Source organism: Chiloscyllium plagiosum, chromosome 15 (assembly GCF_004010195.1).
Source record: "Chiloscyllium plagiosum isolate BGI_BamShark_2017 chromosome 15, ASM401019v2, whole genome shotgun sequence".
NCBI lineage: Eukaryota > Metazoa > Chordata > Chondrichthyes > Orectolobiformes > Hemiscylliidae > Chiloscyllium > Chiloscyllium plagiosum.
In genome coordinates, this window is record NC_057724.1 from 46,130,659 (window position 1) to 46,186,982 (window position 56,324).

The 56,324-nt window shown below is 41.3% G+C and overlaps 1 protein-coding gene across 1 annotated transcript; it reads right to left on the reverse strand.

Moving 5' to 3' along the window:
- Window positions 1-2,424: 2,424 nt before the first annotated feature.
- On the reverse strand, window positions 2,425-34,886 carry fdx1b (ferredoxin 1b). Its single transcript, XM_043704836.1, has 4 exons — window positions 33,733-34,886; window positions 25,952-26,076; window positions 24,552-24,681; window positions 2,425-2,733 (listed from the first exon to the last, which is right to left on the reverse strand). The coding sequence occupies exons 1-4, from the start codon at window positions 33,897-33,899 to the stop codon at window positions 2,631-2,633; spliced, it is 525 nt and encodes a 174-aa protein (XP_043560771.1). The 5' UTR covers window positions 33,900-34,886; the 3' UTR covers window positions 2,425-2,630.
- Window positions 34,887-56,324: the final 21,438 nt, after the last annotated feature.

A 56,324-nucleotide genomic window follows, 5' to 3' on the forward strand; every position in this document is an offset into this window, starting at 1 on the left:
ACTCTCTCCCCACCCCCCCCCTCCTCTAGCTTATCTCTCCACGCTTCAGGCTCTCTGCCTTTATTCCTGATGAAGGGCTTTTGCCCGAAACGTCGATTTTGCCTGTCCTCGGATGCTGCCTGAATTGCTGTGCTCTTCCAGCACCACTGATCCAGAACACCAGGTTATAGTCCAACAGGTTTAATTGGAAGCACACTAGCTTTCGGAGCGTCGCTCCTTCATCTGGTAGCAGTCAAAATCCAAGTCAGTGTATTTTACTGCTGTTATTTTTGGGATAGGGTTTAGTCATGCCACCAGGAGAACGCCCCTCATCTTCTAATAGCATCAGAATTTTTTTTTTATGTTCAGTTGAGCAGGCAGACAAAGCCAGAGGTTAACATCTACATTTTCCAGTGCCAGATTATGTGGTAAATCTCTGGAGTGGCAGTGCACATGACTAGAAGTTGGCATGTTTATACAACTGAGCTAAAATAGGGACAATTTAAGTAACTGACTTTAACATATGTTCCAGGAGAATTCCTACATTAAACTTACATCTAAATGCAGACACATTTCAAAAGAAGGTTTTGCATTCCCATGCCCTTGCTAATAAAGGTAATAACATACAACCCAGAAGGTCTAGGGACAATTTCCAATCAATGTTAAGTATTAGAGTCAAAGAATCATACAGCACCGAAACAGACCCTTCCGTACAACTCATTTTCACCGATCAGACAACCCAATGTGACCTACTCCTATTTGCAAGCATTTGGCCCAAAACACTCTCAACTCTTCCTATTCACAACACATCCAGATGCCATTTAAATGTTGTAATTGTAACCGCCTCCACTACTTCCTCTGACAGCTTGTTCAATACACGCACCATCCTCTGTGTGAAAATGTTACCCTTCAGGTCCTTTTTAAATCTTACCCCTCTCACCTTAAATCTGATGCCCTCTAGTTTTGGACTCTCCCACTCTAGGAAAAGACCTTGGCTATTCACCTTACCCATGCCCCTCATGATTTTACAAACCTCTGTAAGTTCACCTCTCAGTCTCAGATGTTCCAGAGAAAGAAGGCCCAGCCTATTCAACATCTTTCCCATAACTCAAACCCTTCTGTCTCAGCAACATCTTTGTAAATATTTTCTGCACCCTCTCAGGTTTAACAACATCCTTCCTCTAGAAGGGCAAACAGAATTGTATGCAGTATTCTAAAAGTGTCCTCACTAATGTCCTGTACAGCTGCAACATTACTTCCCAATTCCAATGTTCTGAGCAATGAAGACAAGCGTGCAGTTAGCTTACTCTCTTGCATTCTAACTGAATGCCAGTATTATGGGTAAGATCAGTAAACCAGTGAGGAGAAAGGTCAGCTTTCCTGATGATCTCGTGACCACTGATTATTTCACATAACTTCAAATAAAGGGCTTTTTTTTTATTTGGAGAGTGTCCAAATGTTTGTCCTACAACCTTGATGTCTGAGAACAAAATGTACTAAATCACAGGAGTGAGAAAGAACCAAAACATCATGAGTTTGAAATCACATCTTGTGTAAGTGAGGGAAAGTGAGAAATGCAGAAACACAACAGTGGCTGTCACTAGAGACATAGAATTGGCTTTTGACCTGTGAACCTCAAGTTAGAGATGAATTATCAAACAATCTCCAATGACATTTATAACTGCCTCCAGTTGAGTGACTCATGTCTATAAAGTACAGAGCTACAAAATGACAATATCTTCTCAGTGCTAATAACAGTGCAATGACTTAGACATTAACATTTCATCTCTGCGATCTGGACTTGGTGACATTTGATGTTTCCCTTGAAACATGGCTGTAAAACGAGATTTGGCTATCTCAGACCACATTACAGAATAGCTCCTAATTTGTCACTTATGTGACAACTTATTTTCCAAGGAGACAATGAAAGCACTATGGGACAGAAGTGGGGATGGAGCTGCATAGTGAGTGGGAGGCAAGGATTCAAGGTCATTTGGGACCAAATAACCTTCACTGTTGCATTGGGTGCCAAACATATTGAAGGAAAGAACCCCAAGGGTTTTGTCAGCTTATTTATACATTAGATATTACAGTTATGCATTTTCACAGTTGTACATGTATGTATGTATGTATATGATACCAGTTTTAGTGTGTAGTATTCAGTATTATTGCCTGTTAAATTGTAAGAGCCCCAGATTGAATCTTGAGCCTGCAAAACAAACATCCTTCCTGGTGGATTGCTGCAAAGGATTTTTCTTCTTAAATTATGGCTTGGGTATTATTTAACTTCAGCTACATGACTTGACTTACAGATGATTGGTGTTACTTCTGGGTGAAGAAATGGATAATGATTCTCTCCCCAGATTACTTCCTGAGCACACAAACCTTTCAAAGAGGAATAGTAAAACATTTCTCCAACACCAGCAGACACTTTGCTTATTGGGACTCTGCTTTGTTATAATGCTATTATCAAATCAGTTTAATGTTTATCCATTACAAGTCTCACCCATCAGAAACAGCTTCACTGGCAATACCATGTTGGACTTCACAAGATCTAGTTAAAATAAAAACTTAATATGTTGTGACATAATTTTGTCTCTTCTATGAGGGAGTTGTTTCCAAGTTGTGTTGACATTGTAAAATGTGTCATGTCACTGCCCCTTTGATTCTCTGACGTCGGACACTTCCTTTGGTATTTTCACAGTTATTCCATCCAAAGACTTCTTTAGACAAATCTGGCAACCCAATCGTGACCTGAAAATGACAAATGGCATAACAGTGAGCATTTTATGTTATTTTTAATTATTGTATTTTATTATTATTTTCCTACTGAAAGAAAAGAAATATTCATTTTCGAGGTTGATGAGGTTTGAAAAAATTTTATCACCAGCAAAGGATGCAAAAAATGATAATTTTACCTAATCCTTCTTTGCTTAGGAAAGTGGAATTGATGCTTGATGTACGGTTAAACTTTCAGTTGGGAAAATCTGGATTTGTTGAGTTTGTGGGCCGATACATGGTGGATGAAGTATAATGTGGATAAATGTGAGGTTATCAACTTTGGTAGCAAGAATCGGAAGATGGATTATTATCTGAACGATGATGCATTGGGAAAGGGGTAGGTGCTACAAGGCCATGGTGTCCTTGTACACCAGTTGTTGAAAGTAAGCATGCAGATGAAGCTGTGGTGAAGAAGACAAATGCTATGTTGGCTTTCATAGTGAGAGGAGTTGAGTACGGTAGCAGGGATGTCTTGCTGTAGTTGTAGAGCGCCTTGGTAAGACTGCACCTGGAGTTTTCTGTGCAGTTTTGGTCTCCTTATCTGTGGAAGGTTGATCTGGCTATGTAGAGAGTGCAACAAAGGTTTACTGACTGATTCAAAAGCAGAAATTGCTGGAGAAACTCAGCAGGTCTGGCAGCATCTGTGGGAAGGAACGCAAAATTAATGATTTAAGTCCAATGATTCTTCAGCACAACTCAGACTGATACTTAGGATGGTGAAACTGGTGTAGGGAGAAAGATGGGATCATTTAGGACTATATTCACTGGAGTTTAGAAGAACAAGGGTGAATCTCATAGAAACCTCTTAAAATTCTAACAGGATTAGACAGGGTAAACGCAGGAAGGATATTCTTGATGACTGGTGAGTCCAGAACCAGGGGTCACAGTCTCAGGATATGTGGTAGCTCATTTAGGACTGAGAGGTTGAGAAAATTCTTCACCCAGATTGGTGAAACCTGTGGAATTCTCCGCTCCAGAAGGCTGTGGAGGCCAAGTCATTGGGTGCATTTCAGACACAGATAGATGGATTCTTGATTAGGAAGGGAATCAAATGTTACAGGGGGAAGACAAGAGAATGGGGCTGAGAAACATATCAGCCATGATTGAGTAGAGGAGCAGACTTCATGCTCTGAATGGTCTAATTCTGTTTCTACATCTTATGCTTTCCAGGAAGGAGTTAGATATAGTTCTTAGAGCTAAAGGGATAAAAGGATATGGTGATAAGTCATGAACAAGGTACAACAGTGTTGAATCATCAGCCAAGATTATAGTGAACGGTGGAACAGGTTTGAAGGACCAAACGGCCTCCTCCTGCTCCAATTTTCTACATTTCTCTATTTATCAGAAGCAAACTTGATCTCAAAATAAAAATAATTTAATCTGAACAATCTCTGGTCTAAAATGCTAAAGGCAACATCTTATTTAAAATAAAAACTTCTGATCTTTAGTTGACTGAATGACTTACAAAGTAAATACTCTAGCTGGGCTTGTTCTTGAGCTCTCAGAAGCACCCTACATTTTTGGCAGTATTCTCAAATCCAAAACCAACCATTCTTAGACAGCTCAATATTTCTAAGCTGGTTGAAGGCAGATGTAACTTGGAAAAATGAAAATCCAACAAACTCACGTCAGATGACCTGTGTTCTGTAGATTGATGCTTGCATTCTGTTCACTGCCACCAGATGGCAATTATATTGTGTTTGGCTGTAATGTCCCATCAGTGGATTAACCTTCTAACATTCACTGTCAGGTTTTACATGAACCATTGCCACTTAAATAAAATATTGGCAGCCATGAAAGTGCTGAAACCTAAGCCTTCAGAAGGGAAACAAATGTAGAAAAAACTGATTAAGATTGCAACAAATATCAGGCACTGTTCATACTTTATATTTGAGGTGAGGTGCTGCATCTTGGAAAGGCAAATCAAGGCAGGACTTATAGACTTAATGGTAAGGTCTTGGGGAGTGTTGCTGAATAAAGAGACCTTGGAGTGCAGGTTCATAGCTCCTTGAAAGTGCAGTCACAGGTAGGTAGGATAGTGAAGAAGCCATTTAGTATGCTTTCCTTTATTGGTCAGAGCATTGAGTATAGGAGTTGGGAGGTCATGTTGCAGCTGTACAGCACATTGATTTGGCCACTTTTGGAATATTGTGTGCAATTCTGGTCTCCCTACTATGGGAAAGATGTTGTGAAACTTGAAAGGGTTCAGAAAAGATCTACAAGGATGTTGCCAGAGTTGGAGGGTTTGAGCAATAGGGAGAGGGACCTGGAGTGCAGGTTCATAGCTCCTTGAAAGTGGAGTCATAGGTAGATAGGATAGTGAAGAAGGTGTTTGGAATGCTTGCCTTTATTGGACAATGCATTGAGTATAGGAGTTGAGAGGTCATATTGCGGCTGTACAGGATATTGGTTAGGCCACTTTTGAAATATTGCATGCAATTCTGGTCTCCCTCCTATAAGAAGGATGTTCTGAAACTTGAAAGGGTTCAGAAAAGATTTACGAGAATGTTGTCAGAGTTGGAGGATTTTAGCTATAGCGAGAGGCTGAATAGGCTGGGGCTGTTTACCTTGGAGCATTGGAGGCTGAGAGGTGACTGTACAGGGGTTTATAAAATCATAAGGGGTATGGATAGGGTAAATAAGAAAGATCTTTTACCCAGGGTATAAGAGTCCAAAACTAGAGGACATAGGTTTAAGGTGTGAGGGGAAAGATTTAAAAGGGCATTTTTTTCACATGGAGGATGGTGCATGTATGGAATGAGCTGCCAGAGGAAGTGGTGGAGGCTGGTATCATTACAACATTTAAAAGGCATCTGGATGGTTGTGTGAATGGGAAGGTTTAGAGGGATATGGGCCAAATGCTAGTAAATGGGACATGGATGTGGCGGACCGAAGGTCTGTTTCCATGCCATATATCCCTATGGGTCTATAACTGTAGTGGATGTACTTATTAAATAGGACATTGAGACTGTAACAGGGTTGCACTTTGTTCAACTCAGCTACACACAAAGCTCATATCTCTGGTCTTTGTGATGCATGTAAATCAAATAGATCTGTTTATGTACAAGATTCTGGCATTTGCTGCTTGACTGAAAGGACATTTCCCAAATTAGTCAGACATTGGCATTCCCAATGGCACAATGCTGCAGAGATAACTTCAATGTTCCCTCAACAATCAGTTAAATTTGATAATACTTGACAAGACAAGGGTAAAGTTTGACTTACAAATGACTTTAATGCTGGAGAACATAAGACTTTATATTTCATTCAGTTAGTTACAGCAGTGAATACTCACAATTTTGTTTTAGTAGGAAATAAATATCCTGTTCTGCTTCATCTCAGCCTTGTAGGAGTCACAGACATTGGGGAATTTTAACCTGAAACATTGAGTTGTTTTGAGAGCAGGCATCTGGTTAAAATTTCTGAAATGGATAGTCCTTTGAGAAATGTGAGGTGTTACGTTTTGGTGGGGCAAATCAGGACAGGGCTTGTACACTTAATTTTGTTTTAAAAATGGATTCACTTTGTGGGATGTGGGTGTCGCTGGCTGGCCAGTATTTATTGCTGGTTCCCAGTTGCCCTTGAGAAGATGGTGGTGAGCTGCCTTCTTAAACTGCTGCAGTCCACCTGCTCTAGGCTGACCCACAATGCCTTTAGGGAGGGAATTCCAGGATTTTGACACAGTGACAGTGAAGGAACGGTGATATATTTCCAAGTTAGGATGGTGAGTGGCTTGGAGGGGAACTTGAAGACAGTGGTATTTCCATATATCTGCTGTCCTTGTCCTTCTAGATGGAAGTAGTTGTGGGTTTGGAAGGTGCCGTCTGAGGATCTTCGGTGAATTTCTGCTGTGCATCTTGTAGATAGTACACACTGCTGCTACTGAGCACTGGTTGTAGAAGAGTGGATGCTTGTGGATACAGTGCCAATGAAATGGGCTGCTTCGTCCTGGATGGTGTCAAGTGTCAAGCTTTTTGAGTGTTGTTGGGGCTGCACTCATCTAGGCAAATGGGGAGTATTTGATCACACTCCTGATTTGTGTCTTGTAGGCTTTGAGAAGTCAGGAGGTGAGTTACTCACCACAGTATTCTTATCTTCTGACCTGCTCTCGTAGCCACTGTGTTTATGTGGTGAGTCCAGTTGAGTTTCTTAATGGTCAGGTCCTGGAAAGTGTTGCTGATAAAAGAGACTTTGGAGTGCAGGTTCATGGTTCCTTGAAAGTGGAGTCACAGGTAGACAAGATAATGAAGATGTTTGGTACGCTTGCTGATATTGGTCAGTGCATTGAGTATAAAAGTTGGGAGGTCATGTTATGGCTGTGCAGGACATTGGTTGGGCCACTTTTGGAATTTGCATTCAATTCTGGTCTCCCTGCTATAGGAAAGATGTTGTTCAACCTGAAAGGATTCAGAAAAGATTTACAAGAATGGCCAGGATGGGAGGCTTTATGCTCGAGGAAGAGGCTGAATAATTAAGGGCTGTTTTCCCTGGAGCATCAGAGGCTGAGGGGTGACCATACAGAGGTTTATAAAATCATGAAGGGATCATGATAGAGTGAATAGTCAAAGTCTTTTCCCCAGGGTAGGGGAATCCAAAACTAGAGGGCATAAGTTTAAGGTGAGAGGGGAAAGATTTAAAAGGGACCTAAGGGGCAACATTTTCATGCAGAGAGCTTGACAGAGGAAGTGGTAGAGGCTGGTACAATTACATTTAAAAGGCATATGAACGGGTATATGGATAGGAAGGCTTAGAGGGATATGGGCCAAGTGCTGGCAAATGGGACTAGATTAATTCAGGATATCTGATCAGCGTGGATGAATTAGACTGAAGGTCTGTATCTGTGTTGTCCATCTCTATGACTCTAAGCCAACAGTAGTGACCAACGTTTGCCTTTAGGTTCAAAATATTCATCTCTATGGCGGATACTCTATCAGGAGTAGTGGGTTATTGATTATAATATGAATAACAGCACTTCATAGCTGCTTTAAATCGGACGTTTACACTAACTCTGAGCCTGCAGGCTTCCTGGGATTCTGGAATTCATCAGTGAGAGAAAGACAAGTGAACACATGGAACTGAGGATGCTGCACAAAAGGCAAGATATGCAGCAGCAGTAGCACCAGCATAGGAGCATCAATAATCTTCTCACTTACCTGATTGCTCTACGGGAGAAAGGGGATGAGCACAGAGGTACAGTTTGCAAGATGCAGTACATCCAATACAGATTTTACAGGCAAAGAATCAATTTCATTGAATCTATCTAAACAACATTGTCACAAGAGGCTCAACAGTGATCAGCAGCATCCAACCATGTCGACTGGATAGGCATACAATGTCACACCACAGCTTTGCATTTCTTTGCCTATGGAATTGTGCGGAAGATATTTGCAAAATCTTGTATTCTGTTGTCCACACATTTATCTTAAAGGGGATGAATGCCGGAATATGTCTGCAATTTGTAAATGATGAGGCCAATCAGAATGTTTGGCTTTATGACACTTGCTCATTTCCTTCAGATTCTGGAAGTCATCAGTTGCATGTAAGGAACTCAGGGGACCCCCTAGATTACCTCAGGGGAGATGATGGTCAAGTGGTATTGCCCAGGGACCTAAGTAATATTCTTTTAAGAAACAACCAACCTTCCCTGGTCTGGCCTACATGGAATACAACATTGTGGCTGTCTCTTAACTTACCTTTGAAATAGCCCAGAAGTTTAGTCAGTTGTATCGATTCTAGAAAGTCTAAAAAAATGAATTAAACCAGGTAGATCACCCAGTATAGATTAAAGACGCCTGTAATGATATCAGCAAATATAGACCTGTTGATCCTACAAAATGCTCCTTACCAACTTCTGAGGCTATTGCTAAAATGGAAGAGCAACAGCTTGACATAGTCATACTCACAGGATGCCCAGACAGACAATATCTACTAGCAGCAATGGCCCAGCAGAGATAGCAGCACAGTGGTACACTGTGGGAGTTCTGAACAATGACTCTGGACCCCATGAAACCTCATGACCTCAGGTCCAACATGGACAAGCAAACCTCCAGCTGAGTACCTCATAATGTAGCTCCTGTCTCAGCTGATGAATCAATATCCCTCCACATTGAACATCACCAGGGTGAAGCAGACTGTAGCAATAACACAGAATATACTCTGGGTGGTAGACATTGAAGAGTGATTCAGCAACACTGCCAAGCTGCTAAGAAGAAGTCCATTCTTACTAAACTGCCTGAAGGAAGTGGTGAGGGAAACAACAAGAGGGAAAAACATGCTTGACCTCATCCTTCTGCCAGCTGCAGATGCATTTGTCCATGATATTAGTATCGGTAAGAGTGCCCAACACACAGTCTTGTGGAGACTATGTCCTGCCTTCAGATTGAAAATACTTTCTATCATGTTGTGTGGCACTATCACCGTACTAAATGGGACAGACTTGCAACAGATCTGGTAACTCAACACTTGGTATCCATGAGGCACTGTGGGGCATAAGCAGCAGCAGAATTGTACTCCAGCACAAACTGAAACCTCACGCATATTCCCCACTCAACCATTATCATCAAGCTAGGGGATCAACCCTGGTTCAATGGAGACTGCAGGAGGGCATGCCATAAGTAGCACCACACACACCTGCAATGAACTGTCAACCTACTGAAGCTAAAAAGCAGGACAACCTGTATGCCAAATAGCATAAACAGCAAGTGATTGATAGAGCTAAACAACTCCACATCCCATAGTTTAGTACCCAGCCATGATTAGTTATAGACAATAGGAGAGTGGGGGTATATCAGGGTCCAACAACCAGGACCCAGGGCTCTTGAAAACTCACTGAGCTCAATTTGGGTGTGGGACCACTGTAGTTAGTTGGGGATTGGACTGGGGTCCTGGGCCATGTGCAGTGTTTGGGGCCTGTGATTTCTATGCCTGTTTCTGGAGGAAGAAGGTGGAGACTACAGTACTTCTTCACAGGAGGAGGAAGAGGGAAGGTAACCTAAGGATCAGGGGAGGAGGGATGTGATATAGTAAGCATGCCCATAGTTAACAAAGCTGCCTGAGATGGAGTAATCCTTTTGTGGTTCAATTGCACTAAACTGGTAAACTCTTCTGACAACAATACTGTAAACCCACGTCACATTCACCAACACCACCTAGCATCCATTGCCCCCAACATAAAGCAATCCTACAAAAAACCCAGTAACCCTGTGAAAAACACCCACCGGTTATCTTTAACTTTTGTCATACCATTCAACACAAGCGATGCTACTGCCAAAGATCAAATGGACATTGGGAAAATATGCAAATGGTTATTTCAATCTAATTAAAAAGTTAAGTCTAAATGTATAACTATTGCATCGTGTGTGAGGTGAGGATGGGGTTAAATAATTTAGACAGCTCTCAAGAACAGAAGATGGGATCTGTGAGATGTCAGAATGAAGCGAAATGCAAAATGTGAATCCTGCAGTGACAGGTTGAGGTGGACGTAAAGCCAGTGCCTTGTTTGTTGTGTCTCAGACAACACACTAAATTGGCAGACAACATTTAACTTCTGTACATTTTCATGCCAGTAATAATCAAAGCATAAAACCTTTAAATAAGTTCTACTTTCAAGACCAAATCAGTGGTGCACGAGAATCTGGTGGTTCACATTTGTTTAAAGATGGTGAGCACCGATCAGCTTTGTGCAGTTTTGTATGAGATCTTTATATTGTCTGAGTTTCCTATACTAAGCTAGATGGCACAAGGGAGGGAAACAAGAGAATGGCAGCCTACATGGAGTCTCAGGATCAGCAAGGGTGAGTAAGTAGTGAGGGAAAGTTAGAGGGGGCACGTGCAATGGGTTTGGGGCATGACAGATTATGCCTTTTGTTGTTTCTATGTAAGTTAGATATCATAACATCTGCTTCTGTTGAGTCACAAATCTTGAAGTTTATTCACAATACTAACTATTTGCAAGGTTACAATATCACAGACTTTCACATATAGTCTGCGTTCTGTGCTTACTGATGTACTGGTCTATTATGCACATATAACCAATTGACTACACTGATGAAATGACACACAGACTGTGACTGAAAGCAAGCCAGGTATCTTTATGCCAGAACAGCACAGCTTGTGATATCATATCAACTGTCTTAAAATTACCAGCCTGTCTGGCCTGGAATCGATGCCATAATACAGCAGAGGTGTGGAAGACAGAGCCAAGGGAGGACAAAGGATACAGGGAGGAATGTGGAGCAGTGGAAGAATGATCCAGGGGATGACGGAAGGTCATTGGGGGCATGGAGGAATGAAGTAGGAAGGACCCGGTTCTTAGATGCGTTTGGGTGCAGAGGTGGTGGGTATAGTCAATAAAAGAAAAGGACTCTAATAAGCTGTGTGTGAAATCTAAAAATGAATTCAACATGTGTTGGCTTACATAACTCTTACAGGACTTTGAGTTCACACTTCAGCGATCTCCTGAGAATGATCTTGCACACTGTCTTTTAAATTGTGTAGAAGGAAGGGCCAGTTGAGCTTACCAGTTCAGCCATGTTCTTTATCAGGCAAGTACAACACCATGCAATTACCATGCAATAAAGTGTCAACAAGAAAACAAAATTTTGTTTCGTCTACAATAAAGGAAATGTCTCAGACCTCCTTGTAACCATCAATGTGTGCCAACCATGAAGAGGATCAGTACATTTATCTCCCTAGTGGCACACATATGAATAAACTAAAACCAATGTGATAAGAAATATTTATAGGTGAAATTCTTGAAAAACACCCAATGACCAGGAGTCCACCAATAGTTGTTGCATGGAGAGTGCTTTCTCTCCTCATGGCCTGTGCCAAAAAAAAATCCTTCCGAAGATACAAATAAATGTATCATTTTCAGGTTGACAGACAGACTGTAGCTAGCAACACACAGCAAGGATCGATGCTTGAGCCTTAGATGTTTACAATGTCTATCACTGAAGTCGATGAAGGAACTGAGTATAATGTGTCTAAGTTTGCTGAAGATACAAAACTAGGCAGAAAGTAAGCTATGATGAAAACGCAAAAAAAAATGCAGAGGATAAATTGTCAGGTTAAGTGAGTGGACAGGACCATGACAGAATATAAAGTGGAAAGGTATCCAATCTGGAAGAAAAAATAAAAAGTCAGATAAAGGCAAGAGATGAGGAAATGGTAGTGTTCATGTACCTGAATTTCACTGCAAATGAGTCACTGGAAGGCAATGTGCAAGTACAGCAAGCCATTAGAAGGACAAAGGGTATGTGAGCATTAGTTGCATGAGTTTGGAGTGCAAGAATGAAAAATATCTTTCTGAAATTGTACAGTGTTGTGTTACCACATCAGAGTACAATGTATTATCTGCACCTCCCTACCTAGGGCAGGATCCAATTGTCTTGGAGGGAGCTTAACAAAGGGTCACTAGATTGATCCTTGAAATGAATGGGAACTCTCCTTGCCTCTCCTGGTCTTTCCTTGCACAGCTATGCTGTTTTACCAATACCTCTCACCAAGCCTGCCTGACCCATACCCAATTTGCTTGGTTCTGAGGATATGCCTTTGTTGTATCCCTCCTCCTGACTCCTGTCCTGCATTTGGCACCATTCATGGGATCCCTGCACTAAATTCAGCACACTGTTTCCTGTTCATTAGCCAACTCCTAATCCTTGTAAATAAATTTTCTCTTATCCAATGAGCATTTCATCTAATAATCTCTCTGTTACACTTATCAAATTCTTTTTCAAAGAAAACTCAAATATATCACATATTTTACTATTCTCCTTATTGACCTTTCAGGATGGAATTAAAAAGATCATTATCAGATTTATCAAATACAATTTCCATTTCATAAGTCCATGCTAAATTTGCCTAATCATATTATGATTCTCTAACTACTCTATTTCCATGTCCCCAGCAGATTCTTACACTTTGCCTAGTAGTACAAGTAGAGAGAGAAAAGAACATTAGTGAAAGCAATGGAATGCGTTGAGTGATTGGTTGGATAACATTTGTGGAAGGACACTGTGAGAACTGTATGTGACATTGCATTAAGATGAGGGTCAGTGTACATGATGGATAGTTAATTAGAAATCTCAAGGGGAATTTTGCAGAAGCAGGTAGATGTGTCAGCAAGTTACATTTATAGAATAGGATTGAGAAAAAGAGAGTGAAGAGTTTGAAGAACATCAAAACTTAGCCATGACACTCACTTTTCCTGATCTGATTAAGTTATTGAATCTCTTCTAATCTTTGGACCTTAATGTTCTAAACTCCAGAATTTACACTTACTAACCTGTTCAATCTTATCCCATCAGACACCTTGACCATTCCAAGTATAAATCCAATAAACCTTCTATAAACTGGTGCCAATGAGTGTATATCCTTCCTGAAATAAGGAGACCAATACTGTACACCAGATGTAGCCTCAGCAACTGAAGCACAACTTCTCTACTTATGTATTGAATTCCACACACAGTAAATAATTTGCTTTTCAAATATATTGCTGTACTTGCATGCTAACCTTTTGTGATTCATGTACAATGAGTCCCAATCCTTTTGCACCTCAGAGCTCTGCAATTTCTCATTATTTAGATAATATGGTTCTTTTTTATCCTTCCAGCAAAATGGACATTTAACATTTTCCCACATTACGTTCCATTACGCTGTGCACTCTCTTAATTTATCTATATATTTTTGTAACTCCCTTACTGAAGGACTGAAGGCGTTGTATCTAAATGCACACAGTATTTGGAATAAGGTAAACAAGCTTGCGGTGTAGATTTTGGCAGGTATGACATGGTGGGCATCACGGGGACGTGGCTGTAAGGGGATCAGAATTGGGAACTGAATGTTCAAGGTTGTACGTGTTATTGAAAAGATAGACAGGTGAGCAAAGGGGGCAGGGTTGCCTTATGAGGAGGAAATGAAATGAAATTAATAGTAATAAACAAAGTAGCATCAGATGGTGTAGAATTTGTATGGGTAGAATTGAGGAACTGCAAAGGTTAAAAAAAAGCACAGTTGAAGTTATGTACAGGCCTCCAAGTAGTAGTCAGGAGCTGGGGCATAAGGTATATCAGGAGACAGAAAAGATGTTTAAGAAAGGCCAAGTTACAGTGATCATCAAGATTTCACTATGCAGGTGGACTGGGAAGATCAGGTTGGTAGTGGATTGCAAGAAAAAGGAATTTGTGGAATGTCTGCGAGATGGCTTTTGGGAGCAGCTTGTGGTGAAGCCCACCAGGGAACAGGCAATACGGGATTTAGTGATGTGCAATGACGCAGACTTGGTAAGGGAGCTGAAAGTAAAGGAATCCTTAGGAGGCAGTGACCATAATATAATTGAATTTACTCTGCAATTTGAGAGGGAGAACATCGAATCAGAGGTAACAGCACTTTAGCTGAATAAAGACAACGACAGAGGCATGAGGGAGGAGTTGGGTAGATTTAACTGGGAGAGGAGCTGAGCAAGAAAGACAGTGGAACAGCATTGGCAGGAGTTTTTCGGAGTAATTCAGGAGACACAGCAGAGATTCAGCCCGAGGGAAAAGAAGCATGGTACAGGAAGGATGAGGCAACATGGCTGACTAGGGAAGTCAGGGATACCATAAAAGCAAAAGGGAAAGCATATAATATGGTGAAGGGCACTGGAAAACCAGAGGATTGGGAAGCTTACAAAGACCAATAGGAGGGATCAAAAAAAGAAATAAGGAGGGAGAAGATTAAATATGAGGCTAAGCTATAAGAGTTCCTTTGGATGTAAATAAGGGCAAAAGGGAGGCAAAAGTGGACATTGGGCCACTGGAAAATGACGCCGGAAAGATTGTACTGGGGAACAAGGAAATGGCTGAGGAACTGAGTAATTACTTTGCATCAGTCTTCACGGTGGAAGACATGAGTAATTTCCCAAAACTTCAAGAGAGTGAGGAGGCAGAGCTGAGTATGGTGGCCATCACCAAGGAGAAGGTGCTAGAAAAACTGAATGGCCTGAAGGTGGATAAATCACCTGGACCAGATGGACTACACCCCAAGGGAGTTGGCTGCAGAGATAGTGGAGACGTTAGTGGTGATCTTTCATGAATCGCTAGAATCAGCGAAGGTCCCAGAGGATTGGAATATTGCTAACATGACACCCCTTTTTAAATAGGGAGTAAGGCAAAATATGAAAAATTACAGAGTGATTAGACTAACCTCTGTCGGGGGAATCCTGATTTGGATGAAGGGACTGGGGGCATTCTAGTGAAGTTTGCCGATGATACAAAGTTAGGTGGACAGGCAGGTAGTACTGAGGAAATGGGGAGGCTGCAGAAGGATCTAGACAGTTTGGGAGAGTGGTCCAGAAAATGGCTGATGGAATTCAATGTGAGCAAATGTGAGTCTTGCACTTTGGAAAAAAGAATACAAGCATGGATTACTTTCTAAACAGTGAGAAAATTCATAAAGCCAAAGTACAAAGGGATCTGGGAGTGCTAGTCGAGGATTCTCTAAAGGTAAACATGCAGGTTGAGTCCGTGATTAAGAAAGCGAATGCAATGTTGTCATTTATCTTAAGCGGGTTGGAATATAAAAACACCATTGTGCTACTGAGACTTTATAAAGCTCTGGTTAGGCCCCATTTGGAGTACTGTGTCCAGTTTTGGTCCCCACACCTCAGGAAGGACAGAGTGGCACTAGAGCGTGTCCAGCGGAGATTCACATGGATGATCCCTGGAATGGTAGGTCTAACATACGAGGAACGGCTGAGGATCCTGGGATTGTATTTATTGGAGTTTAGAAGATTAAGGGGAGATCTATTAGAAACTTACAAGATAATACATGGCTTGGAAAGGGTGGACGCTAGGAAATTGTTTCCGTTAGGCAAGGAGACTAGGACCCGTGAACACAGCCTTAGAATTAGAGGAAGTAAATTCAGAACAGAAATGCAGAGACATTTCTTCAGTGGTGGGCCTGTGGAATTCATTGCCGCAGAGTGCAGTGGAGGCCGGGACGCTAAATGTCTTCAAGGCAGAGATTGATAAATTCTTGATGTCACAAGGAATTAAGGGCTACGGGGAGAATGCGGGTAAGTGGAGTTGAAATGCCCATCAACCATGATTGAATGGCGGAGTGGACTCGATGGGCCGAATGGCCTTACTTCGGCTCCTATGTCTGATGGTCTTATGGTCTTAATCCATTGTGAAGGATGAGGTTTCCAAATACTTGGAAATGTATGGTAAAATAGGGCAAAGTCGGCATGGTTTCATCAAGGGGTGGTCATGCCTGACAAATCTGCTAGATTTCTTTAAGGAAGTAGTGAGGAGGTTAGACTAAGGACAGCCAATGGATGGTTATCTACCTGGACTTCAAGAAGGCCTTTGACAAAGTGTTGCATAGGAAGCTACTGAATAAGCTGAGCCCATGGTGTCAGAGGCAATGTGCTAGCATGGATAGAAGCTTGGCTGTCTGGCAGAAAGCAGCGAATGAGGATAAAAAGGTCCTTCTCAGTATGGCAGCCGGTGAAAAGTGGTGTTCCACAAGCTCAGTGTTGGGACCACAACTTTTCACTTTATGTATTAATGATTTAGATGAAGGAACTGAGGGCATTTTGGCTAGGTTTGCAGATGATACAAAGATAGATAGAGGGACAGGTAGCATTCAGGAGGCAGGGAGGAAGGATTTGGACAGGTTAGGAGAGTGGGTAAAAAAGTGGCAGATGGAGTACAACGTGGGAAGTGTAAGGTCATGCATTTTGGCAGGAAGAATAGAGGCATGGACTATTTTCTAAATGGAGAAAAAGTTCAGAAGTCTGAATTGCAAAGAGACTTGAGAGTTCTACTTCAGGATTCTCTCAAGGTAAACTTGCAGGTTGAGTCAGTAGTTAGGAAGCCAAATGCAGTGATGGCATTTATTTCGAGGGGACTTGAATATAAAAGCAGGGACGTAATTCTGAGGCTCTATAAGGTTCTGGTCAGACCACATTTGGGCACAGTTTTGGGCCCCAGATCTCAGCAAGAGTGTATTGATCCTGGAGCGGGTTCACAGGAGGTTCACGAGAATAGTCCGAGGAATGAAAAGCTAACATATGAGGAATATTTGAGGATTCTAGGTTTATACCTGATGGAGTTTAGAAGGATGAGGGGGGAACTAATTGAAACATACAGAATACTGATTGGCCTGGATAGAGTAGAAGTTGGAAAGATGTTTCCATTGGTAGGAGAGGCTATGACCCAAGGGCATAGCCTTAGAGGAAAGGGAAGACCTTTTAGAATGGAGATAAGGAGAAACTTCTTCAGCCAGAAAATGGTGAATCTATTGAATTCATTGCCACAGAAGGCTGTGGAGGCCAGGTCATTGAGTATATCTAAGATGGTGATAGATAGGTTCTTGAATATGAAGGGGATCAAGGGTTATGCAGAGAAAGCAGGAGAATGGGGTTGAGAAGCATCAACCATGATTGAATGGCAGAGCAGACTCGATGGGCTGAATGGCCTAATTCCTGCTCCTATGTCTTATGGTCTTATGTCTTCTTTACAAGTACTTTCATGTCATTAGCAATTTAATGAACCATTCCTCCATCCCTTCTTCCAAGGCAGTTATAAATGGTAAATTTGAGGCCATAGCACAGTCCCTGTGGCAGACACTTTGTTGAATCCTGCCAAATTGAAGGGGTCCTATTTATGCCTACACTCTGACTCTTATTAATCAGCTAACCTTATATCTGTGCCAATATCTCTTAACACCATGAGCTTTTTTTTGCCACAATATCTTGGATGTGGCATCTTATCAGGTGTCATCTGAAATCTAAGGAATGGCATATCCACTGGGGCCCCTTTATCCACAACACATGTTACTTCTTCAAAACATCTTTTGATGAGACAAAGAGTATGCAAAGAAATATAGGTTAAGTGCGAGAATGAAAAACTTGGCAGATGGAAGATAAAGTGGGAAAATATGACATTAAGCACTTTGGCAGGAAGAATAGGAGAGCTGAATATTATTGACATGAGGAAAGAGTGCAGAAAGCTACCACACACAGAGGGATTGGGATCCTTGTGCATAATTAGCTCAAATTTTTCTGAATAACCTGCCATAATATCTAATTGTAGTTTGTAACCTTTTCCCTATTGCAGATGTTAAACTAATTGCCTAATAGTTTTTGTTTTCTGTCTGTCTCCCTTTTTGAATAATAGAGTTATATTCATTATTTTCCACCCTAATGGAACCTCCCTGAATCTGGGGAATTTGGGAAAATTAAGATCAGGACATCAACTATTTCACTAGCCACCTCTTTTAAGACACAGACACTTGTCATTTACAGCTCAAACAATTTGCTCAGTGTCACTTCTCTAATAGTTATAATTATCTGGAATTCCTCCCTCCATTCTATTTCCTAATTTATAACTATTTCTGGGATTTAACTTGCCTGGTCTAAAGTGAAGAGCGATGCAAATACCTATTCATCCACCATCAGTTTATTGACAATTATTAATTCCAAATTCACTTTCCAAAGTTTGTTAACTCTTTACTTTTTAAAATATCTATAGAATATTTTAAGATTAGTTTTCATATTTCTAAGATAGTCTTTCATACTTTTTAATCCTCTTGCCCCTTATTAATCTTTTAATCATTTTTTACCTTTTATCATGTTCTGTGCAATCTTTTGACTTTCAATTTATCTTTGCACAATAAGATGCTTTTTCTTTAATTTTAATAGCAGTTTTATTTTTTTTTGTTAAACACATTCCTCCACTTGATTTTTTTTCTTTATAATTGAAATGTATCGATTCTGTGTATTCTAAAACAGTCTCTTTAATGTCTGTCACTGTGCCTGTGTTGGTCTATCTTTTCATTTATTTTGCCAATTTATTTTAACCTAGTTCACATTCTCCCCGTGTCTGCGTGGGTTTCCTCCAGGTGCTCCGGTTTCCTCCCACAGTCCAAAGATGTGCAGGTCAGGTGAATTGGCCATGCTAAATTGCCCGTAGTGTTAGGTAAGGGGTAAATGTAGGGGTATGGGTGGGTTGCGCTTCGGCGGGTCGGTGTGGACTTGTTGGGCCGAAGGGCCTGTTTCCACACTGTAAGTAATCTAATCTAATTGCCTTTGATTCTTGGTCCCACTCTTCTCTCCCTTAAGCTGAGTGTAAAATTGAATCATATTATGATTGTTGCTGCTCAGAGGTACCTTCACTATTTGTTAATCCTATCTCATTGCACAATACCAGCTCTAGTGCAGCTTGCTCTCTGGTCAGATGTGAACATGTTGCCCTAAGAAACTATTCTAAAAACATCCTATGAATTCTTCATATAAATTAAATTTATCCATCTGATTGTTATAATCTACACATAGATCAAGACCCCAATGACTATAACAGTACCTTCCAAGACATTCCCATTAATTCTTCCTTTTTAAGCCATTCTACAATTTGGTTACTGCAATGGGGCTTGTACCCCACACTCACAAGTAACTTTCTGCCTTTATCATTTCGCAACTTTACTCAAACCATGAAACCATCCTGGTTTCCTCAGCTTAGGTTGTTCCCTACTTAGTGCTAATGCCATAATTGATTAACAGAGTTACCCCTCCAACTTTGCCTAGCTCCTGCCCTTCCTAAATGTTATGAACACTTCCCAATCAATGTTACTCTGCAGATGTGTGTCTATGCTGGCTATCACACTGTACATATTAATTTCTATTTGTGCTATCAGTTAATCTGCTTGTTTTAAACGTGTACTCATATATGGAGCCTTTAGTTTTGTCCTTTTACTATTTTGTTGCCACTGGCCTTATCTGTTGATTTACTCTTAGATTTATACTCTTTATCCCTTCTGATTGCAAGTTATTTATCATTTCCAACATTAATACTTTTCCCTCCTTCTCTCAAATCTTTTATTTGTTACATCTTCCCAAATTTGGTTCCTTTTCCTATTATTTAGTTTAAAACTCTCTCTACAGCTTTCACTCTGCCCACTAAGACAAATGCTCAGCACAGTGCAAGTGTAGCTTGTCCAAATAGTATAGCACCTATTTTCCACAGCACCTTTGCCCCCAATACTTAGGTTCTTACAGAGGCTGCCTCAGATCTAGAGGGATGCCAATTAGATCATTGGTGGAATAGTTTTCCATGTTGAAATTGCTGAATGAGCCCTATAGCAGGGCTTCTTTAAATACCTTGAAATAGACTCATGCCCCTCATTATAATGCTGACTTTTTTTTATAGAATCCCTACAATGTGGAATCAGGCCCCAACAAGTAACACCAACCACCAAAGAGTGACCCACCCATACGCATTGCCCCTACCTTATATTTACCCCTGACTAATGCACCTAACCAACACATCCCTGAACGCTATGGGCAATTTAGCATAGCCAGTTCATCTTACCTGCACATCCTTGGACTGTGAGAGGAAACCCACGCAGGCATAGGGAGAATGTGCAAACTCCACACAGCCAATCTCCCAAGGCTGGAATCGAATCCAGGTCCCTGGTGCTGTGAGGCAGCAGTACTTAACCACTGAGCCACTGCTTGGGAAACTAGGAAATCAGCAGATGTTTTGGTGACTCAATTGAGGTGAAAGTTTATGATATATCATTATCTGGAAACTTGGTTCTGAAATGAACAGATCATTAGTTTGATGTGTATTTCTACATTGTCTGGGTTAAGAAGGGAGGGATCCAGATTTTGCTTCAGTTTCATTTTAGATTAGTTCTACGAGTCCTGCCAGATTAGTCTAAAAATACATTTTGAAGCATATAAATTATGTTTAAAAACTATCCTTGAGATAAATAGTTCAGTGCTTTGGAAAACAAGGTGTCAAAAAGAACGATATACTCAATGACTGGCAGGAAGCTCAGAGGAACAGAGGGATGTTAGTGTTTTCAACCACAGATCCCTGAACAGGACAGGTTAATAGGGTGGTTAGAAAGGTGAATGGGATACCTGTCTTTATCAATCATGATATAGATTATAAGAACAAGGAGGTTATACTGGAGCCAAACAGAACTTTAGCTAGGCTGCAGCTGGAGTATTGTGTAGTTCTGGCCACTGCACTATAGGGTGTGACTAAACTGGAGGGGGGGCTGTGGGATGGAAATTTTCAGTTATGAAGAGAGGCTGGAGAAGCTTGGGTTGTCTTCCTTGGAGCAGAGAAGGTTGAGGAGGGATCTGATAGAGATATATAACATTATGAGTGGCATGTACACGTTAGATAGAAAGTAGTTGTTCACTTTAGCTAAAGGGTCAAGAACAAGAGTGCACACTTTTAACGTGAAAAGCAGGAGTCTTAGAGGGGATTTGAGGGAAATATCTTTCACCCAGAGGGTGGTAGGGTTCTGGAATGTACTGTTGGGAAGGTAGTAACCTCACAACCTTTAAAAAGTACTCGAATGAACACTTGTAGTGTCACAACATTCAAGGCTATGGGCCCAGTGTGGGCAAGTGCGACTAGTGTAGGTAATAGTCCATTTTCATGGTAAGGACTTAATGGGCTGCTGGGACTCTTCTGCCCTCTCCTTAAGGGTGAGAAGATTCTCTTTCGTTGTTATTTCCTTAAAACCAGCTGCATAAAAACAACCAGGAGAAAGTGAGGACTACAGATGCTGGAGATCAGAGTCAAAGAGTGTGGTGCTGGGAAAGCACAGCCATCCAGGAAGCAATCTGAGGAGCAGGAGAATCAATGTTTCGAGCAAGCTCTAAACTTTGACTCTCCTGCTCCTCAGATGCTGCCTGACCGGCTGTACTTTTGCAGCACCACACTCTTCGACGCATAAAAACAATCAATTGGGCTTTGTCGATCATGTGTGTGGATGCATTGAACTGCAGTGAGATGCATTCACAGTCCTCCAGATCCTGCTGTTGCAGTTGGAAAACATCTTTGAAGAAAGATTCTACTTTTCTTGTTACAAAGGAAGCAGCAAGTGTCATGTTCTGGATTGACATCATTGTTTTTTTCTTTGTTCTTAAGGTCTTTCAATAAAGCCTCAGTGGCTCAGTCATTGTACCTTTAGTTACTGGGCCATCTGTAAATGATTTCTTGTGTTTTGCCCGCCAGAAAATGGCAAAAATGAAATGATGCTTCAGTGCTGGTCTTATCTTTAATTGCTGGTTTAAAAAAGAAGTACTAGTGGGCAGCACGGTGGCACAGAGTGGGCGGCACGGTGGCACAGTGGTTAGCACTGCTGCCTCACAGCGCCAGAGACCCGGGTTCAATTCCCGCCTCAGGTGACTGACTGTGTGGAGTTTGCACGTTCTCCCCGTGTCTGCGTGGGTTTCCTCCGGGTGCTCCGGTTTCCTCCCACAGTCCAAAGATGTGCAGGTCAGGTGAATTGCCCGTAGTGTTAGGTAAGGGGTAAATGTAGGGGTATGGGTGGGTTGCGCTTCGGCGGGTCGGTGTGGACTTGTTGGGCCGAAGGGCCTGTTTCCACACTGTAATGTAATCTAATCTAATCTAATCTAATCTACTAATTGTGCTTTCACAAATGCCCTCCAGTTCTTTTCCGAAACATGTTGTTCAAGGAAAAACTCTCAACTGTACTTTGCACCGTCATTCCAAATCCCTCTTTTCACTTATCTGTATATTTTGGTGACATATAAGGCAAATACTAATCTTTTACAGCTGTGAACAGAAAATCATTGTCTCATTCTATATGAAAGTTGTACATTTTGGTTTCTTTATCGATGGTTCTGGTTCAGCACTCATTATGATTGCTTCACCTTGTAGTTTGTGACATCAGTCTGATGCTGGTCACACTGCAGGGATGCCTTTGGATCCATTCCTCTGGAACATCCAGAATATTGTCGGCTGCTTTCAAGTGTGGAGGTATAGGGGCGTCACTTCTGCGGTCATGATCTGTTTCCATTCCCCTGGTCGGCTTGCATTTCTTGGATATTAGACGTGGATCACAACAGCATTCCCACCATTTTTCTTCATCTTGCTTGGAGCTATTAGATAAGCAGCTGAAGTAAAGAAAACTGCAAGTTTACAGAAAACTGGCAGTGCTTGCTTGCAGAGAGTCTACATGGACTTGATGGTATGAACAGTTTCTCTGTTTTTAGTTCTGGAATACGTTGGCTTCATATATCAGTTCCTAGTATATTTCTAATTCATTTGTTTGCATTGTCACCACAAAACCTGCTTGACCCTGCAATAATAGGGCATCTGGACCAAACTCAAGCATGATCTAACAAGCTGGCAAAGGGTGTTAAAATCATGCAGTTTTCTCTCACACTGCGGCTTCTGGAAGCAGCAATGGCATGATGATCAATCAATGCACACATGGCAAAGGAATGCAGGTGGGCAGTGAGATCAACTGTCAGATACTCTGTGATTGAACAGTCAATAATGATGTTATTGAATTGAGTCATAGTAGCTGAACCTCACCTATTGTAAAGGTGCCAAACCAGATTGATCACAATTATTGTGTATAGATTATCATATAATCAACGTGGTCACAAGGTGGTCTCATATCTGATTCTGTAATTGGAGGAATTTATTGTGATTATTTGACAAGCAGGGTTTTTGTAACGAAATTGACTTGTTAAGAGAATTTTGGCAAATTCAATGGACAAATAAAGCCAAAGAAATATCAATGGATGAAATTTATCAACATAAAGTCATGCCTTTGGAAGGAAAAATTCTCCAGTATTTTTTCAACAACTAACTAACAAAGCCATCAAAGGGTTTTAAAACTGTGTTACGTATATTTAAATTACTTGGTATGTTCAGTGAAATGTGGGAGGAAAATTTACGCTACTTGAAAGGATTGTCTGATAGTTATAAAAAGCCAATTTTGTCAAAAATATGACTAAAGGTGAACTAGTAAAAGCAAGAGTGACTTATTTGATCCATACTGTGGGACAATGCCAAATAGCACATAGAAAAATAAAAATATGGGGCAATCTCAGATTTTTCTGTGCCTAAGACAAAACAAGAGGCTTTGCATTATATTGGCATGTGTGGTTCTTGGAAGTTTGTTCTGACTTCCATTGCTGTAATGGCTCCTTTGACAAACTTGTTAAAGAAAATTGAATGGATACCCAAATGCCAGAATAACTTTGAATACGCTGTACTGACTTCTACACTGGCTTTAGTGACTCCAAAGCCATTTAATTTTGGTTGCTAATTTTTTTTTATTCATTCACAGATGACGGCCAGGCCAGCATTTACTGCCTATCCCTAATTGCCCAGAAGAGTCAACCACGTTGATTTGGGTCTGGAGTCACATGTAGACCAGACCAGTAAGGACAGCAGTTTTCTTCCCAAAAGGACATTAATGAACCAGATAGGATTTTGCAACAATCAACAATGGATTTATGGTTATCATTAGACTCTTAATTCTAGATTTTATTAAATCCAAATTCAACCACCTGCCGTGGCAGGATTCAAACCTGGGTCCTCAGGATTCGGTCTCTGAATTAGTAGCCTAGTGATAATACCATTAGGTTATCACCTTCCCTGATGCCAATGACGTTAGCATGGATGCAGCATTTTACAGGAGGATAAGATTGGGCTCAAAAGGCCAGTCACTTAGTTTTCTCACAAGTTAAATTTGCATCAGCAGAAATATTTAACTATGGTGAAAGAGACTTTGAATTAGGCTCAGCTGTGATCTCAGCATGATTAAATGATGTTCTGGATTCCTGGATTCACAATGAAACAGCACTATCTGGTCAATGATACAAGGCAGCAAGCAAACCTCACAAGCCTGTCATTCAGTACATTTGGTGATGAAAGGGAAATTATAAAAATACCATTGTGTCTGAAAATAATTTGCATACAATTGTCTATAATAGTTAAAAGGTACACTTAGAATGCATTTCTTACGTGGAAGTGAGTCCAAAAGCTAAGTCCAACATATCCATTTCTTCATCTGTGATCTCATCCAAATTCTCAAAAACCTCCTTGTCAAAGATTATGTGGCATGTTGAACAAGCCAGGGTTCCTTCACAAGCACCTGCAGTAAGAACACAAGTTAGGCTGCTTTTGCTTTCTTGCAAACTTCTTACCTGAATGCTCTGGTCTTGTTAAGATCTAGTTCCACAGGCTTTTGCAGCTCTCCTGTATCTCATGTAGATGGCCTTTTTGTTTCCTTTGTAAATCTGAACAACATTGGATCAAGGAAAACAACACAGTCATGCCTGACTCTGCCTCACTTGACTTCCACACAAGGTGACTTGGTGACACTGAATGGTGATCAGAAAGTAGACCCTGGTTAATGTCTTGTTGGCAATTGTTTAACTGTTGCAATTTAGTCATTTTCATTTAGAGTATAGAGTCATAAAGACCTACAACATGGAAACAGATCCTTCAGTCCAACTCATCCATGCCAACGGATATCCCAACCCAATCTAGTCCCATTTGCCAGCACCCATGCCATATCCCTCCAAACCCTTCCTATTCATCTACCTATCCAGATGTCTTTTAAATGTTGCAATTGTACCAGCCTCCACCACTTCCTCTGGCAGTTCATTCCATACACATCCCACCCTCTGAGTGAAAAGATTGCCCCTTAGGTACCATTTAAATCTTTCTCCTCTCACCTTAAACCTATGCCCTCTAGTTCTGGACTTCCCAGAATAGATTTTGTCTATTCATTCTATCCATGCCCCTCATGATTTTATAAATCTCTATAAGGTCACCCCTCAGCCTCCAAAGTTCCAGGGAAAATAGCCCTAGCCTTTTAGTCTTTCCCTATAGCTCAAACCCTCCAATCCTGGCATTCTGTACATCTGTTTCCATTTTTGGACCTGTTTCTTTGTTTGTATTCAAGCTTATCCTGTGATGAACCATCCAGGCACTAGAAAGGAGTTTGTCAGATCACAAAAATTGAAAGGTGTTTCTCTGTCAAAGCAGGAATGAGAGGAAAGACGTACATAGAATGATTAGAACTGAAATGGTGTTCCAGGTAGAGTGGTAAAGTCATTCATGAGGATGTTATGGAAGGTAAACTATATTGTGAGAAATATCTGCTTAATTTAAACTTCACTGTGTGATGTGCACCGTTGCAGGTGAGATTTACTACTGCAGCTCAGGCAGGAAGAATGGCCTCTACAGCAAAATGCAAGAGGGTGACTGGTGCCGAAGGAACTATGCTTAGAGAAAAATAAATGCTATCCGAGCAGGAGAAAATTATCTGAAGCACTACTTTGAAAACTATAACCACAGCTTAGCCATTGACTCTCTGAGATAGTAGAAGACTGACATTCTGCATTTTGGCCACTTACCAAATCCATCAAGATCTAAATTATTCTTGATCACCACATCAAGCAGACTTTCACCCTCTTTTGCTGGAACGGTTAATTTTTCATTATCTCGATTGATGAAGTGCACCATCAGTTTTTCATCTGGCCTGTTGAAGAATTAAACAAGAAAACAATGAAATCTCCAGTTAGACCAAAGTTAAATAGTATACTCAGCAATTAAGTTAAATTCTATAAATACCGGGAATGCAGAAAGCATAGTCACATCACTTGTAAGGTAAAGTCATAGATAGCTGTTTTCCAATCAAAGAAAGACAACCAGTGCAGAGTTAACCCAAGGACCACCATGTCTCAGCAAGGGAAGACACTGAGAAGGAGATTACTACATGGGGCAGGAACTGAACCTATGCTATTAGCATTACTCAGTGTTGCAAACCAGCTGTCCATCCAGCTGAGCTAACCAGTCACATGATTTAGTCTAAATATTTTGCTTTGTCTCAACATCTCAGACAATGCATTTAGACAGCCCATTCCCCCCACCTCCATCCTCACTTCCATAGACCTGGACTATATCTTTACCCACCTAAACAGCATGAAGGTAATATGTCATGAATTTCTGTTTGTCAAATAGAACGTCATTGTTACAACATTTTGGCTTTTTAAAAAATTAATTCATGGTATATGGGTGTCACTGGCAAAGCTAGTATTTGTTGTTCATCTCTAATTAACTTTGAGAGACTAGTGGTTACATCATATGCTCTTTCTTGACTTTAGGAGACCATTTCTTAGGCTATAGTCTGCTAGACAGAGTTACTAACCAGTAAATGGATAAGTGACCATTATAAATGGCACACACTAGATTTACAGCAGATAGTGTTCTCAATATTCCTCTTTGAAATGTAGGACCTGTTTTTCATTGTTCATCCTATCAAATTACTTTGGATAGAAATCTCAAATTAAAAATGATGGACAGAGAAATACTTCTCTACAATTAGATTTTAATTAATTAAATTCAATTTAACAGTCAGTCAAACAGAAATAAATAAAATCCACAAGAAATTTAATTTTAAATTCAGTGCTTTTAGGTGCTTAGATGGATCATTCGACACAAGATGGGATGATTCTATCCAAACAAATTAGTTAATTTGTAGGGAAGAATCTGGTTTCTACCATTATGAAGAGAAATCACCAATGCAAATGAAAATATCTTCATCTCAGTAGTCATGTGCTTTGTACTAAGGTGAGGCTAGCCATTGCAAAATTAGCCTGGAGTCTTCCGGCACAATGGGATATATACCCATCAGTGTGATTATCGGTAAATGTACTGAAGTTGATGACGAGTTTTGCATCATTAGAAAGCAAGGGCAGGCTATTCTCATCCAGATAAAACTCCCGTTTCAAATGTTAGGTCAAATTAAGGATGAATGCGAGCAATTCATAATACTTAAAGCGTTAATACATGAAGAGGAATATGGGATTCTGAATATATTTTGGCCCCCAGCACATCCCTTTAAATTCGTAATCGATACGCTCTCTATATTTATGGCTTTGGGGCACATCATAGAATTATAGGGGGAGACTTTAATTGTGTTATTGACCCCGAGGTGGACAGGATACCTAGGGGTCTTGCAGGTATGACTCTGCAATCTAAGCAGTTGATGGACTTGAACAGAGAGTTGGGGTTAGAGGATATATGGAGATGTCTTCATCCTGAAGGTAAGGATTTTACCTTTTTTCCTAACCCACATAAGTACTATACCAGAATTGACATCTTTTTTGTCCTATTGACCTTTTTGAACTTGGTACTGTCTTGCAGAATAGGGAATATAGCCGTTTCTGATCATGCGGCAGTGTACATGGAGGTCAAGGCCGGAGATGGTGGGACGGGTTCCTGGCACTGGCGCATGGACCCTTTCCTCCTGAAAGATAGCAAGTTTATAGAGTATTTTTTGCGGGAGTTTAACATTTTTTGGGATATGAATTTGGGTACAGCCAGCAACCCATCGGTGCTGTGGGAGACTGCCAAGGCCTATGCAGGGGATTTAATTATTTCTTACTCTGCAACCTGAAAACGACAGAAGGGAGAACAGCAGCATTTGCTCGAGGCTCGCCTGAAGGCAGCTGAGTTAGCATACTTTGACAGGCTGTCTATAACTAAATTGTAATGGATTACAACCCTCAGGGCTACTTTAAATGCTGCACCAACCAGCAAAGAGGGAAATCTCTTTTAAAACAGACATAATTTGAGTATGGTGATAAACCGGGTAGGTAGCTAGAGTACTTTGCCAGAAAGAAGAATGTCCCCCAAACTATTACATCCATCAGAGAGAGTGCTGGTACTCTTACTTGTAATGCTAAAAAGATTAGAAAGTTTAGTTTTGAGCTGTATCAGTCGGAGGGCTATGAGGATAGAATGATGAAGATGGAGTCCATTTTTAAGATCTTGGACCTTTCGGGTGTAACCTCAGAGCAGACGACCTTTTTGAGTGCCCCACTGACAATTCAGAAAGTACAGGAGGCGGTGAGGCTGCTCCAGAGTGGTAAATCGCCCACACCAAATGGATTTCAAAGTGAGTTTTTTTTATAAGGAGTTTATAGACAAGCTTGGATATGTACAATTACTCATTCAGTGTCGAGATTAGAGTGGTGCTGGAAAAGCACAGAAGGTCAGGCAGCATCTGAGGAGCAGGAAAATCAACGTTTCGGGCAAAAGCCCTTCATCAGTCCCAGAAAAGCCCCAGAAGATTGCACTTCATACAGGCCCATGTTGTTACTGAAGGTGGATTTCAAAGTCCTGTCGAAAATGTTGGCGTTAAGGCTGGAGAGGGTATTGTCTTTTATTGTAAAGGAGGACCAGACAGGCTTTATTAAGGGTCGTAGGTCTACCAACAATATTAGAAGAGTATTAAATATGGTCCAAATATGTCAGCAAAGTGCAATCCCAGGTTTGGTAGTCTTCCTGGATGCAGAGAAAGCATTTAATTGGGAGGAGTGGCCAAACCTCTTTTATGTCATAGAATGGTTTGGTCTTGGAGAGGTTTTACCAAATGGGTGGCAGTGCTGTATAGTCATCCAAAAGCAGTGGATCTTACTAATGGTATAAGGTCAGATAGTTTTAGTGTCGGCAGAAGCTGCCATCAAGGGTGCCCTCTCTCACCACTATTATTTACATTGGAGATTGATCCTCTGGCAGAAGCTTTCTGGATGGATCCTAATATAACTGCCCCAGAGGTAGGATCAGGCAGGCATAAAATCACCCTCCATGCCGATGACGTCCTTCTCTTTTTAATCCATCTAATGACACCTGTGCCCCGCTTAATACAAGTGATTAATCTATTTGTTTTCAGGGAATAAAACTAATTTCATGAAATCAGAGGCCATGCCCATGAGATTCTTACCCGTATATCCAACTTTGGGGATGGGACCTGTTTCCCCTTCCGATGGTCACAGGGAGGCTTTCTGTATTTAGGCATTTTAATTACCCCGGTTTTTGATCAATTATATAAAGCCAATTACGGGCAGTTAATTACAAAGAAAATAAGGCAGGACCTTCAGCGCTGGGAGGATCTTCTGATATCTTGGTTGAGCAGAATAGCTCTGGTTAAGATGAATGTTCTTCATTGTTTACTATATCCCATGAGTGTGTTCCCTTTGATGCTGCCAAGGTAAGCACTGCGCAGGTTTTACAGCTGGCTTGGATCTTTTATTTGGCAGCTTAGGTGGCCTCTTATTAAGCTGGATAAATTGCAACTTCCGCAGGGATGGGGTGGGGTGGGGGTTTTAGATTTTCCGGATTTTAGGAAGTACCAATTCAGTTCTTCACTATCCTATGTGGCTGAATGGGCCTGTCACGATCCACAATCAATTTGGCTAGACATTGAGGCCTCCCAGACAAAATGCCCTCTCATTAATTTGTTGTTTATGGAAAAGCTGAGAACTGTTATGGATCATTGTAAAAACCCGACTGGCCTAAACACAGTCAAAGCATGGAGGATGAAGCGGCAGGGCGAGGGCAATTTACAAAAAAAACTTCCCCTTTCACTCCCGGAGTGGGAATGTTGGGATTCTGGCTGGATTCGATGGACTCTGGCTTTAAGCTCTGGGAGTCCCGAGGAATCTCCTGTTTGGGAGATCTATTTGACGGGGAGGTCATGATGTCCTTCGAACAGCTGAGTCAGATGTTTGAGCTACCTAGGAAAGATCTCTTTCATTACTTCCTGGTTAGAGACTTTGTACAAAAAAAAAGACTACATTGAAGGTTAATCCCTACAAGTCAGACATGGAGAGGAAAGTGCTCCAGTCTATGGGCGCCCTCTCGGTTAGCACTCTCTATCACTTGGTAGTAATGTCTCAAAGGACATTGAACGGCTATATAAAATATGGACTCAAGAATTAGGAGTGGAAATCTCTTTAGAGATGTGGGAGGATATCTGGGAAAATGGAAAGAAGATCTCGATTTGTAATCGGACCCAGGCTATTCAACTGAAGGTACTTCACAGGGCTCACTTGCCACCGGGATGGCTTGCGAAACTTAAGTCAGAAGTGTCTACAATGTGCCCCAAGTGTAAAATGGAGGGTGGTACTCTTACTCACTGCTTGTGGTCATGCCACAAGCTCTGCAGGTATTGGGATGATATAGCGAGTGTTTTGGCAAAGATTTTGGGAACTGAGGTTAAGTTGGATCCAATGTCCCTCCTTTTGGGTCTTCCTAATCTTCCTTCCCTGGATGAGCATGGGAAGAAATTGTTTAATATGCTTTCTTTCTGCACGAGGAATAACATTCTAATGAGCTGGGTGTTGGAGAATCCTCCAGGACTCTCGAGTTGGCTTAGGATAGTCATGGAACACATCCCCCCTGGTCTTCCTTACGAGTATGGTGCACCAGAAAACGGAAATGTTTTACAGAATGTGGGAGCCCTTCTTGAATTATAATGATGTTGACATATTGGCTATATTATCTAGAGTCTTTGTGTAGCCGTGAGGACTGTGCCTGTCAGTCTAGGGGCCCCTGGGAGGAAGAATCCCGAACAAGTACAGGTTTACTTGCTATTGTTCACAGTGGTGGGGAGCTGCGATGAGATTGCGCTGAGTGCAGTAATTTAATTAAACACAATTTAAGTTACCTTGTTATAACGTGGTTTAATTTTATTTCATTTGTTTATTTTTCTTCTTTCTCCTTGGTTATTTATTGAATTGTAGTTTTTACAGAGTTTTTTTTCGTGTTTTGACAGTCTGTGGCGTAGAGTATTAGTTTGTTTTCTATTATTGTTATTATATTACAAAGTTGTCATACTATTTTGTACTGGTTTTGTAACTTTGTAAAAAACCTAAAATCTTTATAAAATGAAGAAAGCAAGGGCAGGCATATTTGTGAGAAGGTTACAAATGAAGGTAAACTGCATAATCAGTGTACAGACAACTTGTAACTCTTTATCGAGGTGAAACATATGTTATATTTTGAAGTTTGTCCTTGTGTCTCAATAAGTTTCATATCAAAACCATGACTCCTGATTTTTAAAGCAATGCATTCAATATCAGCAAGGTCGCCTCTTAGATATATTAACAGTTCATGTCAAATTTGCCGTGAAATACATAGTCAAGGAAGTGTGCCATGGTCAGTATGACCTTGATACATAAATCAAAATCAAATACGTAAAAGTTGATGGGAATAAATTGTAAAGTTTAAAACATGTTTAAAAATAACTGATGTACACTGCAGTGTAGTTTTTATTGTGTTCGTTTCCTCCCCCACCGATTGTAAAGCCACCTTACTGAAGTATAATTCAGCGGGTGCTGGATGCTCAGCACTGGACACCCTCTAGTCAATCTATCAAAAGTATACAGTTGAGGCGGAGTTGCCCTTGGAGTCCTCAACATTGATTGTGAACATTATGAAATCTCATGGCATTAGGTCAAATATGGGCAAGGAAACCGATTATCCTGCTGATTATCTTTGTGACAAATGAAATGGAATTTTATTTTAAGATAACTCAGATTTTTCTTGTGTCTTAAGATGGCTGACTGTCTCCCCATGTGTTAATGAGTGTTGCAGTGTAAAATTTACAGTCTGTCTCTGTTGCAGAGACAGACAGGCTTTCATTCCAAAGGAGTCACTGTTTTCCCGTGAGTACAGAAAGTGAGTGTTGGCAGACAGAACTTGAGGAAATAATCTACGTTGAATTCAGTGCAGAGAAAGGGAATGATGCTATGTCAGAGGTGACAAGGTCTGAATGATATACGAAACAAAATCCTAATTACAATCTGGTGCTTTAAATGGACATTAAAAATCTCATGGTACTATTTGTAGATGGCCAGAGAGTTCCTCTGTTGTCCTTCAACCAATGTCACTAGAAAAACAATTCATGCCATTGCTGTTGTGGAACTATAATAGAATCATAATGGTGCAGAACAGCAACTCCATTGATGGGTGACTACACATTCCTGTTAAACAAATGCAAAAGGGACAGAACAAAAGAAGCTGTGGATTTATGGATTTTCCCTACCCACACAAGTGACTTGGAAAAGCATCGACACTTTATGATACATCTTACAAAACTGTACATTTACAGGATTTCATTTAAATTGTCATCTGAGGCACTGTACTTTAATGTAAGAAGATGTAGAGAAAACTTTCTATTTTGTTCTTGTCTTATAACTTGTGAGAAGTGATACAAGTACTTTACAAGATTTCATGTCCAAGATGAATAAAGTCAGATCTACATTCATTCAGCAGCTGTTGATGCCTCTGAGAAACGACTTTCTGTATGTTTGAATTTCTTTGTACAATGTAACTGCTGTGAATGAAACCACAGGCAGCAAGCAGAAAAGCAACAACTGTAGGACAAACCGCAACACTGCAGGACAGACCTACCAAAGCATACAGTTGGGAAGGAGTTACCCTGGCAGTCTTCAACATTGACACTGAACATTGTGAAATCTAATGGCATTAGATCAAATATGGTTAAGGAAACATCCCGCTGATTATCTTTGTCTCAAACAAAGAGGAATTCTCTTTTAAAATAATGCAAATTTTTTTTGTGCCTGAAGATGGCTGACTGTCTCTCCATATGTCAACAAGTGTTACAATATAAAATATAGAGTCTGTCTCTGTGGCAGAGAGTGATACATGCTTCCATTGTTCCTTCTATATCTATGTACTGTAAACAATATCGTACCAAGAAGACATTGGAGCACACCCATCCCCATTGCCTAATGATTAAATTTGTGGTCATAGGCAGCCTTTTATCTAGCTGACAGCCCTGGCCAATATTTTTAGTTTAAATGTTTTAAAACTGTGGGATCTTGTGGTGCAGTGGTAGTGTCCCTACCTCTGAGCCAAAAGATCTAGGTTGAAGTCCTACCTGCTCCAGCGGTGCATGTAATAACATCTCTGGGCAGATTGATTAGAAAGTATCTGTTTTAAAAATTGTTGAGAGGGTGCCTGCAGATGGAGCATCCTCTCTCCCTTACCTGCACAGGATGCTGTAACACCTTATGTATTGCCCTCTAGCTTTGAGAACTATTGTTAATTGGATGGCAAGTGTATCCTTGGGCCACTAATTGGCAAATCCAGACAAAATTCACATTGGTAACTTATCCTATCATGCTATAGGATTTGGACTTCCATTTGACCCAACCTTGGGGTTGCAACAAAATCAGAAAATCTGGCTCCCCCATATCCATATCAGTGTTTAATGAGAGGTCCGACTTGCTTACTCATTTCAGTGCTCGATTTTATTTGGACTGGTATCCCCATTCTGATTTATATTTAGCTTGTTTGAGAAACAGCTCAGACTTTTTCTCACCTGTTACCCCCAGATGCAGTTGACAAGCTGAAGTATCTTTTCTGTTGGTTCACAGCAGCCCGACAAACTGCAACGCTTTTAACTGTCGAAGCTCCGACAAACCATAATTTCCCACAAAGCACAGCAGGCAGGGACTGCAGCTTGAAAACACCACAAGACATCATCATACTGATACGTATTGGAGAGGTTGCAGCTTCTGTACTTGACTGAGCATGAATCCTTCCACTTGTGACTTGCTATGGATAGAGATAAGCTTACATAATAAGCATAGAAAAGAGGGCTGGGCCAGTTGGATTTGCCCCAAGGTTAGAAAATGTTGCAAGTGAAACAGATTTTTTTCCCTCTTTATTGTGCTGTCATTCTGTTCTGCTGCCAAAGTCAGATGAGTAAAAGTAAAAGAAAGTACCAGATGAAGTAAATTTGAACTGGATACAGAAAACGTTGGGTATCCACAACAAATCTGTCAGCATTTGAAAAGGAAAAAGACAAATTAATGCTACAAATAGCAATCATGTACCTGGAAATATCTGATTCCTGATTAAGGGTCTGCATCCAAAACATCTTTGCTCTTTCAGACTTTGGCAGATTTATATTCCAGCATTATCTATTTGGATTTTAACTAAATAAAATCTCTTGTAGAAACCATAAAATTCCCAAATTATAGAATAATATTTAAATCTAAACAATTACACCTACACTGCCTTTGACTCCATATGTGAATGAAATGTTCAGCCTAAGTCATAATGAGTCATGTGTTCAGCATTCGTCCCAGAGTCAAAATCTTCCAAATGTAATGGTCAAGGTCAGGTTTGCAGACAACACAAGGCATCAGGCCAACACCATCAGGTCAACTGGCTATGAAGAGAAACTGCAAACCTGACAGAATGTGAACGTTTGTTGAGAAATATGACAGTGTTACTCTGTTTAAAAGGAGCAAGTTTTCTGCAACAGTAAATTGAATAGTGTGGTGCATGTAATTAGGAAATTTCAATCTTGGTATTTGACCAACTTGCACCTAAGCTATCTGGACTTGAATAACTATCCTTACATTGTACTAGTGTCCATTCACTATTGCTCAATTAGAAACTATATTAAGTGGATATTTTAAAATTGATTTGATTTGGAGACTATGAGGCAGTGTGCTGTATTTCCACTCACATTCAATACTGACTGAATAAAAGCTAAGGACATCACACTCATAAGAAGTGATTTAATTTCCTGGTTTCTTTACTGAAAGCAAAATCTCCTACAGTTCACTGAGTGTAGGCCACCACCTGAACTATTAATTGTTCTTGTATTGGTCTAAATTATCTACTATTTGACAATAGAAAGTATCTTAACCAAACACAACCATTTGCACTTTAGAATAGGAATTCCTGAATACTATTGGATAACAAATTTTAACTGGTTTCCCCAGTCTTAATATAGGCTGTCATTTTTCTGTTATTCATCAGTGCCATTGTTTCTCCGAAAGAAATGTATCTTATTGTCAAAAACAAAACCTGCTATTACAACATTCACCAACTGTGATTAATAAATTAGATGATGGTAAAAACTGAATGTTTACGTGTTCCATGAAGTCAAAGAAAGTGTACTGATTGAAAGGTAGACTCTGACAACTGTGATTCTCTTGCGCATTTGTTTCAAAGAATATCTATTGCATCTTGCTTCTGCAGTGAGAGAAAATCAATAAAGATTGTGTACAGGATTGAGTTAGTATTAGAATTTAAGTTTAATGGAGCTTTTTCAGTATTTTAAAGACTTGTTTTCATCTATTTAATCTGGATGCTCCAATTTGGAGTTTGGTTGTCTTATAGTTATAAAAGATGGAAACTGCAGAAAATATTTACTTTTTTTCACGAAATGCAGTTCTTGAAAGAAAAGCACATTTTATGAATGTTTAGTAGTTTAAAGTGCCAATTCCTGGAAGTACATTCCGATTATGTAATTACTGACATATAGGGCAAACTTTGTGGACATAATTTTCATTACCTGGGTGACAATATGACATGGCAGGTCACTGAGCGGTTATGGAATCCAACAATCAATGGATTGAAAATCAGCCACGTTTATAATAGGCAGGGAAACTGATCACTGGACTAGTTATTTCCCAGGTGGAATAGGTGATATTGACTGCCCTGAGCTCCTTTCCCTGCATATTCTGGCATTACCAATGCTCTCTAGCACATGGGGCCTGATAGCAATGAGCCAAGGTGCCTGATACCTTAAGTAGCATCGGTGGCTCCACAGTTGTTGTGCTGACATTTGCAGATTTTGTTTTATTATTAAATGATTTGTTCTTAGGTCAGGATGTGGTGGACTCTATTCTTGAACCACTGCAGTCTGTCTTGTCTGGGAATACCCATAGTGCTTTAGGAAGGCAGTTCCAGGACTTGGGCCAAGCAGAAGGAATAGTGATATATTTCCAGGTCAGGATGGAAAAAGTCCATCAGGAGAACTTTTTAATCCAGTGCATAGAAAGCCCAACAAGGGTGGAGCAGTTCTGGACCCAATATTTGAAAGAGAGCCTTGGCAGCTGGAAAGTGTATTTTGGAGACAGAGAGACTGTAACTTAAGATAATAATGAAGAATGATAAGAATAGGCTGAGAATTAAAGTTCTAAATGGAGGAAGGGAAATTTTATTGAGGTAAGATATAATGAGGCCCATATGAAATGGGAACAGATATTTGGGGGTAAAATTGTGTTAGAGCAGTGGAAGGCATTCAAGGAAGAAGTTGCAAGAATCCCGAGCCAATATGTTCCTGTAAGGACAACAGGTGGGACCAGATCTGAGAGCCCTGAATGTCATAGGATATATCGGTTAGGATTAAGAGAAAAAGAATTAAGAGGGTTCAAGGCAATAGAGTGCTTAGAAGAGTACAAAAACTGCAGGGGGCAACTTAAAAAGCAAACTAGGAAAGCTAAGAGTCAAGAGTGTGTTGCTGGGAAAGCACAGCAGGTCAGGCAGCATCCGAGGAGCAGGCGAATCAACGTGCGGCTTTTTGAAGGGCTTATGCCTGAAACGTCGATTCTCCTGCTCCTCGGATGCTGCCTGACCTGGTGTGCTTTCCCAGCAACACACTCTCGACTCTGATCTCTAGCATCTGCAGTCCTCACTTTCTCCTAGGAAAGCTAAGAGATTGTATGAGAAAGCATTGATGTGTAGAATAAAGGAAAATCCAAAAGTGTTTCCTTTTTAAAAATATAAAGTGCAAGAGAATAACTAAGGAAAGACTAAAGCCCATTATGGTCAACAGAGGTAATCTGTGCGTGGGCCCAGAAGATGTACTCATAGTCCTCACAAAGGAAAGTCTGATACAGATATAGGCATTAGGATAGGGAACTGTGAAATATTAAAAGAAATTAACATAGAGTGGAAGTGCTAGCAGGTTCAGCAGCCTTCAAAGTGGAAATGTCTGCAGGCCCAATGAGATACATCCCAGGATATTGAAGGAGGCAATGACGGAAATATCAAGGGACCTGTAATTGTCAAATTTTCTCTGGCTATTGGTGAGGTGCTAGAGGACTGGAAGATCACTAATGTTATCCCATTATTTAAGAAAGAGAGGAAGAGATAGGACAGGAAATGGCAGGCCAGTGGTAGGGAAAATACCAGAAAGAATTCTGAGGGACAGACTTTTTCCTGCACTTGGTGGGACAAGGATTAATCAAGTGTGTTCAAGATGGCGTTGTTAAGGGAAGGTCAAATTTGACAAACTTGATCAAATTTTTTGAGTGGGTAACCAGGCATGTGGATTATGATAATTGTGTTTGATATGGTTTACATGGACCTTAGCAAAGGCTTTTTGTAAGGTTCCTCATGGCAGATGGTTCAGAAAAATAAGACCTACTAGGATGCAAGGTGAAGTGGCACATTGGATGATTAATTGGCTGAGAAGCAGGAAACAGAGGATGATCATCGAGGGATGTTTCAATGATTGGGTGCCTGTTTCCAGTGGGGTTCCATCAGGCTCAGTTCTGAGGCCCTTGCTGTTTGTGGTGTGTCTTAATGATTAGACTTAAATGCAGGAGATACATCAGCAGAATGGTCAGCTGGGAAGAGCAGTGGGAAATGGAATTTAACATGGGAAAGCGTGAAGCTATGCACTATCAAGGCAAGGGATTACACTCTAATAAAAACAGAATAATATGGATACAAGAAATCTGAAACAAACACAGAGAAGGTTGTAGAAACTCAGCAGGTCTGGCATCATCTCTGGAGAGAGAAGCAGAATTAATGTTTCAAGTCTGGCATTGAGCATAGATGCTGAGATGTTGTTTTCCCTGGCTGGAAATTGAGAACATGCAACATAATCTCAGGATAAAGGAGTGATTGTCTTGAGACTGAGGGGACGAAGAAGTTCTTCGCTCAGAGGTTTGTCATTTTTTGGACTTCTCTATCTTGAAGTGCCAGAAAACAAAATGTTGCAGCGCAGTATGGGCCATTCAACCCTCAATGTTGTGCCAACTTTGGAACCAATCTGAAGCCCATCTAACCTAGACTATTCCATTCTCGTCCATATGCCTATCCAATGACCATTTAAATGTCCTTAACATTGGCGAGTCTACTAATGTTGCACTATGTTCCATACCCCTACTACTCTCTGAGTAAAGAAACAACCTCTGACATCTGTCCGATATCTATCACCCCTCAATTTAAAGCTATGTCCCCTTGTGCTAGCCATCACCATCTGAGGAAAGAAACTCTCACTGTCCAACCATCTAATCCTCTGATCATCTTGCATGTGTCAATTAAATTGCCTCTCAGCCTTCTTTCTCTCAAACAAAACAGCCTCAAGTCCCTCAGCCTTTCCTCATGAGACCTTCCCTTCATACCAGGCAACATCCTAATAAATCTCCTCTGAACTCTTTTCAAAGCCTCCACATTCTTCCTATAATGCGGTGACCAGAACTGTACACAATACTGCAAATGTGGCCGCACGAGAGTTTTGTACAGCTGCAGCATGATTTCATGGTTCCGAAACTCAATCCCTCTATCAATAAAGGCTAACACACCATATGCCTTCTTAACAATCATATCAACTTGGGTGGCAACTTTCAGGGATCTATGTACCTGGACATAGAGATTTTTCTGCTCATCTACACTACCAAGAATCTTACCAATAGCCCAGTACTCTTTACTTCTGTTGCTCCTTCCAAAGTAAATTACCTTATAATTTTCCACATTAAACACCATTTGCCACCTCTCAGCCCAGCTCTGCAGCTTATCTATGTCTCTCTGTAACCTACAACATCCTTTGTCACTATCCACAACTCTACCGACCTTAGTGTCATCAATTCTCCTGTTCCTTGGATGCTGCCTGACCTGCTGCGCTTTTCCAGCAACACATTTTCAATTTGTATAAATGACAAACAACAGTGGACCCAAAACAGATCCTGCCAGTACCGCACTAGTAACTGAACTCCAGGATGAATATTTCCCATCAACCACTACCCTCTGTCTTCTTTTAACTAGCCAATTTCTGATCCAAGCCTCTAAATCACCCTCAATCCCAGGCCTCCGTATTTTGTGTATTAGCCTAGTATGGGGAACCTTATCAAACACCTTATTGAAATCAACTGCTTTTACCCTCATCAGCTGTTTGGTCACCTTCTCAAAGAACTCAATAAGGTTTGTGAGGCACGACCTACCCTTCACAAAAGCGTGTTGACTCTCCCTAATCAACTCATTCCTCTCTAGATATATAAATCCTATTTCTTACAACCCTTTCCAACACTTTTCCCACATGTGAATACCTAGTCATTGAATACAGTCATGTCTGAATTGAATAGATATTTGGATTTTAGCTAAGTTAAGGCACCTGAAATTTGGGTAACAAAGTGGATTGAGGCAATGTATGGACTACTTCTATTTTGTTTTATACAATTTTCCTGCTCAATTCCCATTTCTCTTGATCCTCTTGGTGCTCAAAAGTCGACTGCAAGTCTATACTGTAAGCAAGTTCTGTATACCTACCTCATACACTTAACTGTGGATTCTGACTGATCAGGATTCCATTTTACTTCCCCGATTGGCAGGGGAGTCCAATAGCATTATTCACAAGCCATGTGGTGCCATAAACCTCCTTTTCTTACTTAAAGGCAGGCTGTTCCCTCTTAAAGCAGAGTTATAATGAAGAAAATTGTTGCAATTTAGAACATAGAAAATTGAACATCAGAGTAGAGAAAAAGGGTAGGATTTTAAGTTTTGGATCAGAACCTTGATATTTGGTCAAATACAATTCCTAACTTGCAATTTGGTGGGAATAATCATCCCACATTGATTTTGCTTAACTGGCCAATGAGTGATCAATGGCATGCTTACCATCCAATAAGGAGATTCTTTTCCATTGAACAAACTATAGCCTATGATTTCAAAGGAAGGAAATAAAAAGCACAGAAGGGGGCCATTGTATTCATGCTGCACAACAAAGAACTAACCAGCCTAATCCTACACAAAGCAAGACTGTTCCAAGATTTGAACCCTTGAAGATCTGTATTACACACATGTATGCTCTAAGCAAGAATCATAGTCTGAAACTACTGATCAGGTAAGGGAACCACAAGGTCCCTCTGTTTTGAGGCATACTCAACAAATTTATTTAAAATTGATTGAGTGTAGAGGACTTTTGACTGAAATTGTACAGGGCTTTGATAAAAACCACATCTGGAGTAATATGTACATTTTTCTCTCATGATCTAAGAAAGGATATATTGCCTTGGGAGGGAGAGCAGTAAAGGTTTACACACACACAGAAATAGAAATTGCTGGAAAAATTCAACAGGTCTGGCAGCATCTGTAGAGAGAAATCAGAGTTACTGTTTCAGGTCCAGTGGCCAAAGAAGAGTTTGTTCTGAAGAAAGGTCACTGACCCAAAACTTTAACTCTGATTTCTCTCTACAGATGCTCACAGACCTGCTGAGCTGTTCCATCAAATTCTATTTCTGTTTCTGATTTCCAGCATCCACAGTCCTTTTGGTCTTCAATAAAGATTTACCAAGCATGAGAGGCTAATCCTGTGAGGAAAGTTTGAGTAAGGTTGAGTTGTACAATTTTGGAAGAGAAAGTTCTCCACAGGGCATCATAGCTCCCACAGTTACCTGGACAACACTTCCTCCCACCCTTCCTCCTGTAAAAATGCTATCCCTTATTCCCAATTACTCCGCCTCCACCGCATCTGCTTCCAGGAGGACCAATTCTATCATAGGACATCCTAAATGGCCTCCTTCTACAAAGACTGGAATTTCCCCTCCCATGTGGTCGACAATGCCCTCCAGGGCATCTTGTCCACTTCCTCCACCTCCGCCCTTGAACCTCACCCCACCAATTGCAACAAGGACAGAATCCCCGGTCCTCACCTTCCACCCCACCAACATTTGGATACACCGCATCATTCTCCACCATTTCTGTCACCCTCAAAAGACCCTACCACCAGAGATATATTTCCCACCCCACCCCTATCTGCATGTCAGAGAGACCATTCCCTCTGCGACTCCTTTGTCAGGTCCACACCTCTCACCAAGCCACTGACCCTTCCTGGCACCTTCCCCTGCCATTGCAAGAAGTGCAAAACCTGCACCCATACCTCCCCCCTCACCTCCATCCAAGGCCCCAAAGGATCTTTCCATATCTGACAGACATTTACCTGTACTTCCACACACATCATCTACTGTGTCCGTTGCTCCCAATGTGGTCTCCTCTACATTGGGGAGACAGGATGCCAACTTGCAGATCATTTCAGGGAATATCGCTGGGACACCCACATTGACCAACCCCACCACCCTGTGGCTTAACATTTTAACTCCCCCTCCCACTCCCACAAGAACATGCAGGTTCTGGCCTCCTTCATCCCCAAACCCTAACCACCCGACCTTCCTGGAGGAAGAATGCCTCATCTTCCGCCTTGGGACCCTCCAACCACATTGGATCAATGTGGATTTCACCAGTTTCCCTATTTCCCATACCTCCACCTTATCCCAGTCCTAACCTTCCAATTCAGCACCGTCTTCTTGAATCGTCCTACCTGTCCATCTTCCTTCCCAAGTATCTGCTCCACCCTCCTCTCTGACCTATCAATTTCACCTCCACCTTCATCTACTTATTGCATTCCTAGCTACCTTCCCTCCCAGCCCCACCCTAGTCCCATTTATTTCCCAGCCCCCTTGGCCCACAAGCCTCATTCCTGATGAAGGGCTTATGCCTGAAACATCGATTCTCCTGCTCCTTGGCTGCTGCCTGACTGGCTGTGATTTTCTCGCACCACACTCTTCAACCACAGGACATCAGGATGGAAACAATTGCCAGGTAGACAGAGAGGGAGAAAGTGTTTCAAATGCAACTAGTTGGCCTCTGATCTTTTGTCTTAATTTGCCTGTTATGTACGTCCAAATTGCAAAATGGGAAGGCATCCTATCACTGATCTGACTTTCCCTAAAATAGCTCAGGGTGACATGGAGCTGACAAACAAGCACCTTGACCATTGGTAGGAAAGTATGCACCCACCCACTGCCATCCCACCCTCTGTTCCCATCTCCATCAGGGAGAAAGTGAGCACTGCCAATGCTGGAGATCAGAGTCAAAGAGTGTGGTGCTGGAAAAGCACAGTGGTCAAGGCAGCATCCGAGGAGCAGGATAAAGAGCTGATGAAGAGCTTATGCTTGAAACGTCGATTCTCCTCTTCCTTGGATGCTGCCTGACTGGCTGTGCTTTTCCAGCACCACACTCTTTGACTCTCATCTCCATCAGCCCAGATAACCATGCCCCCATTCTCGATGCAATGCTGGGGGCATTAAATGTGCAGGTGGAAAGGAAGGTCGATGCATAATTCCTTGAGGGGGTAATTGGTTCTAAAGAATCAACTGCAGAAATAATGGGGTGTGAGCAGTTAACAGGGGAGATTAAATCTAGCTACATTGATCTGGCAGTGGGACTGAGAGATCTAATGATCTCATGGCTGTGATCAAATCAGCTATGCCAGCAATCTGACATGCTGCTGAACGAAGCACACTCCATCCCTCACTAACACTGGTCCCTGGCACTCAAGACTCACACCTAACATTAAAATATTACTCTCACTCACCATCAATGATGCCCATTGAATATCTACCCCTTGCTTTCTTGACATATATCCAGCTATTCAGCATTAATACACATCACTCAAATGCAATGCTACATGACCATGTACAGCCAATCTTCTCTCTCTCATTCTTTCTCTCTTGTGGGGGGCAAGGTGACACATAATTGGTGGAAGAAAGCAGGAACATTAGGGATCAAGGACACTTGTATAGCAGGTGGTGATGGTTGGAGAACACTGAGCAGGACAGCTGGAACAGTTGAACGGATTCCGTCTGGAAGAAAGGGTGTCTATCAGGGAAGGTGGCCTCATAGAGAGAAGAATCAGGTACACAAACGGTTTATTCAAGCAGAGACAAACCACTGGCTTATTCGATGTACGTACCATGTATTCCTTGGAGCTCTTTGATGCATTTGTGAGTGAGATCCAAACCCCGTGCAGGGAGGGAGAACCAAGTGAGGTTTCATCTTTACCATTGATCTCAAAACAGGACTTCAGACAGTTTGAGCTGATTAATGAGGGCACCAGTAGACTGCACCATTACTGGGAGGTTCATCATTACCAACCCAGCACCAACTGACAAGGGAGTCTAAACAGTGACAGAAACTGTTGAGGTGCTGGAAAAGGACCAGGGAAGAGTGTGGTGTCCCATATCAGCTGATTTATGTCAACAGGAGAAAGGCAAAGTGACTCATCGTTCCCAACAGCCTCAAGTGTTATATGTTGGAACAGTTCATGATTAGGCAGCTCACGAAATGGCACAAAAGACAACCATCCTGACCAGAGGGTGGTGTTATTGGCCTGGGATAGCTACTCATATTGATGACTGCATGGGCAGCACAAAGGCTCAGTGGTTAGAACTACTGCCTCACTGCACCAGGGACCTCCAGAAACACCCCAGAGTGTATGGGAACACGTTGTATTTGAAAACAAAATTAAAACTGACATTACCTGAAATTTGGGAACCTGTCTTTTTGAGAAACACCATCTCAGGGTCCATCCTGCAGCATCACTTTGGATCTTTGATGAGTAATAAACAAACGTGAACACGTAGACAGCATGAACCCAGTTTGGAATCCTGGTGTCACATCTGTCCAGCTGGGTTGTGCGATATCAGATTGTCCATTCCAAACCATATGTTTACAGAGAATTAAAGTTGTAAACTCAGAGGCAAACTGTTCCAGGAGGTTTTTTCAATGAATGGGATGACACCTTTAACTGACCTCTGATCTGTCATTTCCAAATGCATATATGATCAAAGCCACTAGTGCAGGTGAGGGGTATACTTATATGGGAATCCTTCATGTGACTCCAGACCCACAGCAGTGTGGCTAACTCTTAACTGTCCTCTGGGCAATTTGGGATGGGCAATCAACACTGGTCCAGCCAGTGACACCCCATCCCATGAATGAATAAAACAAATCACTGTTTTACTGTTGTAATGGGGTAGCCTGTTCAAATATTAGCACTTTATTGACATAGAAAGGCTGGGATTTTGTTTCAATTTCCAAACTTATTAATCTGTGGCTGATGCTTAGAAGAGGTAAGGCCACAGTCCTCCACAGGATTGGAGCCCACTGCATCCCCGAAGGTCACCACTGAGTTATCCTCAATGTAATGAATGGCCATATTTGCTCAAAAAGATTACTTCACTGATGTCTGTTTAAGCCTTTCAACTTTGTGATACTTTAGGACATTCATAATTTTATGGGCATTTAGAAGGATATATAATATTGTTTAGTTTTGAAGTGATAAGACCATGGACAGTTCAGCAGTCAGCACTGCACATTACCCACCCACCCCCTGCCTGCCCCTCTGCCTGGGGATGACATTGTCAATTAGATGCCAATGCATGCAACAGCAGAGGGTCAAGATATCTTGTTGCAAATGGAGAAGTGGAAAAACACGTTGGGAATTAAGAGCTCATGCCCAGCACGCATCTCTAGCAAGTGGAAGCTGGTACAAGTGCCAACCTTATTTTTACTTGATGACTCTTTGCCTGGTCTGGTGATCTGTACAAACTTGTGCATTGATGTCACCAGGAATGTCAGACCTTGGTACAATAGCATTCAAAAGTATCATTGCCAGCTTCCTATCAGCCTGCTTTGCCATAGCCACTCCAAAAGAATGTTGTGACCTGTACTAACGTTTCAGCTGAGTTTCCTCAGGGGCGTAAATTGGCTGATAGTTACAATCTGGACATTGTACCTAACCAGATCCCTACCAATAACAGCAGCTCTTCTTTGAAGTCTGTTACCTGTGGCATTGTCCACTGGGAAAGTCACCCCGACTTTATTTTTGAGAATGACTTATGGTCATACTGATGGAATCCTCACAGCTACAACCACTAGCCAGGGAGATGAAGCAGCCAATGTTTGGGGCAGTTTTCTCGCACCTTCCTCATATTAGGGAAATGAATAGTGTGGGTTTGAAAAAAGCCACTGTATCACTTGGGCTGCCAAATTGCCTTTTGCTTCTTTCCAGTGAAAATCTATCCCCTGTGGCCTGAGCTATCACAATTACAGCTCCCAGTAAATCCACATCTGCTGCTACCTCATTTACCTACCCTCCCAGCACTTGTGATTGATGATGGATGGCAAATGGTAGAAGGATGGTATACATCACTTGTGTGAATTGGATTACACAAAGGGTTATCTCTTGTCCTGACCCATCTTGGTCCTGTTTCTAAGGTGAGTCTAGGCAGCCAGCAACAGATCTAGATGCAATGGGTGACCAGGATATTACTTGTGTCTTATCAAGTCCAACATTGGCACGGTGGCCCAGTGGTTAGCACTGCTACCTCACAGTGCCAGAGACCCGGGTTCAATTCCCGCCTCAGGCGACTGACTGTGTGGAGTTTGCACATTCTCCCCGTGTCAGCGTGGGTTTCCTCCGGGTGCTCCGGTTTCCTCCCACAGTCCAAAGATGTGCAGGTCAGGTGAATTGGCCATGCTAAGTTGCCTGTAGTGTTAGGTAAGGGGTACATGTATGGGTGGGTTGCGCTTCAGCGGGGCGGTGTGGACTTGTTGGGCCGAAGGGCCTGTTTCCACACTGTAAGTAATCTAATTTAATCTTCCACAACGCTGGGCTGACCCACCTTAAAGATTATTGGATCTTGGACTGATCTCATCTGCATAGACTGCCCAATTGGTTTGCGTATGCCTCAGTAGACAAATGCCACTGGCATAAAGAGGAGGAAACCTGATGGCCACTCTCACCTAATTTTGCTTGCCACAAGTGATCCTTTGGGGCGTGGCTGCTGTTGTGTGCTAACTATTATTTGGAACCACAAGTGAAAGCTGGCAGAAGGTGAGGTCCAATACAGGAGAGCCACTTCAAAGAGTGCAACCAGTCAAATAACCAAACAAAAAATGGTGAGGCCTCCTTAAAAAGCAAATGCAAGGAGCAGAAATCCTAAATCAGCAACTTGTTCAGAACTCAATCGCTTATGGTGTCCTGCCTTAATTGCAACATCATTTTCCAGATGCAGATGGGAGTCAGCAATCACCAACGTACTTTCTGCAAATTCTACCTTTTTTATATCCAGAGTGTTATCATACACAACCAAATAACCCGTAGTATGTTTCAGCTATTAAATCCTTCAGCTTAAAAGATGACAAGCAAGCAATGTGTGCCTTCAAAGTTAGTGAATTTGTTTGAAGTGTGCAGATGTTTCAGTGATGAGTATAATTATGCCAGCAACCATCCACATGACTGGATCAGTCACTTGCTCAGTCTCTGCTTGCTGAGATCCAAAGGTCTCTGACAACTTGATCGGATAATCAATTTTGGTTACCAAAATGGGTGACTCACTTTCATTCATATTTCAATTTACAATCTAGTGTACTACATTGTTAATATTAGATTAGATTACTTACAGTGTGGAAACAGGCCCTTCGGCCCAACAAGTCCACACCGCCCCGCCAAAGCGCAACCCACGCATACCCCTTACCTAAGACTATGGGCAATTTAGCATGGCCAATTCACCTGACCTGCACATCTTTGGACTGTGGGAGGAAACCGGAGCACCCGGAGGAAACCCACGCAGACACGGGGAGAACGTACAAACTCCACACAGTCAGTCTCTTGAGGCGGGAATTGAACCCGGGTCTCTGGCACTGTGAGGCACCAGTGCTAACCACTGTGCCACCGTGCCGCCCAGTTAGCAACAATATGTTAATTGTTGCTAACAATACAATCTTGGTAACTCTGCAACTTACATACAGTCGGCAGAGGAAAAGGCCAATCAGTCCATCTGATCTTCATGGTCCATGGAAATCTCTTCTCATTTCATTTTAACTAACCTTAACAACATACACTTTCCATCCTCTCTGCCCCTGCACATCTTAAACATGCCTCTCTGCCCCCTTAAACATAAAACATAACACCTCAGTCATTACTTATGGAAGCATAATTCATATTCTTACCCTTCTTGGATTGGTTTCTTCTTGAATTTCTAAAATAAATTAATTCTAATAAATCTATGATCTCTCGGTTTGAAAACTCCAATAAGTAGAAACATTTTCTTGTATCTATCCTACACTTACCACCCTTCAAATCTCTTTTCTAAAGAGCCCTAGCAGATCTAGCTTTCCCTGCTAAGTATATATCCCCTTAGTTCTGTGAATCTTTCTTGCACCTTCTCCAGTGTTTTGTTTCATACTGTCAAGGCTAAAGCTGCACAGATCTCTTCATATTGTATACCTAAGGGCCTATACAAATGTTATGTAAATATATAAATGAGACCTGCATTCCATTTAGTTGTGATGACCTTATTCTCCTGCGTTAAGGTTAAAAATCACAGAATAACAGGTTATAGTCCAACAGGTTTATTTGGAAACACTGCTCCCTCATCAGGTAGCTGTGTAACAGGATCATTATATACAGAATCTATGGCAAATTCTCTTGCATCATTGCTTTAGTGATTTATGTATCTGGTAGACCAGATCTCTTTGCTTCCTTATCGAGGTGGCTTTGAAACCTTTTATGATTGGAGGACTCCTTTAAAATGAATTCCTAATCACAGATTCCTGATTATAGTACTCACAATATAAAATGCTGCAGATTGTATTTATAAGGCTTTGAAGAATACCAGTATCTAATCACAGCTTGAATCGAGACGGACATGCCTGCCTCTCATTGACAGTATGTAGTACTTAAGGGTTTAAATATATGTTCCCTAGCTCATGAATCAGCATGCTTCTTAACCCCCGACAGCCTCAACAGCTATAGATGTTTCTGCCGATCTTTCCGCTGCTCTTCGCTCTTCCCGAATGTATTCTCTCCGCTAGGAGGCAGCAGCCAGCCTACTCGGCGCTGAACATGGAGAAGCTGGATCCAGTTCACACTAAATCCAGCCAGGGGTTGCGCTTGCTTAGTTTGAGGACCTCCTGGAAAATCTTTATGGGGGTCTGTGTGAGCAAGTGATCCCCCTGGTATGAATCTGGTGCATTAGCACTGCATCTCAATCCTCCAATCCAACATATTATTTCCTAAAATAGGAGGTCTACGAGGGAATGCAGTATTCCAGATGACGTACGAACAGATGATTAATTTTAGCTTTTGCAAAAACACACGATTTTATTTTTAAACTATTGCTTTGTACGTAAAAGAAATTAAATCAAGATAAAGGAGACATCGAAAACAAACTGTCGGCATTTCCTAGTATTCCCATTTGAATAAATAGTTAAAGCAATCAACAGATACCCAGCTTTTAAAAATCCTCGCATTCACAATAAATTGAGACGCAGTAACACTATTCGAGAAAAACCACTGGCAAAAGACCTATGGAAGGAATCGTTCTCAAATTAGGTTGATGGAAGTACTGGTCACACTCCACTCCTACCTTCTGAATCACGCCAAGCTTACTTCCACCCTTTGCACTATTATTTTACAGACTTCCTGAGAAAAGTTTTTGTTTTTTAAAAAATAACTCCTGTGGGATGATATGGACGCCAGTTTCAGAACCTCTGCTCCATCCCACTCAAAGCCTCAAGGGGTTCATCTTAAATTTTCCAAAGACATTTAGGTGCCCAGGATGTTTGTGTACAGAAATACATGGAAGCAGTTCCGTAGAGATATTAAATTCAATGTCGGTGCCATTTTGTTATTGTATTTCAGAACTAGGCCTGTAGAAAGCTCACATTGTACCACTTCCTGTTAAGTAGCCAGCTTAAAATTGGTTTTAAAAGTAATACTTTCAATTTTCATGTTTACGTTGTAGAAAAATGGTTGTGTGAAAAATTGGAGGAAATATCTGACAGAACATTCTGTCCACTGCAGGAACAACTTGTGCACAGATTTTGTTTGCATTTTTTCCCCTAAAGGCCATCTACTGTCTCTTTTCTACCTGCCTGCTAAGGCTAGCCAGGAGCATCAGCAGCCTACATGAATTAGGATCATAGCCAACTTGTGCTGTCATCGATTGGCCTTCACCTACTGGCAACAACTTGAGTGGCTTGGATAGCAGTCAGAATTGGGAATCCCAGTTGATAGTCTTTCTTAATTGAAAGCACTAAAGCCAACTACACTTTCTCTGCTACTACACTAGTTAAGTCAACATAAACAATAGCCCTCAGAACTCAATACGTAAGAACAATAGAAATAAAATAGAACGTTCAGTCCCTCAAGCCTGTACTGCTAATCAATTAGATCATGATTGATCTGATCGTGAACTGAACTCCACTTTCTGGTCTGCACCATGGAATCCTCAATACCTTCTAGATCAAAAATTTATCTAACTCACCCTTGAATATATTCAGCAAACAAACCACAGCCTCCAAGATCTCTATCTTATGCAGCAACTTGCGGCATCTTACTAAATACTTTTTGAAAGTTCAAATATGCATCTAGAATTGTAATAAATTTGTCAAGCATGATTTTCCATTCATAAGAACATGTGCACTTAGCCTGATTCTATTATGTTTTTCTAAACATCCTGCTACTAACTCCTTGAAAGAGATTTTAGCAGTTTAAATTGACTGATGTCAGATGAACTAGCTTAATAAAGAATTGCAGATGCTGGCGATTTTAAAACAGAAACAAAAGTTGCTGGAGAAATGCAGCAGGTCTGGCAGCTTCTGTGGAGAGAAAACATTGTTAGTGCTTCGAGTCCATTGGCCCTTCTTCAGAACTGATAGCAGCTTGAAGGAGGAAGCATTTATAGTGATGACAGAGATTTCCAGAGTGGGAAAAATGAGCTTAACTCTCCCCTGGTTCGGACTCCAACTGTCTGCTCACTCCTCCACTATCACCCTTCCACACCAGTGATCAGCATAAATATCCTATTTTCCTAGCTGTTACTGCAGCTGTTCTGAAGAATGTTCTGAAGAAGGGTCACTGAATTCAAAACATTTCTCCAAACACAGATGCTTCCAGAGAACTGCTAGATTTCTCCAGAAATTTATTTTTGTAACTTAGCTTCCTGCTTTCTGGCTCCCTTCTTTCCTGAACAATGGTGTTAAAATTTGTGATTTTCCAATCTGCTGCAATCTGTCCAGAATCTAAAAATTTGGAGGATTACAAGCAATGCATCCATCATCACTGCTGCCACTACTCTTAAACCTTCTAGGATACAGGCTACAGGGTGCAGGGGAACCTGTCAGCTTTTAAGTCCCATTAATGTTCCAAATCTTTGTCTTAAGTAATATTTTGAAATTCCACCTCTTTGCCCTTTCATTTATCATTCTCATGATGTTTTTATCTTCACAACAGCAGCCACAAGGCAAGAGCTTTTTTTAAAAAGTGTTACCAATTCCTCATTTTCCATTCATGTCTTAATCTCATCATCTAAGGGATCATGATTTGGAGAAGCCAGTGTTGGACTGGGGTGGATCAATATTTACTTTAGCCATTTCTTTCCTTTTTATGTACTTCTGTTCATACCATCCTTTACAGAAGGAAGCAGTACTTTTCCTTTCTTCCCATCCTTGCGACATGCCAAATACTCTTCAATATCTGATTGCTTTAGTATACAAGAACATAAATTGGAGGAATAGACCATCTGGCCCATAGCGACTGCTCCACCATTTAACAAGATAATGACTGATCTTCTCATGGACTCAATTCCACTTACTTGCCTGCTCACCATAACCTTAAATTCCTTTACTGTTCAAAAATCTATCTTTGCCTTAAAAACATCCAATGAAGTAACCTCAACAGGTCCACAGGGCAGGAAATTCCACAGATTCTTAACTCTTTGGATGAAGAAGTTCCTCCTCAACTCAATCCTGAATGTGGTCTCCTTTAAGGCGTTGTCTCCTAGTTCTAGTTTCGCTTGCCAGTGGAAACAACCTCCCTACTTCTATCTAGTCCCTTCATAATTTTCTGCTCCTTTAAAATGTCCCTCCTCATTTTTAATTCCAATGAGTATAATCCCAGTCTACTCAATCTCCCCTCATAAACCAACCCTCTCAACTCCAGAATCAACTTAGTGAACACCTCTGCACCCCCTCGACTGCCAGTACATCCTTTCTCAAGTAAGCAGACCAAATCTGTACACATTTTCCCCACATGGCCCCACCAGCATCTTATACAGCTGCAGCATTACCTCCCTATTTTTAAACTCCATCCCTCTAACAATGAAGGACAATGTTCCATTTGCCTTCTTAATTTCTTGCTGCACCTGCAAATCAACTTTGTGACTCCTGCAGAAAAACATCCAGGTCCCTCTGCACAGCAGCATGCTGCAATTTTTCACCATTTAAAAAACAGTTCATATTACTGTTATTCCTATCACACCCATATATTTCTAATCATACTCCAATTCATCTACCCTTTGGTCAGATGTTTCCCTACTTAAACATACCAGGAAACAGCATCTAAGTATATATGTTCTGTTTGTCAAATTTCTACCCTGACTTGTGCTTTCTCTTTAACTGTCTAAATTTCTCTTTCGCTGATTTCTCCTGATATACCTGAAATTCTAGTTAATGCTTGAAATTAGTAAAAATGAGATTGATCTGATTGTAAGTACTTTCTAGATCTACAGCTTCCCATTCCCAGTCTCAGCTGTCTTTTTCATGGTGAACCCTGTTACCCTCTAGTAAAAAGTGGAAGGATAGATGTTGAAAGAACAAAGTCCACTTTGGCATAGAAGGTGACACCTACATGTACTTGCCATTTGGGGCAGAGATGGTACAACCGTAACAGAAAATGAACAAAAATTGTCCATCCCCAATTGCCCTTGTATACTAAAGCAATCAGATATTGAAGAGTATTTGGCATGTCGTTAAAAAGAGTCAACCACATTGCTTGGATCTGGAGTCTCACGTGGGCCTAACCATTTAAGAATGGCAATTTCTTTCCGTAAAGGATATTAGTGAACCAAAGTTACTTTTTATGACACCTGAGCGTGTACATAGTTGTCATTAAGCTAGCTTTTTAAAATCCAGATATCCTTTTTAAAAATTGAATTCAAATTTAACTTTCCATCATGATGGGATTCAAACCCATGACTCTAGAACATTAGCCTAGAATTGCAGATTACTAGTCCAGTAACATTACCACAACTTCCCAGACCCCACAGCAGTCACCTTGTCTTATTGCCAGAGAGAATTCAGAATCTTCATTTTACTTTTCTATTGACATTTTAACTTGTAAAACTTCTTTAAAACATGGCCATCTTATACAACCTCACATTCACAACAGAATGAATCCAGAAAAGCAAATTCTGCCTCAGGCCAGCTCCAGAATATTGTCTGGAAGCAGCCAGGATTTAAACTGGACTAAAACTTGAATTCTACAAGGCCACTGTCCTTCCAACATGCTGTTTGTGCAGAACTCTAGATCTGCTACAGGCACTATGTCAAAACTCTGGACTGTTTCACTAAAGACTCCTAAGGTGAATTTAGCAGTACGTCAAAATCACAAATCATGTCTTCTTATTATGCTAGGCTCAACGGCATTGGGATTACCTCCTAAAAAATCCAACTTAGATATGTAAATGACAGCTCCTACAGAATCCCTAGGCATGGGAAACAGTTTAGGAACCAACAACATCAAGATAGTTTCTGCATACAAAGACACCTTAAAAAAATGAATCAAGCTTTTATATTGCACACCATCTCTCTTGTGGAAACAACTGATGCAACCCATGTGGAGGTAAGCACTGGAAATTAGTTGAACATATTTAAAAGGTGGCAAATATTCCAAAGGTGTGATATTTGACATGCCCAGAAGAAGGCTAGAAGATGCAGTTCAGCTGCAGAAGTTCACCTAAGCACAAAATGGACTGTCAGTTCTACTGACATCCCTACCAATTCCACATAGGACTCTGTCACAAGAGGGTCAGAGAGAACCTGGAAATAATTTACAGTTCAGATATTCTCTCTCAAAGTCTACTGTCACTACCTAAGCTTTGAAGTGCTAATCCACCCAGATCTAAATTTTTACAAATCATTCTGGAAAAGGACAATTGGCCTGAAATGAAAGTTTAAACTTGGAGGCCTAATTTTGGTAATGTGGCCAGGGGACTGCGAGCAGATACTTTTACTTAAATCTATTTGTGTATAGAAAACTGAGATAATTGAAACTAGCATAGTCAAGGAGGAGCTTCTGAAAGGTCTGGTAAGCTTAAAAGTAGAAAACTCCAGGGCCAGACAAAATGTATCCCAGCTTATTTTTGTGAGGCGAGCAAGGAAATAACAGGAGCACCAGCAATAATTTTCAATTCCTTGCTAGCCACAAGAAAGGAACTGGAGGACAGCCAATGTAGTACTGTTATTCAAGGAGGGAGTTTGGGATGAAAATCAGGAAATTACAGGCCAGTCAAACTTTTCCACTTGGCGGTGACAGCAATATCCAGAAGGCATAGGTTTATTGTAAAGGGCAGGCAGTTTAGAATATAAGAAAGATTTTTAAAAACCTTTTGACCCAGAGGATGGTAGGAATCTAAAACTCACTGCATGTAAAAGATGGTAGAGGCAGAAACCCTCAGAACATTCAAGTTGTATTTAAATGTACACTTGCAATGGGAGGGTATAAAGCTATGAGCCAATTGAGATTAGAATATTTGGGAGGCTATTTTTCACTGGCATAAACTCAATGGGCTGAGCAGCCTTTTTCTGTACTAATCGACCGCTATGATTTTGTCTGATCGAAAGTGTGGGTGATGATCAAAGAGGATTTAGATAGTAGATATTAATTAGATTGCCTTATGTTCAGCTTACATTACATCAATAATTTTCATTTTTGTTTAAATTATAAACTTCGTGAAAGGGTTCCAAAAAAATTTAAGCATGTTGCCAGGGTTGGAAGGTTTGAGCTATTGGGAGAGGCTGAATAGACTAGGGCTATTTTTCCTGGAGTGTCGGAGACTGAGGGGTCATAGAGTAATAGGGGCTGTTTCTATGCTGTACATCTCTCTCTTCGGTCCAACTCATCCATGCAGACCAGATATCCCAATCCAATGTAGTCCCAGATGTAGGTTTGCGCGCTGAGCTAGAATGGTTGTTTTCAGATGTTTCGTCACCAAAATAAGTAACATCTTCAGAGTCTCTGAATGAACCGCTGGTGGTGTAGCCGGCTTTCTATTTATATGTTTGAGTTTCCTTGGTTTCCCAAACCTATATCCAGAACATCAACCTGAGCTACAAATCTTCTCAAAAAAAGCCAATGTAGTCCCACCTGCCAACACATGGCCCATATCCCTCCAAACCCTTCCCATTCATTTACCCATCCAGTTGCCTTTTAAATACTGTAATTGTACCAGCCTCCACCACTTCTGCTAGCAGCCCATTCCACACACACACCACCCTCTGAGTGTGAACTTAAAGGTTTATAAAGACATTGGGGGCATGGATAAGGTAAACAGACAAGGTCTTTTCCCTGGGCTGGGGGAGGCCAGATTTAGAGGGCATAGGTTTAGGGTGAGGGGGGAAAGATTTAAGAAGGGTCCTAAGGTGTAACTTTTTCATGCAGAGGGTGGTGCATGCATGAAATGAGCTGCCAAAGGAAGCTGTAAAGGCTGGTACAATTGCAGCATTTAAAAGGCATGTGAATGGGTATATGAATAGGAAGGGTTTGGAAGAATATGGGCCAAGTGCTGGCAAATGGGACTAGATTAATTTAGGATATCTGATCATATCAGATGAATTTGACCAAAGGGTCTGTTTCTGTGCGGTACATCTGACTCTGACTAGTGTCAGAGATCTGTTATTCTTAAAGTCTGGTTAAGAGGAAGAATTGGGCAATTTTAATGGCATTGAATGTTTTAACTTCAGTTGCAAATCCACTGATGGTGAGGGTGATTTGGTTTGGTTTGCTATCCCTGTGATGTAACATAAGAAAGACAAAAAAAAATTAACCTGGATTTTCAGTATGCATGCAGCTTTAAGGGATATGTTCACAATTTCAATATGCAACCTGAAGGCCTAAAGATCTCATGCACAATCTTACTTCAAGATCATTTGAAGCAAAAGCTACTAGAAGCATGCTGCTCTATTATATTACTAGCTCACACATGAGCTGGTAATGTAATGTTTGAATGAAATAAAGTCATACAGATGTACAGCACGGAAACGGACCCTTCGGTCCAACTCAAGAAAAAGGCAGATGGGTTACAGTCAGAGGACGGAAAGGGAACCGGCAGGCAGTGCAGGGATCCCCTGTGGCCATTCCCCTCAACAATAAGTATACCGTTTTGGATACTGTTGGGGGGGACGACTTACCAGGGGAAAGCAGTGGGGCACAGGGCTCTGGCACAGAGTCTGTCCCTGCTGCTCAGAAGGGAAGGGGGAAGAGGAGCAGAGCAGTAGTCATTGGGGACTCCATTGTTAGGGGGACAGATAGGAGGCTCTGTGGGGACGAAAGAGACTCACAGTTGGTGTGTTGTCTCCCAGGTGCCAGGGTTCATGATGTCTCTGATAGTGTATTTGGGATCCTTAAGGGGGAGGGGGAGCAGCCTCAAGTTGTGGTCCACATAGGCACCAACAACATAGGTAGGAAGAGAGATGGGGATTTAAGGCAGAAATTCAGGGAGCTAGGATGAATAGAGTTGTCATCTCTGGTTTGTTGCCTGTGCCACGTGCTCGTGAGGCAAGGAATAGGGAGAGAGAGGAGTTGAACACGTGGCTACAGAGATGGTGCAGGAGGGAGGGTTTTGGATTCTTGGATAATTGGGGCTCTTTCTGGGGTAGGTGGGACCTCTATAACCAGGATGGTCTTCATTTGAATCAGAGGGGTACCAATATCTATGGCTATTGGGTTTAAACTAATCCAGCAGGGGGATGGGAACCAAAATTGTAGTTCGAGTATAGAAAAGGTTGAATAGGGAGGTCGGAATTCAAGTTTCAGGGATGCAAGATGGTTTGAAGTGTGTCTACTTCAATGCCAGGAGCATCCGAAATAAGGTAGGTGAACTTGCAGCATGGGTTGGTATCTGGGACTTCGATGTTGTGGCCATTTCAGAGACATGGCTAGAGCAGGGACAGGAATGGTTGTTGCAGGTTCCAGGATTTAGATGTTTCAGTAAGAACAGAGAAGATGGTAAAAGAGGGAGAGGTGTGGCATTGTTGGTC

What these genes read in the sequence shown, in the direction of transcription:
- fdx1b (XM_043704836.1), bottom strand. Translation starts at nt 33,899, where the DNA reads ATGATGATGTCTTGTGGTGTTTTCAAGCTGCAGTCCCTGCCTGCTGTG. An exon ending in TTTAGATCTTGATGGATTTG is followed by an intron (nt 24,682 to 25,951) that starts GTAAGTGGCCAA and finishes TTCTTACTGCAG; the next exon opens with GTGCTTGTGAAGGAACCCTG. An exon ending in GCTTTTGGACTCACTTCCAC is followed by an intron (nt 2,734 to 24,551) that starts GTAAGAAATGCA and finishes TGTCATTTTCAG; the next exon opens with GTCACGATTGGGTTGCCAGA.